General features: G+C 38.4%; 2 protein-coding genes, 2 long non-coding RNA genes and 2 pseudogenes across 6 annotated transcripts; 5 read left to right on the top strand and 1 right to left on the bottom strand.

The window, feature by feature from the left end:
- Positions 1-14329: 14329 nt before the first annotated feature.
- Positions 14330-18107, top strand: LOC114273316 (uncharacterized). Its single transcript, XM_082878201.1, has 9 exons — positions 14330-14458; positions 14632-14725; positions 14914-15001; positions 15555-15734; positions 15821-16003; positions 16204-16377; positions 16470-16624; positions 16738-16864; positions 17594-18107. The coding sequence occupies exons 2-9, from the start codon at positions 14691-14693 to the stop codon at positions 17606-17608; spliced, it is 957 nt and encodes a 318-aa protein (XP_082734327.1). The 5' UTR covers positions 14330-14458; positions 14632-14690; the 3' UTR covers positions 17609-18107.
- Positions 18108-22819: 4712 nt separating this feature from the next.
- LOC114273315 (protein CLT2, chloroplastic pseudogene) lies at positions 22820-23801 on the bottom strand (annotated as a pseudogene). The gene is made up of 3 exons (XR_014334872.1): positions 23227-23801; positions 22949-23048; positions 22820-22861 (listed from the first exon to the last, which is right to left on the bottom strand). The product of XR_014334872.1 is annotated as a protein CLT2, chloroplastic pseudogene (transcript).
- A 437-nt stretch (positions 23802-24238) lies between these two features.
- Positions 24239-26547, top strand: LOC145794899 (uncharacterized). The gene is made up of 3 exons (XM_082877234.1): positions 24239-24487; positions 24561-25278; positions 25599-26547. The coding sequence occupies exons 1-3, from the start codon at positions 24239-24241 to the stop codon at positions 25631-25633; spliced, it is 1002 nt and encodes a 333-aa protein (XP_082733360.1). The 3' UTR covers positions 25634-26547.
- Positions 26548-28943: 2396 nt separating this feature from the next.
- On the top strand, positions 28944-40369 carry LOC114273320 (E3 ubiquitin-protein ligase UPL2-like; annotated as a pseudogene). The gene is made up of 10 exons (XR_014334871.1): positions 28944-28964; positions 29788-30929; positions 34274-35996; positions 36193-37259; positions 37335-37634; positions 37712-37922; positions 38170-38322; positions 38422-38561; positions 39836-39942; positions 40075-40369. The product of XR_014334871.1 is annotated as an E3 ubiquitin-protein ligase UPL2-like (transcript).
- A 388-nt stretch (positions 40370-40757) lies between these two features.
- On the top strand, positions 40758-42992 carry LOC145795157 (uncharacterized). The gene is made up of 3 exons (XR_014335486.1): positions 40758-41002; positions 41927-41979; positions 42745-42992. It is a non-coding gene; the product is annotated as an uncharacterized LOC145795157 (long non-coding RNA).
- Positions 42993-46908: 3916 nt separating this feature from the next.
- LOC145795156 (uncharacterized) lies at positions 46909-49169 on the top strand. Its single transcript, XR_014335485.1, has 3 exons — positions 46909-47152; positions 48077-48129; positions 48895-49169. It is a non-coding gene; the product is annotated as an uncharacterized LOC145795156 (long non-coding RNA).
- Positions 49170-72089: the final 22920 nt, after the last annotated feature.

The raw sequence follows: 72089 nt of genomic DNA, 5'->3' as shown, positions 1-72089 counted from the left end.
CCAAGTCGCGCCGGACTTGTTCGCCTGTCATGACCTATCTGCTGGCACTGACTGCAACGAGCGGTCAAACGCCTATCTGATACATCCATCTCATTCGAAATACGAGACATAGATGTACAACTCCGTTTTACTTCTCGCAGACGAAGTACATTAGGCATTAAGCTCCACTGCGGATCATCCCAATAATCTTGATGCGGTATTGGATTGAATTTAGTTTCTCAAACCCTCATATATACAGGAAGCCTATATACTGGATCAACGTACTCGAATGGATTGTCACCGCATTCAGACATTACAGCGAACATGTGGGAACATGGATAGTGTCTTATCTCATATTTCCCACAACTGCACGTGGGCTGATTCATCCGCACAATCTGTCTATTGCGACCTCGTTCATGGCGAAAAGATGTTTGCACCTCAAATACGCGGCGGGGCTTATCAAACAATATTGATACAAACTAATCAAGTTCATGTTTTTAGGTGTAATTAACTTAACAACATAATAATAACAATTTATTTCACATTACAAACTAACCTGTCATACGATATCAACTGGAAAGTACTTCCCCTTGCGATGCCCTCCTCGATAGTTTTTTGCATCTCTCTAGGGTATTGGAACTCATTCTGTACATCTGTTTCAACTTGGGCTCCCATCTTGTCAAAATATTTGACGAGCCGTCGAAATGTAAATTCAACCATAGCTGAGATAGGTAAGTTCCTTGCACCTTTCAAGACGCTGTTGAAGCACTCTGCATCATTACTGATCAATACCCCCCACCGATATCCACCGTCATATGCAAGGGCCCACTCCACAGGATTCATCTTGTGGACCCAATTGATGGCATCTTGGTTAATAGCCTATATCTGTTCAAAGTAAGTATTACACTTTCGTCGTTGATCAGCACTCCCTGTTTTCCATAGAAGTTATTTGAGCTCCTTATTTTTGAACTTTGTGTTAAAGTTACTACAAACATGTCGAAGGCAGTGCCGATGATATCCAACAAATTGGAGAGAGGGATTTAGCCAAAGCCGCCGTACAGCAACTTAAATACTCTCAGCTCGATCAGATATCAAAGTCACTCCCTCTCGGTCCATGACAATATGTTTCTTGATATTTGAAATAAAGAACGACCAAGACTCCAAACTCTCCTCGTCGACAACAGCAAATGCAAGCGGTAATACTTTGCCATTGGCAGTGACAATCGTTGCTACAAGCAACACACCAGTGTATTTACCATATAAGAATGTGCCATCTATGGTTATAACAGGCCTACAATATCTGAAGCCATCGATGACGGGTTTGAAAGACCAAAAAACAAAGTGGAAGATGGGCATAATGGTTGTATGCCCGGTATATCTATGCTTCCATTTCACGATGGTGCCAGGATCAGATGTCTGTAATGTATGCATGAATTTAGGCAACTACGTATATGATTCATCCCAATCACTGAATACCATTCTAATTGCCTTTGCCCTTGCATGCCACGCCTTCTTATATGATATACTATAGTTCATGGTCTTTTTGATATTTTCGATGATATTTTTAATTGGCATATCAGGTTCATTCTGCATACGACAATCAAATATGAATTGTATTATTTGGGTGTGAACACTATAAACAAACAAATATATATATGTAAACATTTATTTTTTATACTAATCGCAACTTATCCCAAAATATAAGAAGCAATGTAACTGGAGCTAATATTAGTGTGGTCCATGTTCATTCGTGGGTATAAACAATGGTGAGGACCCCTGTACTGCTTTATTTCAAAAAGACCATGTTTCTTACTAAGAGATGCACGCAACCACCGACTGCAATCGTGTTTGCAAGTAGACAACCAAATGTCTCGCTTGGAGGTTACGACCTTATACTCTCGATTATTTGTTGCATGGTACAATTTCACAGCATGTACAAGTTGTTTCTTATCAACGAAAACCATTTCTTTGTCCAACTCTGGATTTTCAGCGTTCCAGATCCGGTTACGGGGAACAACATCACGGCTACTCATGTCAAAATCACCACCCATGTGAATGTTCTCATAGAAAGGGATTTCAACTCTAGGTGGAATGGAGGCATTTTCAGGGTCAACGGGAGCGTCGGCATCATCTTCATCATCATCATCATCTGATTTGCCCAATAAATTTTCTTCATCACACATTTCATTTTCATCATCGTTTAGGGCGACATCAGGACCGTGTATGTCACTGTCAGCAAATTGCACATAGTTCACTATTTCAGCCATATTACCAGCAACTTCAACTGGAGTGGTATGATGGCTGCAGGTGGGCACATCTTGTGTGTCATTGTCAAATTCATAATCATATCCACCACATGAACTTGATTCTACACCATGGCCCTCAAATGACTGTTGTGTGTAGCCCACTAGATAACATTGATCTGATTCATACATAGGAGACTGAAATGCTGTCGTGTCAATCCCATGCGTCAGCAATGTAGTGAACGGACGAGAATCTATCTGTGTCATATTCGAGACATTGTGTACAACCTCTTTATCAATGTAGACTTCCAAACAATTTGGTGGTTGGAAACTTGCACCGATACTTAATACGGTGTTCAACACCTCATCGTCATTGATCGGTAATATCTTGTATTTGCTGTGTGCTTGCCACTGACGATAAGGATATCTACATTTGAAGGTCAATCGGACACTTTCCCCGTAAGTTGCCACCTTGGACATGCACATCTCCTCCAAATTAGTAAGCGTGGTGCCAAGTTGCACCCCATATATCCCTTTCGACCCAACATCATATGAGACGCCTTCATCAGGATCCCGAATTATGTTTCCCCCCAGTAGAAAATAATTGGAGCAGTCTCCATATACTTGCTTCAATGAAACATAAAACATTAAAATAGCAACAATATACTTATATCTGATTTTACTTCTAAAAGAATTATATGAATTTTAACTCATTCAATTACAATTACTTGTGACACAAAAACTTTATTTAAGTAATCAGCAATTGTAATCCAACAATCATTATTGATTTTTTAATTAAAATATGAGTTAAAATAATGATCATGTTTTAGATTTTTTAGCTTTTTAAGAAACAAAGCTTACAACACATACAAAATTAACATCATGGTCTTGTGTTTTGCTTTTTCCATTATTTATTACAATTAAGATCATGCTCTTGTGCACGGTAAATGTAAATTTTTTTTTTTCTATGTGGAGGCTCGTATCTTTTCTTTTTCTATCATTTATATTTTGTACTCAGATTTATTTGACATAAGATTTACACCTACTTATGAGTTACATGAATTAGGTATATTTGACATTTGTTAGAAAACTGGTATACTACCCAAAAAAGAAGTCTTTTTTTTTGTCCACTTGAAGAACTTTTATGGTAAGAACTCTTAACTTAATTGAGTTTTCAATAGAGATTGCAATTTTCCCCAATATGACTTCAACGAGAAAACAGGGTAGGGACGGGAAAATTATATTTTGACACACGTAATAAGTAAACAACTCTTACATCATAATAAAAATAATGTCATAATTGACCTGACAATATGTTAGGATTTATCACATTATGTCATAATTCAGCTAAGTTTTAGTTCTGAAGATCTTTTATTAATTTTGGATTAATTTTGTGTAAATTATATAAAAATGATTATAAATTATAAATTATAAAGTAACAGCATTTGTAATCATTAAATAAATTTAATTGATGTAAGTTGATTTAGGTAATTGATAAATTAGAAATCTAGGTAATTTACATAAACTTATGAGTGTAGGCTGTTAATCTTGTTACTTTGAGTGTAGGTAAACTTATGAGTGTAGGTAAATTAGAAATCTTATGAGGTAGGTAAACTTATGAGTGTAGGTAAACCTAACTGTACATCAAAGTAACAACCTACATCAAAGTAACAAGATTTCCAATTTACCTAAATTTCTAATCAATACATAAATTATGAGTGTAAGTTGTGACTTTACATAAATTATAAAGTGTAGGTAAACTTGATTTATACCTGACAGACACACCCACAACACTCACACACTCACATCAAACATATATAATTTTTAATATATATAAATTTTATTTTATAAAATTCAGACCAATATTAAATATATATAATAATAATTTAAACCATCATACGTATTAAATAAAATCATAATATATATTATTAAATTATAGTACTAAATTATAGTATTAAATCATAATATATATTATTAAATTAAATAATAATAATATTAAATAAAATTCAGACCAATATTAAATCATTTTTATATAATTTTTATATCTTTCGATTGGTTAGAAATAATTTTTTACAAATTAAATTTAAACAATCATACGTATCTATATAACTTGCCCAAAAGTTAAAATGATAATTATTTTTTACCCTTAAATGATAATTATTTCTTACCCTTAAATGATAATTATTTTGTATTTTTTATTTCTTAACCAAATTAATTTTTAATTTTTATAAAAAAAATTCTAAAAATCAAACCATACATAACCTAAAAATCTTTTTATAAGTTATTTCTTACGTTGGTAACTTATTTAATTATTTGTTAATTTTATGATATTTTTACCATCTGAGAAATGTTTGGTAACCATTTCGTTTTTAGTTTTCAATTTATATTTACAAAAACTATCATAAAAACTTGTTTGATAATTTTTTTGGTTTATAAATGGTTGTCTCAATTTGTAAATTTGAGAAAAAAACATAAATTCAAAAACTGAGTTTACGTTGGTTTTTAAACAAAAATTTAAAAAATTCACTAACCAATTTTTTTTTCAATTAATTTTCTTTTTAAACAACTTTTTTTTTTCAATTAATTTTTTTTTTGAAATAATTTATTTTTCCAATTAATTTTTTTTTTGTTTCAATGAATTTTTTTTTTCAAAGGTGGGGGGATAGCTGTCATAAACATAAACCTGAGGGGATGTCAGTGTAATTTACCTAAATAAAAAAAATACATTTTAAGAATTAAAGTAAAAAAATAAACATTTTATATAGTTGATTATTATTTGCTATTATAAATTATTATTATATATATTTAATATTGATCTGAATTTTATAAAATAAAATTTATATATATTAAAAATTATATATGTTTGATGTGAGTGTGTGAATGTTGTGGGTGTGTGTGTCAGAGAGAAAGAGATAGAGAGAGTGAGTGTGAGTGTCTGTGAGAAAGAAGAATGAGTGCTGATTTTTAATTTTTTGTTGAATTTTTACATTTTGGTTAAAAGTGGTTATCATCCACGGGTCAACAGTAAAAGCGTGGTTTGTAACCACGTTTTCTAAAGAAAAAATAAAAATTACTTAAAAAAAACGTGGTTATGTATAAATCAAAGCGTGGTTTGTAACTACGTTTTCTTAATTAAAAGCGTGGGTTGTACCACGCTTTTAAGATTTTACAAATTGTCCGCGGGAGGGCCAAAAACGGTGAAAGCGTGGTTTGTATCCGCATTTTAGCTTAGTTTGGGAATTCTGTCCAAACTAGGCCTACTTTGGAAAATAAGTTACTATTTTGCCTTAATTTGGGAAAAGCCCCTAATTTGGGCAATGATTTAATCGTATGCATGTAAGTGGTAGCAATTTAAAAAACACTTATTTTGTTTTATTTTGATAAATCTTGATCCATTTTTTTAGTATTTCGATAAACTAGACAGATATATCAGTAATTTTGAATCTAAAGACATTATGAAGATTCTTCTTTTATTTTTCTCTTCATATAATTTTGTAGTATAATTTGTATCAAGTATTGTATTTATTTAGTGAGATTGGACAAAATTGAACAACTCATACAAAAATCTTAAATCATAGTGTAAGTTTTCTATGAAATTATTATTTATTTCATTGAGTTGAAATAACTCAACTGATTTTGTATGACTTGTTCTTAATTTTTATTTCAAACATTGTTCATGTAATTTTTTAAAACCGGTGGTCCAATTATTGAGATTTATGGACAATTAAAGAGAAGTTACTTTTATTTGCTCAAAGCTTGTGCCATTAGGGACCTTAATAACAAAGTTATTTGCTAGGTTGTTTCCTATGAGATTATTTCCTAACTTAGGGAAATAACCTCATACGAAATAACGTAGGAAATAACTTAGAGAAATAACGTAGGAAATAACCTATGTTAATGACAAAATTATTAACTTGTAATTGTTGTGAACCACGCTTTTAAAGTTAATAATTATGAGTTGTAATTTTATATTATTTCTAATAAAGTATGGTGATATTTGAAATACTTCTCTCAAATTTCCAATCATGAGTCGTTTCAAATAGGGCTGCAAATGAGCCGAACTTTTCATGAACGAGCTCGACTGAGCTGTTAAGGGCTCGGCTCGATTCATCAAGCTCGACTCTTTTATTTTTATTTAAACAATATAAATAACATAAAAAAAAATTATCGAGCCGAACCGAGTCAAACTTGAGTTTCATTAATATTAATGAGCTCTCATTATGTGTTAAAAATTATGTATGCTCCTTTCAGGTCTCAAGTTCAACTCTCAGTATGTGTCATGTTTATAGGTATTAATTGAGATTTGTCGGATCTACGTGGAAGGGACATTTGGTGTGGATTCTAAGATTAGTCGATAAATACATAAACCGATTCAGACATCCGACTATCATAAAAATATAAAACTTAATTGAATAAACATAATCCAGATGCATAGGGAATAAGTCAATTGGATAGTTCAAGTGGGTAAAAATTATCAAGAATGAGTCATTTTATAAATCAAAATTTTTAATTTTTTCAAACATAATTTTTAAACAAAATTTTTTTATTTATATAAAATGTTTTGGTAATAGCATTTTTCAGGACGACTTGAAAGGCCTCTTTTGGCAAAGAGGTTAAAAGTCATTTTTTGACTTCTAATTTTTTTTGAGTCGCATCGTTTCACTACTTTTTGTACACGTTTTTCCAAAAAAAGTTTTTTTAAAAAAAATACAAAAAATTAACTTTTAACTTATTTCTTAAAACAACCCCAAAAAATTGTTTGTACTAGTTATAGTGGCCTAATGATGAAGCTGAAGAGATAAGCGAAAGAATAAGAAGATTTAACCATATCGACAGGACTAACAAGCAAAAAAAAAAAATTTCAATTCAAAAAATATAGATAGGATTTACAATTCAAAATTCGAAAACCTAATTTCAAAAAATATAGATAGGATTCACAATTCACAATGCAAAAAATATAGACAGGATTCACAATTCAAAACCCAAATTTCTGAAACCATGACCCTAATTTCTGATTTCACAATTCAAAACCCTATAAAATATATTTGTAATTCACAATTATTATTTTTTATTTATTTATTTATTTTTTTGGTGCAATGGGCAGAAATTACTATAGCCTAAATTTAAGAAAAATGGAAACGAGTTCAACTTAAATGAGAAAAAATTATCACATAGGTCCGTTGTAGACGCCCCCGAACGTCCCGGGAGAAATCCCGTTTTGCTCATTAGGCGTACTACAGTTCGGACTCAAATGTCACGGTTCTGAATCTAATCCCGCAAAGTGCAATGCAAGACCGATAAATCACCAAAGAGTCCAAATCCGGCAAATCGTTTTGAAAAATAGATTTTTAGAAAGAAATGCCAAACATGGACTGCTTTGCCAGATACAGAGTCGCCACCTAAATATTTTGTTTTGGGGGAATTTAGGAAACCCTAACTCGTGCCTAAGGCCATGTGTCCGTCATTACCAAAGTTGCCTCGGCTCGGGAACTTGGGTACGATTGGGGAAGGTCATTTCATGAGCACCCTCGCTCGCCCGATCAAAGATTGGTCACTACTAAGCATGATATCGAGTTTTTGAAAACACATGTGCTCTTATTCCGGTTTATTAGCCTAGAATTACTATGTGATGCGCATAACATACAAGTATAGACTGGATTGCCTAAGTTGGAACAAAGTATCGCATATCCATTTGTTTTGAAAATGGATTGAAGTTTGCTACTCGCAAGTAAGCTAAAACACGGGTTTCGACGAATTATTCCAACTCAAGCAACCCAACCTCCACCCACAGGCATTCAGGCAGTTATATCACATAAGCACACAGCCTCATGGTAAGCATGCTATCATGGCAGTCACTCACACACATGCAAGGATGCTAAAGCATAAACCCTTACCGAGTACTTCGAGCCAAAGAAAGAAGCTAATTAGAAATCATGCATGAATCCTAACTATGCTAAGAATGCCTAATGCAACACATGCAAAAATGCAACTACAATAGGCTCGGCTATTCTAAGATGGCATATGAGATGCAACAATCGATACGTGTATTCAACTTGGAATTGAAATACAATGCAGTTAGCATGATGCGCCGAGCCCGGTACATGCAAGACAAATGAATGGATGCAAACATGCGAGCATAAGGATGCTAATTGAAATGTGCCCTAAAATTAACCATCATAAGCTGGTAAATAAAAGGTAAAAAGACGTGGGGTTGGAAGACATGCATCACACACACGCACACTTATTACAACATTGCCCTCCTCGGAGGGTCAGAATGAATAATACACAACCAACTGGCTAATCTAAGCTAATTAAACTAATTATTACACAATCCAGATGAATAAAGAATTACAGCTAATTATTACACAACACGAGCGAATTAACAAATTAAGCTAAGGAAGCAAATAAATTAGCATGCAAGCTACACGAAATGGACTGCCTCGGCTCTGTTCCGAATGATAAAGGATGTATGCATGCTCGAGTCGCCTTGTCGGGAAATCCATCGCGATGCCTCGACTCGCCTTTGTTTGCAATTGATTTCAGAAAGTTGCACGAGGCTCTAGAGAGATGAAACTTCACCCAGGGAAGCTGTGGGAACGCTGCCGACGAAGCTATGGGCAAGGGAGACCACCTACCGACCACCCTTGGTGGTGAAGACCAGAAAAGGTGGTCGGCCTGCCAGAAAACCTAGTCGGCCGACTAGTTCATTCTCCTGGTTTCTGTTTTTTCTGCAACAAAGGCAAGAGAGAGAGAAGGCAAAGTATTTTCAGCATATGTGTGCCCGACCACTCTCCCTGTCATTGCGTAAGCTTTAGGGAGTGTAGTCCTCGATCCTCGTGCCATCAATCACGCATCCCGATGCATGATGGCTGAGGAGTCGAATTGCACGACTCAATGGGACATGAATGCACATATAAGCAACTAAAACCAACAACTCCATCATGGATGGTCAAGAATGTCGGCGACCGGGAATCGAGGCACATTTCATCACTTGGAGTATGAAACGTTCCTCGTTTCCCGTGTTTGAACTAACTCCTATTCCAAACACAATGCAATAAGTAGAATGACATGGCATGTACAACTCTAGCATGCGATCTAAATACAATGCAACTAAGTGATGCGAAGATGCACGAAATGACATGCAAGCATGCAAATGGCATACACAATGCTATGAACTAATCAATGGCATACTCAATGCACATGGATTATATGGCATGCATACACAATGCACTAGCATACGCAATGTTATGAACGAGGCATACGCAATGCAATGATCAAACATGCGATAACATGGACTATAGGGCATACACAATGCACGATGGATGGGCCTCGGGCACACCCAAATCAGTGGCCAGACATGATGAAAACAAGGCAATGACACATGCAAACATGCACAAATGCAAGGGACCTAACCAAAGGAACAAAGTGCAACTCTACCAAAGCATGACAAGGATGAAGTATGGCATACAATGACACATGTTCCAGCTCTAAAATGACATACAAGATGGTCCCGAATCATGCAAACAACTCACCCGATGCATGTTGGATGTCACAGTTACCGAAACTAGTGATGTGCATTACACTAGAGGTATGCAAAGCAATGTCCAAATGACCAAACTAACCCCAAACAGTCCCTATGCAGACCCAAAATAGTGGCAAAATGGACTAAAATGATGGCTTGCAATGCACAAAAATGAAGTTCATGCAATGGCCCAAAAATGAGGCATACAAGCACAGCTCTCAAATGCATTTAAAGAGTGGAAAACATGGGAATATGGCACAAGTATAAGCTCTGAAATAACATGTTCAATGATGCCAAAACATAAAAACAACTCAAGTTAAGCATGCAAGAGGCTTCAAAACTCAAAGCTAGGCAAGGGTATTACACTACAAGCATGCATGGCAAGCATCATTCGACCATGGGACCTCAAAACAGAGCTAAGGCAACCCAAATCATGAATAGAATTAGTTTAGAACATGGCCAAAATATGCTAGAATCAAGGGCCGAAACAACATGCTATGTGAGCTAGTGAACATGGATTACACTACAAGCATATGAAGAATTCAAGAGGCCACTAAACCAGCAAAATTTAGAGACATGACATGCCAAATAAAGCCCAAAAACCCACTGAAACATGATCAATGCATGCAAGAATGACATTCTCCTTCGATAGACTATACGAGGGGTTATTCTACACATGCAAGAGGCACATCCAAGGTGACAAAACCAACTCTGGACAGAGCCTAGGCAGCCCCTAAAAGTCATTGAAAAGGGCCTGGAACAAGGCGTGGAGGTGTGCAAATGAAGGCTCCTTTGTAAGGCCAAAAATGCTAGTGAACAAGACAAGGAGGGAGAGGGTCACCCCTCTCTGATTTTGGCTCTCAAAAACACATTTTAACCATTGAAAATCCTCTGGATTTCAGTGGTTAAAAGGCCAAGCAAAGGTCAACACAAAGGCCTTAGGGCATGGCTCAAAACAAGGCAAAATGAAGCATGCAAGGGGCTCAATGACCCCGAACAACAAAATGACCTTAAAAAAATATCAAAAGGACCTCAAAACAAGACTTTTTTCAGTTGACAACAAAGCTAAAATATGCATGCAAATAAGGCTAAGAGATAGATCAAAATAAAGCTTAAAAAATGGGAAAAGTGTGTTATCCTTGAAGCACAGCAAGACAGCAACTTCTGGATCCAAAAACCAACTCCTTAACCTCTGAAAATGGCCTCCAAGAAGCTCCAAGAAATGGTGGAAGGGTTAGGCTATGAGGTGGTGTGCAAAGGTGCAAGAACCAAGCACTTTTTGAGCTTGGATGTAGAAATATAGAGGGAGAAGTCTTGTATGCCTTAGACAAATTTTTGAACCCTCACAAAGGAGGGGGAGGCCCTCCTTTATAGAGATACAAGGCCTTAGCTTCTCAAAGAAGCTAAAAACCAAGGCCAAAGATCCTCCATACACGTGTATAGAGGATGCAGTCTGTGCCTTCCGACTGGCACAGCTGGCAACAACTCATAGAGACAAGACTAGGGGAGACAGGCCGACCAGTTTAGATGGTCGGCCAGCCACTTTAGGTGGTTGGTCGACCAGTTCAAAAGGGTCAACTCAAAAAAAGGTGGTCGGGGCAGCCCATTTGGTGGTCTCCCCACTCAATGCAAGCTAGGTGGTGTGGTGGAAGACCAGCAATTGTGGCCCAAAAATGAGGGAGACCAGTTACCTGACAAGAAAATCGGCGGGCGGGGGAAAAGTGGTCTCCAAGGAGAAAAGGTGGTCTCCCACCCTTGCACCACCTTCCAAACAATGAAAACAAGGTCTATGCCAAAAATGAACCAAGACGGATGCAAAACGAGGGTTCGGGGGTCAAAACGCGCAACCGGGTGCCTCGAAAACAGGCTGTTAAGCATCGAAAGTGGCGTGCGACCACAAAGGTGGTCTCCCGGGCCACAGTGTCCCTCTAGAGAGAGGAAACAAGGTGTGTGCCAAAAACCGTGCCAAACGGAGAAATTCAAGCGGTCCTGAATCGAGGCGCACGACCGACGGCTTCGAAAATCGAAAACTGGTCTCCAAACGAAAAAAGTGGCCCACGACCATGAAAAGTAGCCTACGGCCACTAAGAGATGGTCTACAAGACCTCTCCCTTCCTCCGGGAAGAGAAAGCAAAACCTGGTCCGCAAACTGAGGCAAAGCACAAAAGGGTCCCGAGGTCTGGAGGTGAGACTCTCAGCCAAGAACTCCGAACCTCAAAACGAGCACAACATGCGCAATCACCAAGCGCTCAATCGGTGACGTCCGAGTCTTAAGGTCGGTCAAAAATAGGGTGCCTACATTCGTTCTATATCTTATATAATATATTCTTGCAATTCTATTGGTACATATTTATTATTTCTTATTTTTTTCTCCTATGTATTATATAAAACAATTAATAAAATTAAAAAAACACAGAATTTAATTAAATTTTTTTGAAGGATATGATAATTCCTCCCAAATGATGGTTTGAGCTTGCATCATTTACTATGAAAAAGTTAGAGAGGATACCAATGTAATACAAGATCATATACTCTACCCCTTAATTATGTGTCATTAAAATTTGTTCTATTTTGTTTCTTAAATTTTTTAATTTATTTCAATTTTATCATTTCTATAACATCTATAAAAAAATGAAAGCTGCTTGAATTTAACACAAAACGCCAAAATAATGAATTTAACACGAAACGCCAAAATCATGTCCAATTGCCCAAAATTGCCTTTCATTTTTTAAGTTTAATTGTGTATGGTTTAAAAAAAATTGTAATCAAATTAAATTATTGAAATTATTCAACCAATTTGACCCAAATCATTTAAACACAATTCGGCTCGATTTGGAACTACGTTTTTACATAATTTGTTCCTAAAAAAAATCATATAACATTATCAAAAAAATTTAACTTATCATAAATTTCTGAAACCCTAATTTCTAAAGCCATAACCCTCATTTCTTATTTCACAATTCAAAACTCTAACCCTAATTCAAAAATGATTTCACATTCATCAATTCAAAATTCTAATTCAAAACCAAAACTTTCATTTCTGATTTCACATTCAATAGAAAATCATAACCCTCATTTTATCATTTGAAACATAATTTTTAAATTTTTTTTAAACAGATTTCACAATTATAAACAGATTTCACAATTCAAAACCCTAATTTCTGAAACCCTAATCGTAATTTCTGATTTCACAATTATAAACCCTAACCCTAATTTATCAATATTTTCACATTCATGAACCCTATTATACCCACATTCACATTTTCACAAACACAATAAACGCATAAAAGTAGATCAACAGAGAGAGACAGAAGCCATACCAACGAGAGAGAGCAACCCACGGACGGAGAGAGAGCACAGAGAGAGAGTGCGAGAGTAGAGAGACAGTCTCAGAGCAGAGGGAGCTCGAGCAGAGCAAGAGAGAGAGAGAGAGCAGTAAGAGCGAGAGTGAGAGCAGTGAGCGAGAAGTGTAACAAGCGTGATTGCAAATGACGGGGCTGGGGAGATTTTATATAAGTTTTAAAAGCGTGATTACAAACCACGCTTTCACTTAAAGAGAAAAAGTTTTGCTTAAAAGTGTGGTTCACAACCACGTTTCAGAAGAAAGTTAAAAGCGTGGTTCACAACCACGTTTTCAGAAGATATTTTTTTTTGGTAAAAAGCGTGATTCACAACAATGCTTTCATAAAAAAAAAAAATTTAATTAAAAGTGTGGTTTGTAACTACGCTTTCTTAATTAAAAGCGTGGTTTGGAAACAGGCTTTTACGATTTTATCATTTTTCCACGCAACAGCCATACAAACGTTGAAAGCGTCGTTGTGAACCACGGTTTAGCCTAATTTGAGAATTCCGTCTAAACTATGCCTAATTTGAGAATTAAGTTGATAATTTGACTTATTTAGGGAAAAATCCCCATTATCTTGATTGTTGCATTTTATGCTTTTCTGTCAAATAAAAAATGACTAGGTACAACCCTAAACAGCAAAGCAGCGCCAGTTCGGGTTTATAACTAGGGATGCAACTTGGGCAGACTCAACCCGAGCAACCCGAGCCCAGCCCAAATTTTTTTAGGGCTTGGACAAAATATTTTCAAATTCGGTACGGATTTGGGAAAAAATTCAAAAGCCCGAATTAAATTTGGGCGGGCTTGGACAAAGATGTCAAACAACCCGAGCAACCCGAAGTCCGAATTATATATATATATATAGATAAATAAAAATATTAAATATACATATAAATTATTAGCCATTACATGATATTAAAGTAATTTATATTGTTAAATCATATTAAATATATATTATATATACAAATAACATAAAATCTTACTTTTTTTTTTCTTTTTATTTTCATTCATAAATTGTAAGGACTACTATAGTGGCATCTTTCATACATTATATAAATTATTTATTTTGATGGTATTAATAATTTTCTATAAATAAATAAAAATTATAAATAGAGTCAAATTTTAATAATTTAATAATGTAACTAAAAAAAAAGTAAAATTCATTTACAACTCGGACAATTCAGATTTAACTCGAATCGAGCTTGTGCAGATAATCTCAAATTACAATTCAGGTCTCAACCCAACTTAGACTAACCTTCTAACCCGACTAACCCGACTGAACCTGCCTGCGTTTCACCCGTATTTATAACCAGTTAGGGTTTAAGAAGCAGACGAAGAGGAAGAAGAGTTTAATCCACAAGGACGATTCAGGTTAGGCATCTTCGTACGTGCATATATTTTCTTGGATTGATTTGATGAAAAATAGTTCGTGAATTTTCCGAGAAAATATATCGTCTTCTCATTCTCATTCACTTGTTGATTTCCTGGATGAATATCGCATATTGAAGCTTATAACAGAAGATTTTCGATGTCTGTTCAACCAGGTTCGGAAAAAGATTTATTTTTCTATAAATCTGAGGCTAATTGTTGCTTCGAAGACGTCATGGAGGAAACAGATAACTCTGAGAGACTAAACAAGTAAGCTCAATTGCGCGCACACACACACATATCTATATCTGTTTTCCGTGCTTTCAAATATTTTGTATACCCTCAGTTTGATAGCTTAAAGTTAGAGCTAGGCATATGAATTTGTGAGGCTCAAGTTTTCGGCTTGTATTGTTATGGGATGAAGCCTAATGATGTTGTTCTAATTTGGGTTGTTTCAGAGAAGCTCCTCGGTTATGTGCGGTATTGAAAGAAATGAAGGAAGGATTAGATATGTTGAGGAGTAAAGTGCAAGCTTTAACTGCAAAGGTTGGAAACACTCTTTTTAAGTTAATTTTTTTGAAGGCATTTTATAGTTCCTGTTCTTAAATGCATAAGCTAATTGAATTTTAAAAGGAAAAAAATAACAGAAAAACGGCAAGTTCATGATTTTCAATTGTCCGTTGGAAATAATTTGTTTAGAGGCAAGAAAATCTGGAAAATAAAAAGAAAAAGCTTAGAGGCATTGAATATAACATTAGTGCTTTTCGAATGCGTGTGCTTGTGTAGGCATGTGTCTATATGTGTGTGCAATAGCATATGACACTTTTATCATTTACACAAGTTGTGTTGAAGGTATTGTTTGGGGAGGATTAAGAAGAAGCTTCTGAGAACTGGCAAAATGTTGTTGCTTTGAGAATAATGAGAGATTGCTTTGTAACCACTCCTGATTTGATCATCATCAAGACACCATCACTAGCATTACCACTGTCGTTAACAATGCATTGTTGCAAACTTTTCACAGCTGTAAATATCACAAAATTTGGTAAACCATTTGTGTAATTTATGTTGTTTACTTAATATTGGTAGATTTGTCTATTAGGTGAGAGAAGATCATTTTCCAACTGCAGATGGGATAAGTTACCTGGAGGCCAAACATTTGCTGCTTTTAAACTATTGCCAGTCACTTGTCTATTATTTGCTTCGCAAGGCAAAAGGTTTATCAATTGAGGGACATCCTGTTGTTCGGAGCCTCGTGGAGATAAGATTATTTTTGGAGAAGGTGTTGATCTGTTTATTTTTCATCTTATTAATCTTCATACTTGATTAATGATTTCACAAAACTCATAATCATTTTGCTTCATCCAGGTTCGCCCAATTGACAAAAAGCTACAATACCAAATTCAGAAGCTCACAAAGGTTGCAGCTGGTGTAGTGGATAAAGTAGGCTCAAGTGAGAAGGAAGAAGATGCAACTCAGAAGACAGACGATCTGTTGAAATATCGCCCAAACCCAGACATGCTTGTTAGCAAAATAAATACAAGTCATGAGGTGAGTAGAAGGTATTTAAGAAGCACTTTATATTTAAGGATGATGGAGATAAAGGCCTGAAGAGGTTGGGACGAGTATTTAATTTACACATCGAAGTTGACATCCTTGTTCATTTTCTGCAATGTTTCCTTAAAATAAATCATTAATTAAAGAACAATTTGAAAATTTTGTTTTATTAAGTCCATCTCCATGAATTATAGGATGGTGGTGGTGTGTATCGACCCCCGAAATTCGCACCTACTTCTATGGAGGAAGATAAGGTTTCAAAACAGGAAAGAAATGCAATGAGGAAGGATAAAGCAGTTTTGCGAGAAGCTAGGCAAAGTGCATATGTGAGAGAACTGATGGACGACCTCGAGGGAAGACCTGAAGAGGTGAGTTGTGGATTGCCATTAATTGTGTTGCTAATTTTGGATGACTGCAAGATTGTTATGTTAGTTTTTAAATGACTATGATTGAAACACAGGTGAGAGAAATTGTTGGAACTGAAAGTAGAGAAGTTATTAGATATAGGGCCAAGATGGAAGAGCGTGCAAGGCGAGAAGAGGAGCTTTTTACTCGTGCCCCTCTGACAAAGGTGGAGAAAAATAAAATGAAACACTTGAAGAAGTCAAGAAATGGGTTAGTGCAATAAAATATCAACCCTTATATAATGTTCTCCTTAACTTTTGGTGGTCTGTAAAATTTATTAAGCTGATAATCTGGCCTGATGGTGCATCATTTGTTTGTACCAGGTTGCTTGGTCTGACAGACAGTTTTTATGATGAAATTAAAAGTTTACCCTTGGAGGACAATGTTGGTGAGCAAATGACAGGCTTTGGCAATGACAATAGTGGAGAAAGAAGACCAATGAAACGGAAGGTAATTGAATTTTTTAAATTATTATGGTATCTATTTCATGTTTATTAAACATATTTCGTGCCTGACAAATTCTCTCCTTAGAATCGTTATACATTACCTTGACTAATATTTTTCTTTTGCATTATCTTTTTAGTATTGTTTACAACTTTGAAGTGGGCAACACTTGATTACAGAGCTTCATAAATTGATCTAACAGGACCATGTGCACACTTTATCTATGATTTAAATTCCCAGGACTAAAACTGGGTGGATTTGGTTGGCTTATGAGTCTGATCAGGCCCACCCCGAGATCTACTTAAGAAAAATTTCAAGCTGTTTTGTTTTATATAGAGCATACTTCTAATTCAGCCATGTGAATTGCTTGCACACACTTAAGAAAATTTTCAAGCTGTTTCATTCTCTGTATGTACCATGCTTACAATTTATGTATATTTGAGTGGTTTCGACTAGTAAGAGTGGGTTTTGGCATAGCGGTAAGGTTGCTCTATTGTGACTTGCACGTCATGGGTTAAAAACAAAGGAACAATATCTCTACACGCGGGGTAAGACTGCTTATTTCTGACCCTTCTTGGCTCCTGCAGTGGGACTTGTCATAAATGTATATGTTAATGTCTGCACTTCTGTATATACTCTAATTTATTTATCTTCAGTTTCATTTTGAGCTTTTACATGGCAAAGACATATAGAGAATTTATGCTTCATGCTTTGGATAATTTTGCTGGTTTACAGAGGAGGAAGCATTAGGGACAAAAAGCTCAAATCTTTTGGTTTGCATAGCAGTTGGATGCACTGGAGTAGTTTGGTAGGGAATTGAGAGCTTGTATTGGCACCTAAAATTTAGGTTTCTTACAACAGTTGTATGATGTATCGTATAATCTTATTTATCCGGCTTTCCTTTCGGAGTTCATCTGTCAGACAAACTGCATTGAAACTTAAAGGAGTTGCTGCTAGTCTGATACATTGGTTTTTGGACAAGTGCTAGTCTGATACATTTGCCTTCTAGTATAATAGTGGCATTCATCAGAATTCTACGGGTGCACAATTTCCAGATGCGAGATTTTTATGTGCTTTTAATTGTTTGGGTCAGTTACAATGGTGTTTCACACAGGTTGTTGGTTTTTTATTTTTACTCAATACTGCCTGTGCTTTAGTCAATATGGTTTTTCCATTTTTTAGTACTGGAGATACTGGATTTTTTTTTTTTTTTTTGTTGATCTGAAGAAACTGGAATTTGTTCCTGCAAGATCCTCTCTCTCTCTCTCTCTCTCTCTCTCTCTTGCTCATTTAGATTTTTGCAAAATTTGACAGCCAAAAGGCTTGTTTGGTTGTGTTTTTGTTGTATTGTTTTGTTCTTTCAGAAATAAGAACAATGAAAAATTTGAATATACCCATTTTTTTCATATAGTTCTTATTTTTTGGTTTTTAATGAAAATTTACAAATAACTTATTGATATTTCCTAAACAGGGTTTTTTATAGATTTTTTTTTTTAGAAAACAATTTTCAGAAACGGTTGGCCAAATATATATATATATATATATATATTTGTATTTAAAAAAAAAAAAAAAGCAGAAAACAAGCACAAATATACAACTCATTCTCTTGCCTGGCATGGGCACGAGGAATTTCCGTTACATATTAAGCTAGTAAATTTTGTGTCATTGAGACAAAAACTGTTGTTGAAGACTGGAAGAGCACCCATTGAAAATTTTAAGGGAGAAATACATTTAGATAGCAGAAAGAGAAAATAAATTACTAACACATGAGAGAGTGCAAGGGACATTTGTATTCCTACAGTCTTTCATTTGCATTCCCTTACTAATATACTTGCACTTCGTGTGTTCGTAATTTTTTTCTTTTTTTCCATATGCTATGTCTTCCAAATTTTAATTCCAACAAAATCTTTAAACCTAGCAAGACTATAGATGAGTCTTTAAAATATGTTTTCTAGCATGTCATCTCCCAAATTTTAATTCCTACAAAATCTTTGAAGTTAGCAAGACTATAGATGAGTCTTTAAAATATGTTTTCTAGCATGCCATTTGATTAGTTACATTACTTAATATTGAGATTTCTATTGGCAACCTGCAATTTTGAGTTAAAGAGTGTCCTTTGAAAATCACAAGAGAATATTCATTTTGAGGGCATTTTTGTCTTTCCACAATAAAATAACTAGCCCTGGCAATTGGGTCATCTATACCTTGAACTATATTTGGATCCTTTCTTTTTTCTATTCTCTCCACAAATCCAACATCCAAACAAAGGTATAAAATATTGTTGATAGTTACAAACCAAAATCCAGATACAATTTTATTTTAAAATTTACGACAATCCATTTGTGTGTGTGTGGGTGGGTACATTGGAGGGGGAAGGGGAGTTCAAACCTGTAGCCTTCTAGTAAAGTAGACGGGTTCGACTAATGTAAACCCCTAACAATGAGTTGGAAGGATTTATCGTACACAAATGTATTCATTAAAGAGAACACAATGAATTCAGTATGTTAGTATATTATTGTATATTAGTGATTAGTATCTTTAGTATATTATGTACATCTAGTAGTGTTAGTCATAATTGTTAGTGTATCATTATGTCTAGCTTTCATAATGAGTGTTCCCCATTTGCTTTATGCTAACATAAAAATTGTTTCAAGGCCTAGTTATCCTATTATCCTTATTGATAACAGGTACACGTGTTAGTTTCGCAACTTTTGGGGGGAAAAGGAAGCATGTCTTGGCAACTTTTTTGTTCCCTAAAGCAGTAGGGTTCATTTCTGTCAACTAATTGTCTTCTTGTTGTATAAAGTGGGTTCTTGGGGAAGAAATGGGAAATACCTTTTCCGCTGCTAGTAAAACTTGAGAAATTCTGATTTCATATGCAGCAGCACATTGCTATCTTTTCCCCATCCCTTACGCAATAAACTGCTAAAATACTGATCTAGTTACAATATTGAATCAATGAGTTTTCAGTTTTCTTATTATTGAATGCCCATTTTATAAATGTATTGGAAGTCCACATTTTCCTTCTGCGCGTGCCAAGGAGTCCCTTCTTCCTCGTTGGCAGTATGATTCTTGTGGTTGGTCTCATTCTTTACAACATACCTCTGCCTCTCAAGCAAGACTCTGAAATTGACTAACAATTACTATGGCATTTCATATTCTTCTGTTGTAAATATTGTGTAAGATAAATTGATATAGAGAGAAATTGTATGTATTATGATTGATGTTATTGATTGATGTATGTTATTGTATATATTACAAGGAAATGTGCACTCTCTTTTATAGAGAGGAAAAGATACATAGGGTGCCAATTAGCACCGAAAGCATAAAGCAAATGGAGAACACTCATTATGAAAGCTAGACATAATGATACACTAACAATTATGACTAACACTACTAGATGTACATAATATACTAAAGATACTAATCACTAATATACAATAATATACTAACAGCCCCCCTCAAACTCAAAGAGGATAGGTACTAACCAACTTGAGTTTGGAGAGAGTAACAAAACAGGAAAGTAAATTGATAAAAGAAAATAAAATAGGATAAGAGACACTGTATGGTCGTATCGAACCGTTGGTGAAGACACTGTATGGTTGTGTCAGACCGTTGTAGGAGCTAACCGGAATCAATGTCGGGACAGTTTATGGGGTCATGCCGGACCATTGTAGAAGCTGACCGGAATCAATGTCGGGATAGTTTACGGGGTCATGCCGGACCGTTGTAGAAGCTGACCGGAATCAAATGTCGGGACAGTTTATGGGGTCATGCCAGACCGATGTAAAAGCTGACTGGAATCAATGTTGGGACAGTTTACGAGGTCATGCCGGACCGATGTAAATGCTTGTGGTGGTGCACCAAGGAGGCGACTTAGGGAGTGCGCCATGTGGTGGCTTGGGTGGTTCGCATGGTGTGTAACCATGCGCACCATGATATATGTATAACCCCCCCTAAAACTCAAATAGGTGTGAAGATAGAAACCTATTTGAGGTTGAAATAAAGTGAGTGATAAAGGGGATCAAGACAGTTTACGGGGTCATGTCGGACCGATGTAGCAGACACTGTGTGGTCGTGTCAGACTGTTGGAGAAGACAGTTTATGGGGTCATGGCGGACCGTTGTAAAAAGTCGCACCCTCAAAAGTCGTGCCCAATCTATCAAAAGGCGTGTCATCAAAAGGCGTGCCCAATCCATAAAAAGGTGTGCCGGACATGATGGCGAGGCACGTGAGCGCTTTGGCTTGCGCGCCCGTTTTGTTGTCTGGCATCGAGTGGCGCGCGATGCGCGTATCTGCCCTGGCTATTTAAACCAAGGTTGAGGCAGAGGCTGTGCAAACCAGTCTGAAACCGCTGAACATCTGCGTTCTTAAACATTCTGTAACCAACCCTGCTCTGAAACACTCAGCAAACCAAAACATGGCCTCTTCTTCCCGTTCAGCTACCCAGACCATAGCATCTTCTTCCCGTGGTCTGCTCACCCTCTTTCCAGACATGAACGAGTCCACAAGAGAGATAACTGGTGCGGTGACCAGTGAACCTCAACCAAACACCTCTGTTTTTGCTCCGTTGAACTTTCCGATGCGGTCTGTGGAGCAAAAAATGGCGGTGCAAACTGATATTGAGGCCAATCAGTATACTTTGAAGTCATGCGTGGAGACGATGACGGCAGTCACAAACTTGTCGCACCGGCTTCAAAGTAGGACAAATGAGGTGCAGCAGTTAAACGCCCAACTGGCTCTGCTCCAGCGCATGTATAAGGATGCGCGAGCAGAGATAAGTGTGCTAAAGGCGGAAAATAAGGAGCTGAAGCGGAAGGCCACCGTGATGTTCCGATTTGGAGGTCCGCCATATGCTGCAGTTGAGGAGCAGGGAGTAGTGATCGTGCCCAGTGGAGGGGGAAACACGGAGGCAACACCGTCAAGGGCCGCCCAGGACGGAGGCAAGAAGAAGAGACCGGCGGCAGAGTAGAGAAGAAAAATCCCGCCTGTGGATGTGGTTGTTCGTTTGTATTTTTTTTTTTTTTTTTTGTGTGGTTTTTTTTTTTTTTTTTTGTGTGGTTTTTTTTTTTTTTTTTGTTTTGTGGTTGATGTGTAAAAGTGTGATCGGGGTTGATCCCGTCATGAAAAAAAAAAAAAAAAAAGGACAAGTTTGTGGAATGAAAACCGAGATGGTTGTTTTTTTTCATGACATAGGGTGCCAATTAGCACCGAAACAATTTTTATGTTTATTTTTTATTTTCCCTAAAAGACAAATCACCATCTTTAATTTATTTGTCTGCATACAATCTATTTATGCCGTATATTAAGTCAGAAAGTCAATGAAAATTTCCCACATTTCAGGCATTTCATAAAAATACAGAAGCAAATAGCAAGACATAATTTGGTTACCTATGTGCATCTGCATGTGTTATGTGTGTGTACATGTAATGGAACTCAAACCAAGATATGATTGGCCATCTGTCCACATATATGAATGTATGTAACTATTGCAAAGGCAACAGAAATTACCTAGAGTATGGGCTCCAATATTGAAAAAGCAACCGGCTCCACTCTTTATGTACGTAGGCAGTAGGGAAAATGGTATGCCTTTCGAGCTTGACAGGAAAGGCAGAAAGAGAAACACAGAGCCTAGAAATCAAAGGAAATATTATAATTCAATGCTGAAAAATATTGAAAAATATCATATTCTATATGAGATTTGAGATTCCTTAGCGTGCCAAAAATTGTTTTAATAAAGCTGTGATATGCTGGGAAGAATGCACAGCCAACAAAATTGATTAATACGTATATAAAACAAGATATCCTGGCAAGCCATATGAAAATTACCTGGAATCCAGATCCAAATGAATTTACAACAAATATGTCGAGCAACTTTCCCTGCACAGGTTGTCAAATTTTTGAGAATTTTTAAAACTATACAAACAGATTAAATGGCGTCATTGACTGGAAAAATTAAAACTATACCTTGAGGCGGTTTGCAGCATTAATGAAGACAGATTCCTATTCAAACGCATGACAATTAAAGGTTAATTATTTTCCTCATAAGGGGTACTTCTAATATGGCACAACAACCATGCAGTGTATAACCTTGAGAATAGATGCACCAGCTTGAAAAGCACTTGAAACAATCATTAACACTGGCCACACAAATCCAATTCCCGATAGCATTTGGCCGGTGTCTGATCCACTGGAGTAATAAAGCACAAAAGGAACTATAAGGGATGTTATCTATAGCAAGATGAAAGGATAAGTAGACGAAACACAGAAATATGGTGCATAAAAATACTAATTATTTACACTCAAAAATTCAATTTTGGAGACAAGGCCAACCATGCTTCTCAAACCATTGGAAAAGATTGAAATACCTTGCAACTGCTACAACTACTCCAGCAGCAACAAGTAAGCAGCCAGCAATCCTATTCCACAAGTACTTTCTCCCCAGGAGAAGGACAGAAAAGGCCAACTGCCACACCAAAAATGTCTGCAACGAAAACCCACAGGAAGAAGCAATTAAGAAGATAAACATTGCCCATACTATTTGAGGCCCCTATTTGACTTATATCAAAACTCTACCAAGTGCACAATAAATTTTACCAATGTCAAGACCACAATACAAGCATAGAGATATCCATTTCCCCAATTCTTTTAATTGGAAAATATGTTCCTCAGCAAGTTTTGATAGATGCGTGTATCAATAGATATTTGAAGTCAGGCAGCAAATCAACAATGGCTTCCCATTTCTAGATAGCAGTTCCAAATTAAGAAGGCAAGTTTTGCCAGACTGCACCAAGCAAGGACACATCCACGCACAAGTGCATTACAAATCATGCAAATACGCCACAGTAGAGTAGTCTTATGGAGGGTTAGTTCCAACTGCTATTTGCTGCAACTGTCACTAAGATCTATGAATATTATATCTAAGATGGGCCATCCTCTAATAAAAATATATTGGAAATCAAGCAAGCTATTTGTTAATGTAATAAAACCAACTGCATGCTTATATCATTAATATATATTTAATAGGTAGTGCTTCTCCATCAGATGATTTATTGTAGTGCTTTAGGTAGTGCCTTCAACTTTCGGCTAGTGCCTTCAACTTTCGGCTACTTTGTATTTTTATATGTTTGCTTTCATAATGTAGTATCATAATGATGTTGTATTAGCTCTCCTATATAATGGAGCCTTCTCTTCATGTTTAATACATAATTGAATCACAGAGTGTATTAGCTCTTTCAATCACTCTCTCTCTCAATATTTATTTCATGGTATCAGAGCAGGTGTAATCCTGTCTCATCATCAATATTTTTTTTTGTTGTCTCTCTCTTCTACTCAAATCTATTCTTCTATTTCATGCCTAAATACGGTCCAGCTTTTGGAATGGCTATCGACTCATCCTCCTCTTCTTCTGATATTATCATCTCATCATCTTTATCCTCTCATCAAATGGAAACCTCTCATCTTCCGATCACCGCCCATAAACTGAATGGGCAAAATTATTTGCAATGGTCTCAATCCATATTAATGTTTATACGGGGAAAGGAGAAAGACGACTACATCACCGGAGCCTCAGCACTACCAGAAACCACAGCATCAACCTACAAAAGGTGGATAGCTGAAAATAACATGGTCATGTCGTGGCTCGTCAACTCTATGACCACTGACATTGGCGAAAATTTTCTGTCATTTGATACTGCCAAAGAGATCTGGGACATGGCAAAAGAAACGTTTTCAGACAAGGAAAACACATCTGAAAATCATCCAGCTTGAAAGCTCCCTCCACGATTTACGTCAAGACAATCTTACGGTAACTGAATATTTCAATACCCTTACTCGTCTATGGCGTCAACTTGATACGTTTGAGGTTCATAACTGGCAGTGTGTTGCTGATGGTTTGTTGTATAAAAAGATTGTCGAAGGGAAGCGTGTGTTTACATTCTTGTTAGGATTAAACACAAATCTTGATGAAATCAGAGGAAGAATTATGGGAGTAAAACCGCTACCTAGCCTTAGAGAGGCATTCTCTGAAGTCCGTCGCGAAGAAAGCCGGAAAAAACTCATGATGGGATCCCATCAACAACTGAATATGGCAGAAAGCTCGGCTCTTAAGACTCAATTCGCTCCTATTGACAACCGTCAGAAAAATAAAGGAGGTAGGCCTTGGTGTGATCATTGTAGAAAGCCGGGTCACTCGAGAGAAACTTGCTGGAAGATTCATGGAAAGCCAGCAGATTGGAAGCCACGTCAGCCTCTTGAGAAAGAAGGACGAGGTAATCATGTAGGTACAAATGAACGATCACCACAACCTGAAGCAAGCCCTTTCACCAAGGAGCAAATGGAGATGCTCCAGAAACTACTACAGTCACAATCTGGTTCGTCTTCCAACCACATCATTGGATCCGGAACCTTGGCTCACAAAGGTAATTCTTTGAACGCCTTTACTGTTGGTAAGAAACGTAAAAAACCTTGGATTGTGGACTCAGGAGCATCTGATCATATGACGGGAGATGCAACAATTTTTGATACATATAGCTCATGTCAAAATAATTTAACGGTCCGAATAGCAGATGGTTCACTATCAAAGGTTGCTGGTATAGGTTCAGTTGTGCTGTCTAGGAATCTTATTCTCAACTCTGTTCTCCTTGTTCCTGACTTGGACTGTAATTTATTGTCAATTAGTAAACTCACTAAGGAAAAGAGGTGTGTTACTAATTTTTTCTCCACTCATTGTGAATTTCAGGATTTGGATTCGGGGAAGACGATTGGCAATGCTGAGGAATGCTCTGGACTCTACATCCTTAAGGAACGCCACTATCCACAGGAACAACCTCAAACGGCAATTCGTGGTAGTTCTTTTTCGGTTTCGTGTCAAAATAACGATAGAGCAATTATGTTGTGGCACTATCGCTTAGGTCATCCGAATGTTATGTATCTCAAGCATTTATTTCCTTCATTATTTAAAACTCCAAAACCTTTTGATTGTGAAATCTGTCAATTGTCTAAGCATGTACGGTCCCTTTTTCCCATTCAATCCTATAAAGCGTCTCGTCCATTCTCACTAATTCATAGTGATATCTGGGGTCCATCAAGAATAAAAAATGTAACTGGTACTAGGTGGTTTGTCTCATTCATAGATGATCATACTAGATTAACTTGGGTCTTCCTCATGAAAGACAAATCTGAAACAAGCCAAATTTTCAAAAATTTTCAAATTATGATTCAGACACAATTCCAGTCAAAAATCCAAATTCTAAAATCTGATAATGCTCGGGACTATTTCAACTCCATTCTAGGAGAATTTTTAGCCAAAGAAGGGATAGTTCACTTAAGTTCATGTGTTGACACCCCACAACAAAATGGCATCGCTGAACGGAAAAATAGACATTTGTTAGATGTTGCTAGATCGCTAATGTTTTCCACAAATGTTCCACAATTCTTCTGGGGGGAAGCTGTTCTTACAGCAGCCTACCTTATCAATAGGATGCCATCTAGGGTACTACAATTCCAAACTCCTTGTCAACTTCTCCTAAAATCCTTTCCAACTACTCGCCTCATCTCCACTATCCCACCAAAAATTTTCGGGTGTTCTGTCTTTGTTCATATCCATCAACAGTATCGAAGTAAACTTGATCCTAGGTCGCTCAAGTGTATCTTCATTGGGTATTCGTCACATCAAAAAGGGTATAAGTGTTACTCTCTGGTCACAAGGAAATTCTACAATTCCATGGATGTCACATTTTTTGAAACCCAGTCTTACTACCCTAAAATCGTTCTTCAGGGGGAGACTCCACCCCAGGAAAATCAATTTTGGACCCTTGAGTCATTTAGTGAGCCATCCATCACCACCAAGAATCCCACACCTCCTGAGTCATTGAATCAATCTTTACCTGCCGAAAATTCTGAGTTCATTGTTGACTTGCGGGATAATGAGCACATCCAAGAGGAAACGGAGGAAGGAGCAATTTCTCAACAATCCCATGAGGCTGAACCGGGTTCTAATCCAAGCAACATTCCAGGTGACAATCTTCCTCCCACAGATAGTACTGATAATTCTGAGTTAGAAAATAGTATTCTTAATATGCTCATAGCTTGGAGAAAAGGAGTTAGATCATGTACTCAGCATCCCATTGGGAACTTTATTTCTTATGATAAGCTATCACCTTCGTTTCGTGCCTTCACGTCTAGCATCACGGAGATACCCATTCCTCGGAATATTCAGGAAGCTTTCAAGTATCCGAAGTGGAAGGCGGCAGTCAATGAGGAAGTTCGGGCTCTGGAAAAGAATGGTACTTGGGCAATTACTGATCTTCCAAGAGGTAAGAAACCAGTTGGGTGTAAGTGGATTTTCACAGTAAAACACAAGGCATATGGTAATGTAGAATGTTATAAAGCTCGGTTGGTCGCCAAAGGATTCTCCCAATCCTATGGCATTGACTATCAAGAAACCTTTGCTCCAGTTGCCAAGCTCAACACTGTTCGTGTACTTTTATCCTTGGCAGCTAATCTCGATTGGACACTTCACCAACTTGATGTGAAAAATGCCTTTCTCAATGGTGACTTAGAGGAAGAAGTTTACATGGACATTCCTGCTGGACTTGAGACAACATTAAATTCCAACAAAGTTTGCAGACTCCAAAAATCCTTGTATGGTCTCAAACAATCTCCCAGGGCCTGGTTTGAACGGTTCACTAAGGCAGTGAAAGGGTACGGTTTTGTTCAATGTCAATCCGATCATACATTATTTGTGAAGCACTCCCTAGGAGGGAAATTGGCAATTATCATTGTTTATGTGGATGACATAATTCTAACAGGTGATCATGAAGAGGAAATTGGCTTACTTAAAAAATTCCTCACAAAGGAATTTGAGATTAAAGATCTTGGAAACCTTAAGTACTTTCTTGGAATGGAGATTGCTAGGTCAAAGAAAGGTATAGCAGTCTCACAACGTAAATACGTTCTAGACTTACTGAATGAAACAGGGATGCTAGGATGCAAGCCGGCAGACACACCTATGGACACAACTATCAAACTGGAAGAAAGTGACGGTAGTGCACCAAGTGATAAAGGGAGATATCAACGTCTTGTGGGAAAACTCATTTATCTTTCTCATACAAGGCCAGACATCGGCTTCTCTGTTAGTGTGGTCAGTCAATTCATGAATAATCCAACCGAAAAACACATGACTGCTGTGATCAGAATATTGAGGTACCTAAAAAGGACACCGGGAAAGGGTCTCTTCTTCCAAAGAACAACAAATAGAAAAATTGAGATTTTTTCAGATGCAGATTGGGCCGGTTCATTGACTGATCGAAGATCAACTTCTGGCTATTGTTCGTTTGTTTGGGGGAACGCGGTTACATGGCGAAGCAAGAAACAGTCAGTGGTAGCCCGTAGTAGTGCTGAGGCAGAATTTCGTGCTATGGCACTAGGTATCTGTGAGGGAATCTGGTTGAACAGGATGTTAGAAGAATTACGGGTTCCATCTGAGCATCCCATGGTTTTATACTGCGACAACCAAGCCGCCATCAGTATAGCTAAGAATCCGGTTCATCATGATCGAACGAAACACGTGGAGATAGATCGACACTTTATCAAGGAAAAGATTGAAGAAGGCGTTTTTCAAGTCAGCTACACTCCAACAAACTATCAAAAGGCTGACATTCTCACAAAAGCTCTTGCTCGCGTTCACTTCGAAGATCTGACGGAAAAATTGGGAATGATTAATATCTACAACGTAGCTTGAGGGGGAGTATTGGAAATCAAGCAAGCTATTTGTTAATGTAATAAAACCAACTGCATGCTTATATCATTAATATATATTTAATAGGTAGTGCTTCTCCATCAGATGATTTATTGTAGTGCTTTAGGTAGTGCCTTCAACTTTCGGCTAGTGCCTTCAACTTTCGGCTACTTTGTATTTTTATATGTTTGCTTTCATAATGTAGTATCATAATGATGTTGTATTAGCTCTCCTATATAATGGAGCCTTCTCTTCATGTTTAATACACAATTGAATCACAGAGTGTATTAGCTCTTTCAATCACTCTCTCTCTCAATATTTATTTCAAAATAGGTAGCAAAAGCAATGCAAAGCATTGATATGAAGGTTTGTCATGCCACAATGAAAAAGGTAGTCCGAGAATGATAGTTTATAGATTGGATGCTGATCAACAGGGTTAAACAATTTCGTCAAAGCAGATAAGTGTGGAACTTTGCCAACTCTATGTGAGAGAGGTCTATACTCAGTAAGAGGCCAAAAAAAAAACAAAAAAAATCGTACTCTCCTCTCTCCAATCCCTGTGCAGTAGTTGCCACTGTTACCAGGATTGTTGCATGTCCCAAATGCACCCATGTTGTGTGAGTATCAGGTTCGTATAAGATCCTTGATCCAGTTTTCATGTTTAGATTCTTATTTTTCTTGATCCTCAACAAGCCTCATCCCAATAACTTGGGATGGGACCAGCCAAAGATCTCCTTTTTCAGAATTACACTCTATCTATTGCTTGAACCATAGACTCTAACTTTCATGACAATCTTGAGCCATGTCCTCAATGGCCTCCCTTCACCAAAATCATCCCCAGCGTCCACCATTGGTGCAGTCATCATTCTTTATTAGCAACCTAGAGTTATTTTTGGCAGTAGTAAAATAGTAAATTCAGAGAGCCATAAGTATAAGTAATGCCATTACTCAAATTATATCAGTCCTTACCATTCCATGAATCCTAAGCGAGGATTCAACAGATCCTGGTCTTAGGCATGTAACTGCACCCAAACCCATGTAATATAGGTAGTCAAGAAACCACTCTAGAGTTGTAAAGACATTCCATAAAGAAAGTTCTGAGATGTTCACCACAAGACAATTCAAAAAGAACTCAATCATGAAATCACATCATTCTTGTATTTATTATCACTTGAAAAGTGCATACTAGAATTTTACACTAATCTGTGCACTAGCTATGTCTTTGGGGAACTCTGCATCAGACGCAAAGGAAGATGTTGCTATTGAAAATAGTCAACATATTGAAGAACAGATAATTCAACCCCCTCCTGTGGAAGACTTGTTATCAATATGTACGAAGCTTTTACAAATGAAAGAATCTATTGCTTTTCCACTTCGGGACCTTTTGGTTATGTTATGCTCTCAAAATGATGGTCAATACCGGTCAAATGTTATCATGTATATTATAGAGCAGGTGAAGCTTTGTAATTCCGACAGTGGAAATGGTAACATGCTACATGCCCTTTTTCATGTTCTAGCTTTAATTTTTCATGAAGATGCAGTGGCACGAGAAGTTGCCTCGAAGGCTGGTGTGGTGAAGGTTGCCACAGATCTACTGTCACATTGGGTTTCTAGTTCATGTGACATGGAGAATTCCCAAATTCCAAAGTGGGTAACAGCAGCTTTTCTGGCTATTGATAGGCTGTCACAAGTGGATCAAAGGTTGAATGCTGATATTGCAGAGCTGCTGAAGAAGGATGATGTTGGTGGCCATCAGACATCTATAGTAATTGATGAAGATAAGAAGAACAAGTTGCAGTCATCATTGGGATTATCTTCAAAGAATATAAGTATACAGGAACAGAAGAGACTGATTGAGATTGCCTGTGGTTGTATCAGGAACAAGCTCCCTTCTGAAACAATGCATGCTGTTTTGCAGCTATGTTCTACTCTCACCAGAACTCATTCTGCAGCTGTTAGTTTTCTTGATGCTGGGGGTTTGCCTTTGCTGCTTTCCTTGCCGACAAGTAGCCTGTTTGTTGGGTTTGACAGTATTGCTGCTACTATAATCCGTCATATCCTAGAAGATCCTCAGACTCTCCAGCAAGCAATGGAATATGAGATACGGCACAGTGTTGTGGCGCTGCTAACCGACAATCCAATGGAAGACTTATCCCCCGTAATTTTCTTTCAAATTTGACTTCTGTCATCTCACGGGATCCAGTGATATTTATGCAGGCTGCTCAGTCTGTATGCCAAGTTGAAACGGTAGGTGAAACGCCGTACATTGTCCTACTGAAGGATCGTGACAAGGATAAATGCAAAGAGAAAGAAAAAGAGAAGGAGAAAGCAGTGGGGAAATGTTAAAAATCAATGTATAAAGAGAAAAAATACAGAGAGAATAAATGTATCTGATGATCTTATTATTGATTGATATTGATTGATATATGTTACAAATGTTGAGTGGCTCATTATATAGGAGAGGGTGAGTGTAGTAGGTGAGGAGTAGGTGAGGAGTAGGTGGTGGTAGGTGATGGTAAATTGGTGGTAGGTGATGGTAAATTCTAACAGCCCCCCGCAAACTCAAGGAGGATAGAAACTAACCAACTTGAGTTTGAAGAGAGGAACAAAACAAGAAAATACATAAAAAGAAAAAAGGATAGGAGACACTGTATGGTCGTGTCAGACCATTGGTGAAGACACTGAATGGTGGTGGCATAACGTTGTAGAGGACACTGTATGGGGGTGTCATAACGTTGTAGAGGACACTGTATGGTGGTGTCATAACGGTGTAGAGGACACTGGATGGCGGTGTCAGACCGATGTAGAAGACAGTTTATGGGGTCATGTCGGACCGTTGTAGAAGACAGTTTATGGGGTCATGTCGGACCGTTGTAGCAGACAATGTGGTGACAGTGGTTGTGACAGGTTACGGAGTCTTGCTGGACCCTTGTAGAAACTAACCGGAATCAATGTCGGGACAGTTTACAGAGTCTTGTCGGACCCTTGTAGAAACTAACCGGAATCAATGTCGGGACAGTTTACAGAGTCTTGTCGGACCCTTGTAGAAACTAACCGGAATCTATGTCGGGACAGTTTACAGAGTCTTGTCGGACCCTTGTAGAAACTAACCGGAATCGATGTCGGGACAGTTTACAGAGTCTTGTCGGACCCATGAAGGAGCTAACCGGAATTAATGTCGGGACAGTTTACAGAGTCTTGTCGGACCCTTAAAAAAAACTAACCGGAATCAAATGTCGGGACAGTTTATAGGGTCATGTCGGACCGATGAAAAAGTTGCACCCTCAAAAGGTGTGCCCAATTTTTCAAAAGGCGTGCCATCAAAAGGCGTGCCCAATTCATCAAAAGGGGTGCCGGACATGATGGCGAGGCACGTGAGTGCCTTGGCTGGCGCGCCCGTTTGTCGTCTGGCGCAGGGGCGCGCGATACGCGTGGTTGCCTCGGCTATAAGACGGAGGCTGAGGCTGAGGCTGAGGCAAAAAACCTGCGAGAGATATTCTGAGAGAGATTTCGGAGAGAGATTCGGTAACACTCTGTGTTCTGAGAGAGATTGCTGAGAGAGATACTGTGTAACACTCTGTTGCCGAGAAAATGGCTGCATCGTCTTCCCGCGGGCTGCTCACCCTCTTTCCCGACCTCAACGAGTCAACAAGAGAGAGAACTGGTGCGGTGGCACTGGAAACTCAACCAAGTGCCCCGGAGTTTGCTCCGTTGAACTTTCCGATGCGGTCTGTAGAGCAAAGAATGGCAGTGCAGTCAGATGTGGAAGCCAATCAGTATACTTTGAAGGTATGTGTGGAAAGCATGACGGCGGTCACAAACTTGTCGAACCGGCTGCAGAGTAGGACAAATGAGGTGCAGCAGTTAACCGCCCAGCTGGCTCTGCTCCAACGCATGTATAAGGATGCGCGAGCAGAGATAAGTGTGCTAAAAGCAGAAAATAAGGAGCTAAAGCGGAAGGCCACCGTGATGTGGCGATTTGGAGGTCCGCCACCATATGCTGCAGTGGAGGAGCAGGGGGGAGGCAACTTGCTTGGTAGTCTAGGAAACACGGAGAACGGACTGGCACGGGACACCCAAGATAAAAGTAAGAAGAAGAGACCTGCAGTAGAATAGAGAAGGGAAAAGAAAAATCCCACTGTGGGTGTGGTTGGTTTGTTTGTGGGTTTTTTTTTTTTTTGGTGTAAAATGGTGATCGGGGTGAGGCCCGATATGAATAAAATGAGTTTGCAGTTCGTCTTCTTCCTTTTTTTTTTTTTTTGTTTTTTTGTTTTTTTGTTTTTTTTTGTTTTTTTTTTGTTTTGTTTTGTTTTTTTTTTTAATAATAAGAATAATAAAAAGAAAATATGAATGGAGAAAGCATATAGTGGGAAACATGCGTGGGTGGAAAGATGGAACCAAAAAAGTATGAGTGGGAAAAAAGTAAAGGGAGAAAAGAGGAGAGAGAGGGAGATTGAGTGGGTGCAGGAGTGGGTTAAAAAAATAAAAAAGAGGATGGATGATACGGCTGCCAGGCTAGGAGATGATGATGTTTGTTTTAAAAAAAAAGAAGAGAAAAATAAAAAATCAATCACTGTGCAAAGGGAGAGAGATAGTGGGTTGATTAAAAAAAACAAGAATGTGGGTGTAGTGAACGAGGGAACTGGGTTACTGGAAGAGCTTTATCTTTCCCTTCTATCCCACTACTCAAGTTCTTTGCACATGGAAGCCAGCCACTTAGTCCAACAGCGGCACTTAAATTGGCTGGGTATGGGCTGCCATTCTCATACTTCCCAAGAGCAAAGCAAGTTGCAGAATAGAGGGCTGTTGCTGCACCCATACTAAAACCTCCAACTGCAAGCTTAATGTCAGTGGGCTCTGTGGATAACAGACTTGCAACATGTGCTGCTGTTGCATCCAAACCCTCTAAATCATCGTGAGCATTTTCCGAAAGGTCGTGTACGTCAAACCAAGCAGTAGAAGGAAAACCACCAAACAAAGATATTGGTTGAGAAGGAGCAGTTGGGCAAATCCATTTAATATTTGGAAGAGGGAGCGTCTCCAGGAGTTGGGACCAGCTGGCACCATTATCGCCGAGGCCGTGCAAACAGACTATAGTGGCCTGGTGTCTGCCTTTGGGCCTGACCACATGGGTCCTCCCAAACTCAAATGCCCTTCTAGCACTTCTCTCACCAGAACCCACGGAAGGGCCACCAAGGCTTATGATAGCTCTGTAAAAAAGTACTTGAGCACAACTTGATGAACTAATCACAGTGACTGGAAGAAGTTCCTGAGCGGTTGAGAAACAGAGGAAGTCGGAGACTCCAAGGGAGACAAGCAAGAGGAATGTAAGAAGAAGATGCAGAGGGTCGGAAGGGATGATGCCAACGAAGGTATAAAGAAGGTATGTGTAGAGGTCCAGCGGGCGGCCAAGGCGAGGCTGCCGCCCGCCGGTGAAGCGGAAGTACTAAGTTGTTAACCTTGCTCTGATACCATGTTAAAAATCAATGTATAAAGAGAAAAAATACAGAGAGAATAAATGTATCTGATGATCTTATTATTGATTGATATTGATTGATATATGTTACAAATGGTGAGTGGCTCATTATATAGGAGAGGGTGAGTGTAGTAGGTGAGGAGTAGGTGGTGGTAGGTGATGGTAAATTGGTGGTAGGTGATGGTAAATTCTAACACAGACTACTGGGAAGGCTGCTTTGGGTAATATCAACTCATCAGGTCCTGGAAATGGGCAAGGCAAACTTCCTGATACAAATTTGAAGAATGTGAAAGTTCATCGAAAACCCCCTCAGAGTTCTGTAAATGTGATTGAGCTTCTATTGGATTCAGTTATAACATTCGTGCCTCCTTTGAAAGATCACTCGTCGATGAAGGATACCTCATTAACGGACATGGACATTGATATGACTGGGAACAAGGGGAAAGGGAAGGCTGTTGTTTCTTTATCTGAGGAAGATGAGGTCAACCCCAATAACCAGGAAGTTTCTTCATCATTGGCAAAGATTGTGTTCATTCTGAAGCATTTGACAGAGGTTCTCTTGATGTATTCTTCATCTATTCATGTTCTGCTTCATCGAGATGCTGAAGTTAGTAGTTTCAGGGGCCCTCCTCAACATGCTCTTACTGGTCACTGCACTGGTGGAATATTCCATCATATTCTTCACAAGTTTCTTCCCTATTCCAGAAGTTTGAAGAAGGAAAAGAAAACAGATATTGACTGGAAGCACAAACTAGCAAGCAGGGGCAGCCAGTTTTTGGTGGCGTCTTGTGTCCGCTCCACAGAAGCAAGGAAGAGAATTTTTATGGAGGTCAATAATGTCTTTAATGAGTTTGTTGATTCTTGTACCGGTTTTAGGCCTCCAGGAAGTGATATCCCAGCTTTAATTGATCTGATCAACGATGTAGTTGCTGCTCGTACACCCACAGGTTCATACATTTCGGCTGAAGCTTCTGCTACTTGTATAGATGTTGGTCTGGTGAGGTCATTAACTCGTACTCTCCAAGTGTTAGACCTGGATCATCCTGAATCTCCGAAAGTTGTTACAGGACTTGTCAAAGTTCTTGAGATAGTAACCAAACATCCATGCAGCTGATTGTAAAACTGGCAAGGCTGAAAATGCAACAAAACCTCCTGATCAGAGTCAACTTGGTGGAACAGATAATGGTGGCAATATATCCGAGTCTATGGAAACTTCTCAACAGAATCAGAGTTCTGCAGCAGCTGACCACATTGAGTCTTTTGACACTGTCCAGAACTACGGTGGATCTGAGGCTGTTACTGATGATGTGGAACATGACCAAGATCTTGATGGAGGCTTTGATCCTGCAAATGAAGATGACTACATGCATGAAACTCCCGAGGACACCAGGGGTGTTGAAAATAGCCTTGATACTGTGGGGTTAGATTTGAAATCCAGTCACGTGACCAAGAGAATCTTGACGATGATGACGATGATGATGAGATGTCAGGGGATGATGGAGATGAAGAGGATGATGAGGAACATAATGATCTTGAAGAAGATGAAGTGCATCACCTGCCACATCCTGACACAGATCAAGATGACCATGAGCTTGATGAGGATGAATTTGATGAGGAGGTGATGGAGGCAGAGGATGAAGATGATGATGATGATGAAGAGGAAGGAGTTATACTTAGGCTGGAGGAGGGAATCAATGGGATAAATGTTTTAGATCATATTGAGGTTTTTGGTAGAGATCATAGTTTTGCCAATGATACTCTCCACGTGATGCCCGTTGAAGTTTTTGGCTCTAGACGCCAAGGGCGTACTACATCCATTTACAATCTATTGGGGAGAACTGGTGACAATACCGCTCCGTCGCAGCATCCACTCTTGGTGGAGCCTTCTTCATCACTACAGACAGCTCCTCTCAGGCAATCAGGTAACTCTACCCGGTGGTTGGTAAATTCCCTTATTTTTTTTTTTTATGTATTTGAAGTTTTCATTCTGTAACTTCTGATTTGACTCAGTGTTTTTTTGGTTGTATATAATCTGTTCTTATGATCCTGAAAGACCTTGTTGTGCAGATTCTAACATCCAAACCTTTTGCTCTACATTTTGTATTTTGTTTTCTTCAGAGCGTGATGTCGGCCATTCTGATAGGAACTCAGAGAACAACTCATCACGTCTGGATGTTATTTTCCGGTCACTGAGGAATGGTCGTCAGGGACACCGTTTCAACCTGTGGACAGATGATACCCAGCAAACTGGTGGATCAAATGCATCTGCAGTTCCCCAAGGGCTTGAAGATCTGCTTGTTTCCCATTTGAGACGGCCAGTCCCCGAGAAACCGTCTGATCAGAATACGATACCCTTGGAAACTCAAAGTAAAGGTGAGGTGAGTCCATTACAAGAATCTGCAGGGATAACCTCTGAAAATCCTGCCGAGAATAATGGCAACAGTGAAAACAATTATGTGCCTCTGCCTTCTTCTATAGTAATGGATAGTTCGGGCAATGCTGACACAAGGCCTACAATAAATGAATCTCTGCAGGGAACAGATTTAGCAAGTACACTCTCTCAATCTGTTGAAATGCAGTTTGAACACAATGATGCTGTTGTGCATGATGTTGAGGCAGTGAGCCAAGAAAGTAATGGAAGTGGAGCAACATTCGGGGAGAGCCTTCGGAGTCTGGATGTTGAAATTGGAAGTGCTGATGGCCACGATGATGGTGGAGAAAGGCAAGGTTCTGCTGATACTCGAACCAGGAGAACAAATGTGTCTTTTGCGAATTCTACTCCAGTAAGTGGGAGAGATGCATCACTTCATAGCGTAACAGAAGTTTCAGAAGATCCTAGCCAAGAACCCGATCAGGGTGGTCAATTAGAGGAGCAGCAGGTGAATGGTGATGCTGATTCTGCTTCAATTGACCCTACGTTCCTTGATGCACTCCCTGAGGAGCTGCATGCTGAAGTTCTTTCTGCTCAACAGGGTCAAGTGGCGCAGCCTTCAAATGCTGAACCTCAAAATTCTGGGGAGATAGATCCAGAATTTCTTGCAGCCCTTCCGCCTGACATTCGTGAAGAAGTCCTTGCGCAACAAGAAGCACAAAGATTACATCAATCACAGGAACTGGAAGGTCAACCTGTAGAAATGGACACTGTCTCAATAATTGCGACTTTTCCTTCAGAATTACGGGAAGAGGTTTGTTGACTATTGAAGAGTTATTCTCATCTTTCTTAATATCTGGCTTTTTACTTGATATTTGCCTTTTTGTAGGTTCTCTTGACATCCTCTCATGATATCCTTGCCAATCTCACACCAGCTCTTGTTGCGGAGGCGTCTATGTTGCGTGAAAGATTTGCAAATTGTTATAATTGAACACTCTTTGGAATGTACCCTAGAAACCGTAGGGGTGAATCTTCTCGACGAGGTGAAGGTATTGGATCTAGTCTGGATAGAGCTGGTGGAATCATTGCTCGTAGGTCTATGGGAAGTAAGCCAGTTGAAGCTGAAGGAGCTCCTCTAGTTGACACAGAAGCTCTGAGAGCCATGGTTCGGCTGTTTCGTGTTGTTCAGGTATTCATTTGGTATGATATATTCTTCCTCACATATATCGTTTGTGATCTTTATATTGATTGACATTATCTATGCAGCCACTTTATAAAGGCCAGCTGCAGAGGCTTCTCTTGAATCTATGTGTGCATAATGAAACCATAACTGCTCTGGTGAAAATCTTGATTGACATGTTGATGCTTGATATAAGGAGGCCTGTCATTGTCAATCATTTGAGTGCTTCTGAGCCATCTTATAGGCTGTATGCTTGCCAGAGTAATGTAATGTATTCTCGGCCTCAATCTTTTGATGGTAATACCTCGATGCTTTTCTCTTATCCATTGTTGGTCAATTGCATTTTGTCCTTTCATTTGTCAAATCTGGGTTGAAGTATGAACCCAGGTTTGTATTATTACATCTAAAAACTTTGCCAAAAACCCATGCCCGTGCTTGGTCTTCATGAAGTACTTTAACAAAGGTTGGTTTGAGTATTATTAACGCTTAAAACACTATAGTGCTCGTTTAGGTGATGATATGGATTGAATTAAATAAAACTTAGTTACGGGAAAGATCTATCGTTTGACTACTGCTATTCATCCTCAAATAACTGCATTTTTGGAAGGATTTAGTGAACTAATACCTAGTGATTTGATATCTATTTTTAATGATAAGGAACTGGAACTATTAATTAGTGGGCTTCCAGATATAGACTGTGAGTTTTCTTTTGTTAAATTGATTATTTTTACTTTTCATTTCTCAATCCCAGGGAAGTCAAGGGATACTTTTTTCTAATAATATCATTGCTTTTCAGTGGACGACATGAGGGTGAATACAGAGTACTCTGGGTATAGTGCTGCATCTCCTGTCATCCAATGGTTTTGGGAAGTGGTTCAAAGTTTCAGCAAGGAAGATAAGGCTCGTCTTCTGCAGTTTGTGACTGGCACCTCAAAGGTATGTTTCTGTAGTGTTTTTTTGTATCCCTCAGTTGTGCGTGATACTTTGAAGTAAATTTTTTTTTTTCTTTTATAAGTAAATTTTAACTAAGTCCATTAAGTATATGAACTGAACTGTAACTAAATCTGAAAATACATAGTAGGGAAACAACCCAGAATTGTATGAGTCATAGTAGAGACTTATATCAACATGTTTGAAATTGGAATTCAAATTGCCATGGCTTGTATGTAAGCTGTCTTATTGGTCAAAAAACAGTTCTGCGAAGCTGTTCACAATTCTAAGAACATTATGAGAGGACAACTTTATCCTTAAATGATGTTATAAAGCTAGAGAGCAACTTCTCCCTCCTTTTTTGTAGTGTCAATTTCTTTCATAAGTAGTAGACCACAATAGTTCAGAATAAAAACCATGAATGTAGGGTGAACATGGTTGCAGTTTTTGCTGGCTATGCCATGGTGTGTTTTAGTGAGTAGTCTGCAAATTGTATTTATATCAGCTTCAATTTCCATGTATCCACCATTTACCTACTGAAAAAAAATTAGAACTCCATACATCTATCAATTTAAAAATTCTTCTCTTCTTATGTCGCTAATGCAGGAAGCCCCAGCCTGGCATCTTTTTAATGACGTTAGTAAACAGCCTTATATTTATTTATGTTTTGGGTTGTAAGAAAATGTAAAACCTCTTTGACACTGATTTTCCAAAGCTTTTAATGTTTCATGAAAGCCTCTATTGGTTATATTTTTCATACACCTTATTTTGTTAGCCTACTTTTGCAAATGCACACTTTTTTTCTTTTCTCTTTGGTTGGGCCGGGGTGTGTATGTGATGTATATAAAAGCTAAAGTAATGTCCACCAACTTTTAAAATTTCACAAGAAAATAATAACTTCAAGGATAACTGCCCAAATAGATTGTGTATACAGAAAAGCATTTTTTTTATATATTTGTATTGGTGTGTACCCGTGTCTTGATTGACAGTCAAGGAACTTTAGCCCCGATGTTTCGGTCAACCCAAGGAATGACCAGTTGACCCATAAAAAGATGGGTCAACCCGCCTATTTGTCTCCATAAAATCCAACGTTTACTACTTTGTGTTTAACAGTTGCTCATTAAAAGCTCATTTCAACCTTCAAATTATTTCTCATGATGTATTAATTTGTGCCATTTTATGATGAAACATATTCATAAGAGATTGGGACTAGAGGCTTTGAACAGTTCAGACTGAACTGTTAAAGGATTCATTGTTTAAGCAATGTTGTATTCATGCAGGTACCTTTAGAAGGATTCAGCTCATTGCAAGGGATCTCAGGCTCACAGAAGTTCCAGATTCACAAGGCCTATGGCAGCCCTGATCACTTGCCTTCAGCTCATACTTGGTATCATATTCCAATCATAATTTTTCTTCGTAGTTACTTTTTTATTAGTACTGTACTTTGGTTGATAATCTTCAGTTCATAAGCGACCGTGGAAATTTACTGAATTTCTTCTTATTTATGATATATATGCAGTTTCAACCAGTTGGATCTACCGCGAGTATCCTTCTAAACAACATCTAGAGGAGAGACTGCTGCTTGCTATTCATGAAGCCAATGAAGGGTTTGGATTCGGTTGAGAATATTGCATAAAGGGTATACATAATGTACTCCTTGTAGATAAAAATGTCTCATGTCAAAAGGTTGTCATGAAATGAAGTTACACAGTGAAAGATTGCATTTGAATATTCAAGTTGATAAGGTGTTAATATACATACATAATGTACAGTGTATGGCAGTTTTTTTAATTATGCCAAATTTTTCTTGTTTACTTGTTTCCTTCTTTTTGTCTACTGAATCTATTGTTTTGTTGCTACTTGTCTCTGCTCATGAACTCTTGCTGCACCATAGTTATCCAGTGTTAAGTGATGCACTTATGTGGGGCAACTTTAAGGTTGTGTCGGGTGTAAGGATTTACTATGAGAACCCGAATATAAAAATTAAGTAAATAATTAAATAATAATATTACAATCTCAAATATTTTTGTGGTGAATTCTAAGGTGCAAATTAAATATTATTGGAGGATGTTTTAATTAATTTTAAACTTAAAATAAATTTGTGGTGAAAGCATTTAATTTAGAGGCAAGATTTATTATAAAAAATATATAGAGAGAGAGGAGGGTGTGACTTGAACTCTAGACCACAATGTTAATATATAAGACTCCTACCATTTGAGTTACATATAACTTATACATATATTTTGTATATTTATTTATTTATTTGACCTATGTGTGCCCACTACTAGTATAAAATAAAATAAACACAAACCCTACTCTATTATTTGTTCACCACATAGGGCAACAACACAGCAGCCACGGGAGAAGGTTTGAGAGAAGGAAAAAAAGAAGAAGATGTTGCAATCAAAGAACTTTTGGGTGTGTTGTGTTGTGTGTGATCATCAAAGGTTAGCCCTCTTAGGTTTTCTTCTCTTCTTTCTTTGTTCTATCCTTATTCTATAATTATTTTATTCATTTATGGAGAGGTTGTAGGTTTATGTATTGTGTATACAGATATCCTATTAAGAAACTTGAGGAGCTAAATTTATGTGTAAAGATTGGGTGTAATTTTCAGTCCAAAAAAATTCTGCACAGAATCGCAAACTTTAAAAATCAAGAAACCATATCAAACGGATGAATTTTAATCTGAAATTTTTACAGTAGATCAATTACACATTGAATTGCATATCTGAATTTTTTCATAATTTTTGGGAGTCGAAATCCATATAAATTGAGGTATTCAAATCTGTCCAGGAAACCAGTCCGAAACAGTAAATTCGGGATTGTTGTTCTCTTTGGGTATAAATCCAAAAATTATCAAATTAGTGTCATTAGAACCGGTTACGAGACTAGTTTCGTATGTTTTTAGCCTTGCATTGATTGCTCATGTATATTAAGAGAACCGTCAATTTCTTTAAAGTGCTGCAGAAAACAACCTGTTTGGATATAATTAATTGTAGAAAATTATTTTGATAAGCAAATCAAGTGAAACCAATTGGGTTTGAAACTTAGGATATATTAGATCATATCTGGAGGTTATTAGAATTTTTCGAATAGCGTGGAGTGGGTTTTGAAATTTTCAAAGTTAGCGAATAGATTGGGAAAACTAGTTTAAAACACTGTTTTATCTTAAAGTTATTTTTAGTTAAGTTTCGATCGGAACCTATGTCTTGGGTGATTTTAGACCTTGAAGAACATGAACTTAGGTAATATTTAAGAGTAACGGTGAGTTGGGTTGAGCCGTGTTAGTGCGTTTTAGTTTGGGGTTACTCAGTTCGTATTTTTTAGTATTTTTAAATTAGCAGTGACGTGTAGTTTTCATATTGGTTCAGGGCACTAGTTGGACTTTCATACTCTATTCGAGGATTACATTATTTCGTTCCAGGTGAGTAGTTTCATGCTACGTATTTTTATAAATGTTCCCCTACCCTGAACTGTTGGAAAATTAAATTGTTGTTTCAAGACTAAACTGTTTTGATAAATTATTATATTATCAATTGATTCAAATTATTTCTGAAACATGTGTGAACTTGGCATACTGTAAACTATTTGTTTTGGTCTCATGTTTATAATGATGAACCACCATGTTTTGCGAAAACTGATGTGTATTGATTATTGGGACCATGTGTGTATTTAGTCCAGGGAAATTATTCCACTGTGTGTGGTGACTCTGGCCACTAGGGAACAGATCCGGGTTGGGCCGTGATGACTCTAGTGCTCAACGATTGTAAGGAAAAGACCTTTAAAAATAACTAGGTGACCTTCAATCGGATCGTCTTTGAGAAAAGGCCCAGGTGCCACCCTGAGGATGACTCTTAGTTCGGTTTTGGATCCAACGGGGCTTATAGCCTGAGAAATGTGTGGCAGATTATTTGTTTTTATTGGTACCCAAAAAATTATTGGTGTTCATGTTATAATCTGTTTTAAGTGAAAAATGTCGTTTATCATGTTCTTGCGAGACATGAGTATTTTAAGTGTTGAATTGTGGAACCTTCTTTTTGAAACAGATTGTATTTACTAAACTGTATGCCAATCTAGTTTCTGTGATATATATCTTATTTTGGAATTGAACCCTGTTTTCAAAACTGTATTTACTATCCATGTTGCTACTCACTGAGCTATCAGCTGACTTAGTTGTTACCATTTCCAGGTGTTAGAAGGACTTAGAGTGGACTCATGGCGTAGCGGGGACTCAATTGCATGGACCTCTAGGGCATTCCTTTAGTTTAGAGTGTTATGTCAAGTTTGTCCATATTTATATTTATTCTTATCGAAGTTCATTTAGGATTATTTTTGATAGGTGGGTTGTTTATATCCCATAAGTTTGGATGGTTTTTTATTACGGTTGATTTTGCCGTTTATAATTGTGACATGTCTGGATTGAGTTTTGGTTAGTTATTATTAGACTATTGTTCAGTTGTTCAATGTGATTGGATTCGTGTTTAGGCTTACGTGTGCCTTGGGCTAAGTCCCTGTGGGCCACGGCCGGTCATGCCCGGATTTGGGGTGTGACAATTGTGGTATCAGAGCTATAGATTTATCAAGTTACATACCTTACATTTCATCATTTAGACGAGGTCCGAGTCCCTATAGTCCTTAATAGTGTTTGGTTAAGTTAGTTTTGTTTAATCTTGTGTTGAATCTTTCTTGATTTAATTTTGGAGATTAAGAGTTAGTATCTAGATATCTATTTGGATTGTCTATTCCTGGTGAGCCTTTGATGTTTGTATTACCTTAACTACTCCATTAGGTGGAACAGTAGTATTAGGAGAAATAGTAGTATTGGGAGATGTTTGTAGATCTTGTGAGATAAAGATGGATGGTAGGATTTTTCCAGCGGATTTGATTTCTTTAGAGATGAATGATTTTGATGTGATTTTGGAGATAGATTTGTTGACGAAGCATCATGCTTCTATTGATTGTTTTAGAATGGGGTTAGTTTTTGCTATGTTGGGACAACTTGAGTTTTTCTTTCAGGGGGATAGGAAATGGTCTTCTATTTGTTTTACTTCTTTCCTTTAGGTTAATCGAATGTTAAGTAAAGGGTGTCATGATTATTTAGCTTGTGTGGTGAGTATCGAACAACCAGAGTAGAAGTTAGAGGAGTTTCCTGTAGTAAGTGATGTGTTGATGTTTTTCTAAAGGATCTACCTGGTCTTCCTCCAGACCGTGAGGTCGAATTTTCCGTTGACTTGACCCCTAATACAACACCTATCTTTAAAGCACCCTATAGAATGGCACCATTGGAGTTGAGGGAGTTACAAACTCAGTTATAGGAGTTGTTAGACAAATGTTTAATTAAGGCTAGTGTTTTACCTTGGGGAGCACCTGTGTTGTTTGTGAAGAAGAATGATGGGTCTATGAGGTTGTGTATTGATTATAGAGAACCAAACAAAGTCAAAGTGAAGAATATGTATCCTTTGTCACGTATTGATGACCTATTTGACCAATTGTAGGGAGTTCAAGTATTCTCTAAGATTGACTTGAGGTTAGGCTATCACTAGTTGAAAGTAAGGGATGAGGATTTTCCTAAGACTGCTTTTAGAACCCGTTATGGGCATTATGAGTTTTTGGCGATGCCTTTTGGTCTCACAAATGCAACAGCCGCATTCATGGATTTAATGAACATAGTATTTAAACCCCAACTACATAAATTTGTGGTAGTGTTTATTGATGACATCCTAATTTAATCGAGTAAGGAGGAGCATGAGCAGCATTTGAGGGTAGTACTACAGATCCTTAGGGAGAAGAGATTGTGTGCAAAATTTAAGAAGTGTTAATTCTAGTTGAGTAGTGTATCCTTTTTGGGTCATGTAGTGAGTGAAGATGGGGTATTTGTAGATAGCATGAAAGTGGAAGCAATTATTGATTGGCCACGACCTACTTCTGTGACAGAGGTACGTAGCTTTCTAGGGCTTGCTGGATATTATAGACAGTTTGTGGAGGGATTCTCCCGTATGGCTTTGCCATTTATAAATCTCACTAGGAAAGAGGTAAGTTTGAGTGGAATGATAATTGTGAGTGTAGCTTCCAAGAGTTTAAACAAAGGTTGATATCAGCTCCAATCCTTGTCTTACTTACAGGTGGTGGTAGTTTTGTGATTTATAGTGATTCACGATAGGGTTTAGGATGTGTGCTCATGCAACATGGGAAGGTGATTGCTTATGCGTCATGATAGTGGAAAGTACATGAGAGAAATTATCCTACGCACGACTTGGAGTTAGTAGCAGTGATTTTCGCTCTTAAGATTTGGCGACATTATTTACAGAGAGTCATGTGAGATTTACATTGATCATAAGAGTTTGAAGTATATTTTCACACAGAAGGAATTAAATTTGAGGCAAAAAAAAAATATATATATATATATATATATATGGCATGAGTTGTTAAAAGATTACGATGTGAATATTTTGTATCATCCGGGAAAGGCAAATGTGGTGGTAGATGCCTTGAGTAGGAAAGTAGTAGTCGAAGATGTAGCTGCTTTGTCTATTGAGAGTTGTTTGGTGAAAGACATGAGATGTTTGAGGCTTGAGGTTGTTACGCCTGGTGATAGGGCTTATTGTAGTCAATTGAAAGTTCAGCTGACCTTGAGAGAACGGATTCGTATAGCACCGGAGATTGACCCCCAGTGTGAGCGTATTAAAGGAGAGATGGCAGAGGGTAAGCATATAGACTTTGTGGTTAGTGATGATGGGCTGCTTAGATTCCGTGGCTGAATTTGTGTTCCTGCTGGTGGTGATTTGAGGAAGGAGATTATGGTAGAGGCACATAGTTCTAGTTATAGTTACAGCATTCATCTTGGAAGTACTAAGATGTATCGGGATCTTTATGAACATTTTTGGTGGAATGGTATAAAGGGAGATATTGTAGAATTTATGGCTCAGTGTTTGGTGTGTCAACAAGTTAAAGTAGAATATTAGAAACCTGCGGGGAAACCACAACCCTTGCCTATACCAGAGTGGAAGTGGGATCATGATACCATGGACTTTGTGTGTGGTTTACCTCGTACTAGTAGTAATCACGATGCAGTTTGGGTAGTTGTTGATAGATTAACCAAGTCAGCACATTTTATTGCAGTATGGATGACCTATTCTCTAGCTCAATTTGCACAGTTGTATGTGAAGGAGATTGTTAGATTGCATGGTGCACCTGTGTCAATAGTGTCAGATCGGGACCCTCGTTTTGTGTCTAAGTTTTGGGGTGCGTTACAGTCAGCTATTGGTACTTGGTTAAATTTTAGTTCAGCTTATCACCCTTAGATAGATGGGGTATCGGAGAGGACTATTCAAATCCTTGAGGATATGTTGAGGGCTTATGCTTTGGAGTGGAGAGGTAATTGGGATGATTATTTGCCGCTCATGGAGTATGTGTATAATAATAGTTATCATTCTAGTTTGGGAGTAACTCCTTATGAGGCTTTGTATGTGAGGAAGTGTAGGTCTCCTTGTGCTGGTATGAGGTTGGTAAGAGGCAAATGTTGGGACTTGATTTGGTGGGGGATGCTACACAGAAAATTATAATCATTAGAGAGAGATTATTGACTGCTCAAAGTAAACAAAAAAGTTATGCTGATCATCATAGGAGAGATTTAGAGTTTCATGTGGGGGATATGGTATTCTTGAAAGTATCACCATGGAAAGGAGTCATCAGGTTTGGAAAGGAATGAAAGTTGAGTTCTAGATATGTTGGACCATTTGAGGTATTAGAAAAGGTTAGTGAGGTTGTGTACCGTGTTGTTTTACCCCCTAGGTTGGCAGGAGTGCATAATGTGTTTTACGCGTCTATGTTGAGGAAATATGTGCACAGTCCGTCGTATGTGATAGATTATGAGCCGCTTCAGATTAGAGAGGATTTTTCGTATGAGGAGATGCCTGTTCAGATTTTGTATTCAGAAGAGAAAATGTTGCGTACAAACGCCATTAAATTAGTTAAGGTACTGTGGCGTAATCATCTAGTTGAAGAGGCAACTTGGGAACGCGAGGATGAGATGCGCAAGAAGTACCCACATCTATTCTCATGATTTACTCAGGTTAGTTTCGAGGACGAAACTTTTTTTTACGAGGGGAGAATGTGAGAACCCGAATATAAAAATTAAGTAAATAATTAAATAATAATATTACAATCTCAAATATTTTTGTGGTGAATTCTAAGGTGCAAATTAAATATTATTGGAGGATGTTTTAATTAATTTTAAACTTAAAATAAATTTGTGGTGAAAGCATTTAATTTAGAGGCAAGATTTATTATAAAAAATATATAGAGAGAGAGGAGGGTGTGACTTGAACTCTAGACCACAATGTTAATATATAAGACTCCTACCATTTGAGTTACATATAACTTATACATATATTTTGTATATTTATTTATTTATTTGACCTATGTGTGCCCACTACTAGTATAAAATAAAATAAACACAAACCCTACTCTATTATTTGTTCACCACATAGGGCAACAACACAGCAGCCACGGGAGAAGGTTTGAGAGAAGGAAAAAAAGAAGAAGATGTTGCAATCAAAGAACTTTTGGGTGTGTTGTGTTGTGTGTGATCATCAAAGGTTAGCCCTCTTAGGTTTTCTTCTCTTCTTTCTTTGTTCTATCCTTATTCTATAATTATTTTATTCATTTATGGAGAGGTTGTAGGTTTATGTATTGTGTATACAGATATCCTATTAAGAAACTTGAGGAGCTAAATTTATGTGTAAAGATTGGGTGTAATTTTCAGTCCAAAAAAATTCTGCACAGAATCGCAAACTTTAAAAATCAAGAAACCATATCAAACGGATGAATTTTAATCTGAAATTTTTACAGTAGATCAATTACACATTTAATTGCATATCTGAATTTTTTCATAATTTTTGGGAGTCGAAATCCATATAAATTGAGGTATTCAAATCTGTCCAGGAAACCAGTCCGAAACAGTAAATTCGGGATTGTTGTTCTCTTTGGGTATAAATCCAAAAATTATCAAATTAGTGTCATTAGAACCGGTTACGAGACTAGTTTCGTATGTTTTTAGCCTTGCATTGATTGCTCATGTATATTAAGAGAACCGTCAATTTCTTTAAAGTGCTGCAGAAAACAACCTGTTTGGATATAATTAATTGTAGAAAATTATTTTGATAAGCAAATCAAGTGAAACCAATTGGGTTTGAAACTTAGGATATATTAGATCATATCTGGAGGTTATTAGAATTTTTCGAATAGCGTGGAGTGGGTTTTGAAATTTTCAAAGTTAGCGAATAGATTGGGAAAACTAGTTTAAAACACTGTTTTATCTTAAAGTTATTTTTAGTTAAGTTTCGATCGGAACCTATGTCTTGGGTGATTTTAGACCTTGAAGAACATGAACTTAGGTAATATTTAAGAGTAACGGTGAGTTGGGTTGAGCCGTGTTAGTGCGTTTTAGTTTGGGGTTACTCAGTTCGTATTTTTTAGTATTTTTAAATTAGCAGTGACGTGTAGTTTTCATATTGGTTCAGGGCACTAGTTGGACTTTCATACTCTATTCGAGGATTACATTATTTCGTTCCAGGTGAGTAGTTTCATGCTACGTATTTTTATAAATGTTCCCCTACCCTGAACTGTTGGAAAATTAAATTGTTGTTTCAAGACTAAACTGTTTTGATAAATTATTATATTATCAATTGATTCAAATTATTTCTGAAACATGTGTGAACTTGGCATACTGTAAACTATTTGTTTTGGTCTCATGTTTATAATGATGAACCACCATGTTTTGCGAAAACTGATGTGTATTGATTATTGGGACCATGTGTGTATTTAGTCCAGGGAAATTATTCCACTGTGTGTGGTGACTCTGGCCACTAGGGAACAGATCCGGGTTGGGCCGTGATGACTCTAGTGCTCAACGATTGTAAGGAAAAGACCTTTAAAAATAACTAGGTGACCTTCAATCGGATCGTCTTTGAGAAAAGGCCCAGGTGCCACCCTGAGGATGACTCTTAGTTCGGTTTTGGATCCAACGGGGCTTATAGCCTGAGAAATGTGTGGCAGATTATTTGTTTTTATTGGTACCCAAAAAATTATTGGTGTTCATGTTATAATCTGTTTTAAGTGAAAAATGTCGTTTATCATGTTCTTGCGAGACATGAGTATTTTAAGTGTTGAATTGTGGAACCTTCTTTTTGAAACAGATTGTATTTACTAAACTGTATGCCAATCTAGTTTCTGTGATATATATCTTATTTTGGAATTGAACCCTGTTTTCAAAACTGTATTTACTATCCATGTTGCTACTCACTGAGCTATCAGCTGACTTAGTTGTTACCATTTCCAGGTGTTAGAAGGACTTAGAGTGGACTCATGGCGTAGCGGGGACTCAATTGCATGGACCTCTAGGGCATTCCTTTAGTTTAGAGTGTTATGTCAAGTTTGTGCATATTTATATTTATTCTTATCGAAGTTCATTTAGGATTATTTTTGATAGGTGGGTTGTTTATATCCCATAAGTTTGGATGGTTTTTTATTACGGTTGATTTTGCCGTTTATAATTGTGACATGTCTGGATTGAGTTTTGGTTAGTTATTATTAGACTATTGTTCAGTTGTTCAATGTGATTGGATTCGTGTTTAGGCTTACGTGTGCCTTGGGCTAAGTCCCTGTGGGCCACGGCCGGTCATGCCCGGATTTGGGGTGTGACATTTACGGAATCAAAGAAGCAAAGGAAAAATAAATAAAATAGAAGTTAAATTTTTGCAATTTTGTTTCCCTCATGTTGTGTTTGGTTGGAGGATTTGGGGAGGGATTTGGAAAGGGAAAGGAAAAATGTGTGTGAAACTATGTGAAATTTAGGCATATTTTATTCTCATTTCACCTACTTTTTCTATTTTTCTTTCCAAATTCCTCCTCAAATCCCCCAACCAAACATAGCATTAGTAAATCTTCGCAAATCTTAGTTCCAAACACAACATTAGTACGAACTATAGAGCTATTTGCAATGGAAAGTCATGTAGTTTTAGGCCACTTGCATTAATCTACTGTTTGATATCTGGAATTCTTTTGAAGCCACTTTCAAAATATTTTTTAAATTGTTTTTTAACTAACAAATATCGTATAATAGAGCAGTAAATGATTGTATATCCTTTAACCACTCACTTTTATGTAGGGCTGGCATAAATGAGTTTTGATCGGTTGGTTGTTTAAATTTAAGATTGATTAATCTTTGATTATCAAAAGCATTAACAAAATGAATTATTAGAGTTCAAGCATGCCACATTAGATGCAAGTTGGAAGTAACCTGGAATTCACCTCTACGATATGCACCTCCATAAATTAAGAAAAAAAACTCTACAGTATGCACCTCCTTTTCATAAAAACCCTCTCTACATGGAATACAAGCTTTGTGACTCATAAAATAGGTACAAAAAATAAGAGGTATGTTTAGAAGAGTTCTAATTCCTTTGCTTAGGCCTCGTTTGGCAAGTGATTTTTTTAGCCAAAAAGTCATTAAAAAAACCAAAAAGCCAACAACCCATATCAAAAAGTCAAAGATTTTCTTTTCTCTCTACTTTTTGCACATCTTTTCGTAAAAAATCAAAAAGTCATCCCAAACATACTAGTTTTTTCATTTGATTAATTCTAAATGAACTAATTTAATTTGCATCAATGAGAGTTAACTCAAATGATAAGTTGTTCAGATTCTATCCCAAATGTCCTAGGTTCGGATTTTGATATTTTACATTACTCGATATAATTTTGATATTTTACATTACTCGATATATAAGGCTAATGAGTAGTTGCATATATCTCAAGTTTGTGGTGTTGAAGTGGAGAAATTGTTTTTTGCTTTTGGCGCAAAGTCATGTAACGCCCCGACTTATATTTATTGGTTAAAACAATGAGATTTAATACTTGGGAATTTCTATGTTAGTGTGTCTACTATATGCATCTTTAGTTACGACTTTTGAATTGATGGTTATAACTTACTGTATTATTAGTCATGACACATTATGATATTGGCTATGACAAAATTTTGGTTATGATTTAAGAGTTGTTTTGTAATACCTGATATGATATTTAGTTATAACTCAATTTTTTAAAGTTATGACTCACATAGTATTAAGTTATACCATTTACGATGATCAAACTTATAAATGACATAACTTACATATAGTACAAATTCTAGAGATGTGTGTTCTATAGTATTTCATCTAATACTTTTAGTTGAGTTTTTAAAGAATAATTTGAGTGTCAAGTAATAAATTGTATGGAGACTACTAAATTATTGCTCCTTAAAGTGGGTCCAAAAGACCTTACTTATCTGAGTCCACATCCTCTAGAGTAATTTTTTGTATAGTAGTTTTAGAGTGATTTTTTGTATTGTTGAATTTCTTTTTTAAAGTAATTATCAATAGGATTGTACCATCAACATATTATTATACTTTCAATTTTTGTAAAATTAAATTTTAATCATACAAAAAATCATTCTAAATTCACCCTACCAAAAATCAATCTAGAGGATTAAGATTCTAATTTTTTTTTAGGGAAATCCTACTGGACATGCCCCTTGAAAGGGTGTACCATATATACTCTTAATTAAATTATTTTCTTCTTTGGTTATAGTTAAAAAAAAAATTAATTATGATAATATTTTAATTGTAACTCATGAGATCTTTAATTATATATCATGTGATATTTGATTATAATTTTTTTAACTATAATTTAAAAAATATAAAATTATATTATTTTTTGAGAGGGGGACTTGTGCCGAACAGTAGGGCCGAGCTATGATAGTGCGGGTATAGTGTTGGGTCTTGCGAGGCCCAGGCCCTGTGACAGACCGAGCTGAACCAACGCGGCTCCCCGGTCCACCATGTTGGGCCAAGCAGATCGTCAACCAGAATGCGGAGGCATGCAGGTGCTCTACCGAGCTACGATTCGGCCTGATATTTGGTTAGATCCACAGTGATGTGTTGGGCCGGGATGTTTTGTAAGGTAGCGGGGCGAGACCGAGATACCAAACTGCGCGTCTCATGACCGGTTAGTTCAGATGGACCGATTTAGTATAGTTCAGTCGTCCCAGTTATTGTTGTGTTTCTCCCCAAGTGGTAGGTCGGTCTTGATAGCCCGGTTGTGTGAGCCATCTGGACCAATTATATAATGAAGGAAAAATCCACTCCTAGTATGCGTCAATACCGTTTGGCGGTTTGACAAATACTGTTTGAACGTTGTCACGCCCCAAGCTCCGTGACAACGCCGCACACTCATTTAAGTGAGCATGCAAGGCTAAGAGTCCAACACATAACCAACAATGTAAAATACTCAAATTAAATCCTTAAATATCATAATGCTAAAAACCATACAAATAGATAATTCTTATCATATGAAATTGCCCACCAAGTCCACTAATAAAAGAAATAATAATAATAATCCAAGTACTTAAATCATAGTCCTACTCTTGGCACTCCCACAAGTAAAAACCCCGCGCAGCTCTATTCCTCAGAATCTGAAAAATAAAATAAGGGTAAGCTAGACAGCCCAGTAAATAACCAACCATCACTGTTAGCTGGATCAAGTATACAAAAAAAATAGTCGATAACCAATAAATATATTTATTGCTACCATTCAATAAATGAACAATTATTTTGTAAGATGTTTCGTAGCTGAAAATAAACAGTGTAGCAATACATTTTAATTGAAAAGACAATGAGGTAATTCAATGAAATTTCGTTGTTCAAAATTGATGGTTCGATATTCAAATGGTTCAATGATGCAATTCACAAAACCCAAGTCTTGGTGACTACGGTCACTTAGCCCGTGACAAGGCCCAGAACCACACGTAGGCCGGTGGTAAAGCCCCAAAAGAAACTAGTTTCTGTGCCAATAAATAACCCCCATTGGCTAGGGTCCAAATCATAGTCAGACTAGAGTGATGCTCAGAATTCAAACAATACACAACTTTTAAATAAAAATATTCGATATTTTCGGAATAAACATTTGGTACAATTTTCAGAATAGTTTCACCAAATATTCGAATAATTTTCGTAATAATATTCGATGTTGTTTTATACTTGACCCATATTTTATTTTAAGAGAACATAAAGGTTATAAATAAATATTTATGATTTTAAACGATTTGATACGAATGAAAATGAACCAACAGTGATAGAGGGTTACTTACCTTCAAACAGCTAAAATAATATTTTCCAAGCTAATCTCAATTTACCAATATCCACCTCAATCTCACAAACCTAATAAAATATTACACCGCATAAACAATTATTATGTGCATCCATTCATCTCTTCTTGTAACAACAATAAAATAAATTAACCCAATTGCCTATTAAGAACTCCCCCAATTTAGCATCAAAACAAAGCCATCACGGTTTCGGAAATTCTCAATCCATATTATTCTATTGTTGTTTATATACACGTAATAATTTGTAATTGCTTGTAGTTAAACGTGTATCCCATAAATACACCACCATTAAACTTAACCCATCACATATCAATCTCAAAATATGAACCACCCAAATGGGATGCAAAATACACTCTAAAATTTAGCAAAATTGAGACCCCCAACATAGACTACATCAATATATCTATTTAATCATATATGCCCATAAAGTCATCTATTGATATATTAACACTAAAATCATAGATAGGAATGCAATAAAATAAATCTTACCTAAGTGATGAATAAAGCAAAACCACCACTCTTATGAATCCACCCTTTTCCTTGGTTTGGGTTTCTTTTCTTTAATTTTAAACTTTTCCAAACCCTTGCTTGTTGCCTTCACCTTTAACTCTTCCAAACCCTTTCTGCAGCACAAGCCTCTCTTCTCTTTTTCTTTTCTTTTTTCTTTTACCTTCTCAAACCCTAGCCGCCTATGGAGCAATTCATAGCCTCTGTTTTGTTTGTTTTCCAAGACTTAAAGCCACAATAGGTGGGCTTATTAACCTAATTTCTCAAAGTTACAAAATTACCCATCTAAGTAATAGGAAATATAATGCCATCTCATAACTAATTCTTTGATATTAATAAATGACTCATATAAGTTAATTTAATTACTAATCTATCCAATAAAATAATAATATTTAAAACTTGGGTTTTACATCCTTCCCTCCTTAAAAGAAATTTCGTCCTCGAAATTTGACATACCTGAAGTCTCAAAAAGTTGTGGATACTTTCGTTTCATTTCATCCTCGAGTTCCCAAGTTGCTTCTCTTTCTGAGTGATTACTCCATTGAACCTTAACATAGTGGATGACTCGACGCCTCAAAACCTGTTCCTTCCTATCAACAATTCGTATAGGGTGTTCCTCATATGTCAAATCCTCCTTAAACTGCAACGGTGCATGATCAATCACATGACTAGGATCCGGTATATACTTCCTTAACATTGAGACATGAAAAACATTATGAACTCCAGCTAGTGACGGTGGTAGGGCAAGTCTGTAAGCTACCTCACCAATTCGATCTAAAACCTCAAATGGTCCAACAAATCTAGGGCTTAGTTTACCACGAACACCAAATCTCATTACTCATTTCATAGGAGACACCTTAAGGAACACATGGTCTCCAACCCCAAACACCAAATCGCGTCTCCTATTATCTGCATAACTTTTCTGTCTACTCTGTGCAGTGCGAAGTCGCCCTCTAATAAGATTGATCTTGTCCACTGTTTGTTGCACAATCTCAGGCCCTAACAACTTCCTTTCGCCCACATCATCTCAATAAATAGGTGATCTACACTTTCGTCCATATAAAGCCTCATATGGTGCCATCTGAATGCTCACATGATAACTATTATTATAAGAGAATTCCACTAAGGCCAAATACTCATCCCAAGAACCTCCAAGATCATTAATACAGGCCCTCAACATGTCTTCAAGAGTCTGAATAGTTCTCTTAGACTGTCCATCACTTTGAGGATGAATGGTCGTGCTAAAATTCAAACTAGTACCCAAAGCTGCGTGCAAACTCCTCCAAAACATAGATACAAATCTGCTATCTCTGTCCGACACTATGGTCATCGGAATACCATGCAACCTCACAATCTCTTTGATATACAATTTTGCAAACCTCTCTAAGGAGAACCCTACCTTAAAAGCTTGAAAGTGAGCGAATTTGGTCAATCGATCAATAATAACCCAAATAGCATTGTTACCACCTTAGGTCCTAGGCAACCTTGTCACAAAATCCATGGTAATATGTTCCCACTTCCACTCGGGAATAAGAAAAGGTTGTAACTTACCTGCAGGTCTCTGATGTTCAACTTTCACTTGTTGACATACCAAACATTGAGCAACATACTGAGCAATTTCCCTGAACTGTGAGCTTCTCTAAGGATTTCTCTCTTGAGCTCTAAATCATTAGGCACACACAACCTCCTTCCAAATCTCAAGGTTCCATTTTTATGCATACAAAATTCCATCTGTAGCCCTATTTCCGTTTCAGCCTTAAGTTTTTGCAACTGAGGATCTCTTCCTTGAGCGTCTTTAATTCTATTAATCAATGTGGGTTGAACCCTAAGGTTTGCCAACTGCGCTCCATGGTTGTGCCATCTAATCTCAATATTCAACTTTCGCAAGTCCTCTAACATATTCTTTTGGTCAGTGATCAAGGTAGCCAAATTACTTGGGGTCTTTTTACTCAAGGCATTAGCCACTGCATTGGCTTTTCCTAGATGATAATTGATAGTCAAATCATAATCCTTTAATAGCTCCAACCATCTCCTTTGCCTTATATTCAATTCTTTTTGAGTGAAAATATACTTCAGACTTTTATGATCAGTGAATATCTCACATTTCACCCCATAGTGCCTCTAGATTTTTAATGCAAACACCACTGTAGCCAACTCCAAAGCATGCGTAGGATAATTCTGCTCATATGGCTTCAATTGCCTGGACGCATATACCACTACCTTATCATTCTGCATCAGGACACAACCCAATCCCATCTTCGATGCATTACTATAGATGGTAAAACCTTCATCTCCGGACGAAACTAGAAGTACTAGAGTAGACACCAATCGACTCCTTAGATCCTGGAAACTCTTCTCACAATCATCAGACCATTCAAATTTAACCCTTTTTTGTGTTAAATGAGTCAAAGGCATAGAAATTCGGGAAAATCCCTCAACAAACCTTCTATAATAACCTACTAAACCCAAGAAGCTACGAATTTCAGTGACACTAGTAGGCCTATTCCACTCTACCACCGCCTCCACTTTCTTGGGGTCAACAGACACCCCATCTCTAGATATCACATGACCCAAAAATGATACACTCTCCAGCCAAAATTCACACTTCTTTAATTTAGCAAATAATTTATTCTCCCTTAATATCTGCAACACTATTCTCAGATGTTCTTCGTGCTGCTCTTTACTCTTTGAGTACACAAGAATGTCATCAATAAAAACTATCACAAACTGATCTAAGAAGGGTTTAAATACTCTGCTCATTAAATCCATAAAAGCTGCAGGCGCATTGGTCAACCCAAACGGCATCACTAAAAATTCATAATGCCCATACCTAGTTCGGAAGGCTGTCTTAGGTATATCTTCCGCCTTAACCTTCAACTGATGATAGCCAGAACGAAGGTCAATCTTAGAAAAGACTTGTGCCCCTTGCAACTGATCAAATAGGTCATCTATCCTAGGCAAAGGATATTTATTTCGGATTGTCACCTTGTTCAACTCTCGATAATCAATGCAAAGGCGAAAATTACCATCCTTCTTTTTCACAAATAAAACGGGCGCACCCCAAGGAGAAACACTAGGCCTAATAAAGTCCTTATCTAGTAACTCTTGTAATTGTTCCTTCCACTCTTTCAACTCTACTGGGCCAACCGATACGGAGCCTTGGAGATAGGACCCATACCGGGTATCAATTCAATGGTAAAGTCATTCTCTCTATCTAGTGGCAACCCCGGTAACTCTTCAGGAAAAACATCGGGAAATTCCTTCACAACTAGAATATCCTCTAACTTCAATTCAGTCTCACGAGTATCTCTCACAGAAGCTAAATAGCGCTCGCACCCATTTCTTAACAACCGTCTAGCTTGCAAAGCTGAGATTACCAAAAGAGGAGTGTTAACTCCACTACCCACAAAACAAAATTCTGGTTGATTAGGAATTTGAAATACTACCCCTTTTCCTCGACAATCAACAGAAGCATAATTGGTTGCCAACCAATCCATTCCAAGAATTATGTCAAAGTCCCGCATATCTAAAACAGTCAAGTCTACAAGCAATCTCCTGCTATCTGTACTAACCACACGAGATTTCCCAATGTCTCCTCATGTTCCATTGCAACCTATATGCATCAATAATAAAACCTTATCTTATTCTATTCTCAAGTCCCTATAACATGTAAATAAAATTAACATTATATCAAATTATAAGCGTTCCCAATACTACATCTACCCAATCTCACCACTATTTTATACCAGCCTTCAAAATTATAACCTGGCTCTGATACCATAAAATTGTCACGCCCCAAGCTCCGTGACAACGCCGCACACTCATTTAAGTGAGCATGCAAGGCTAAGAGTCCAACACATAACCAACAATGTAAAATACTCAAATTAAATCCTTAAATATCATAATGCTAAAAACCATACAAATAGATAATTCTTATCATATGAAATTGCCCACCAAGTCCACTAATAAAAGAAATAATAATAATAATCCAAGTACTTAAATCATAGTCCTACTCTTGGCACTCCCACAAGTAAAAACCCCGCGCAGCTCTATTCCTCAGAATCTGAAAAATAAAATAAGGGTAAGCTAGACAGCCCAGTAAATAACCAACCATCACTGTTAGCTGGATCAAGTATACAAAAAAAATAGTCGATAACCAATAAATATATTTATTGCTACCATTCAATAAATGAACAATTATTTTGTAAGATGTTTCGTAGCTGAAAATAAACAGTGTAGCAATACATTTTAATTGAAAAGACAATGAGGTAATTCAATGAAATTTCGTTGTTCAAAATTGATGGTTCGATATTCAAATGGTTCAATGATGCAATTCACAAAACCCAAGTCTTGGTGACTACGGTCACTTAGCCCGTGACAAGGCCCAGAACCACACGTAGGCCGGTGGTAAAGCCCCAAAAGAAACTAGTTTCTGTGCCAATAAATAACCCCCATTGGCTAGGGTCCAAATCATAGTCAGACTAGAGTGATGCTCAGAATTCAAACAATACACAACTTTTAAATAAAAATATTCGATATTTTCGGAATAAACATTTGGTACAATTTTCAGAATAGTTTCACCAAATATTCGAATAATTTTCGTAATAATATTCGATGTTGTTTTATACTTGACCCATATTTTATTTTAAGAGAACATAAAGGTTATAAATAAATATTTATGATTTTAAACGATTTGATACGAATGAAAATGAACCAACAGTGATAGAGGGTTACTTACCTTCAAACAGCTAAAATAATATTTTCCAAGCTAATCTCAATTTACCAATATCCACCTCAATCTCACAAACCTAATAAAATATTACACCGCATAAACAATTATTATGTGCATCCATTCATCTCTTCTTGTAACAACAATAAAATAAATTAACCCAATTGCCTATTAAGAACTCCCCCAATTTAGCATCAAAACAAAGCCATCACGGTTTCGGAAATTCTCAATCCATATTATTCTATTGTTGTTTATATACACGTAACAATTTGTAATTGCTTGTAGTTAAACGTGTATCCCATAAATACACCACCATTAAACTTAACCCATCACATATCAATCTCAAAATATGAACCACCCAAATGGGATGCAAAATACACTCTAAAATTTAGCAAAATTGAGACCCCCAACATAGACTACATCAATATATCTATTTAATCATATATGCCCATAAAGTCATCTATTGATATATTAACACTAAAATCATAGATAGGAATGCAATAAAATAAATCTTACCTAAGTGATGAATAAAGCAAAACCACCACTCTTATGAATCCACCCTTTTCCTTGGTTTGGGTTTCTTTTCTTTAATTTTAAACTTTTCCAAACCCTTGCTTGTTGCCTTCACCTTTAACTCTTCCAAACCCTTTCTGCAGCACAAGCCTCTCTTCTCTTTTTCTTTTCTTTTTTCTTTTACCTTCTCAAACCCTAGCCGCCTATGGAGCAATTCATAGCCTCTGTTTTGTTTGTTTTCCAAGACTTAAAGCCACAATAGGTGGGCTTATTAACCTAATTTCTCAAAGTTACAAAATTACCCATCTAAGTAATAGGAAATATAATGCCATCTCATAACTAATTCTTTGATATTAATAAATGACTCATATAAGTTAATTTAATTACTAATCTATCCAATAAAATAATAATATTTAAAACTTGGGTTTTACAAACGTTTTGGTCTCTACACGTGTAAGGAAGGTAGAGGGGAGGGCAGTCGCCTGTCCAGGGAAGGACAATAGAGGTAGTGCGCCCACAATCTCTGAAGCTGCATGGCCAGCCTAGAAAAGGAGGAATGGGGGAACGTTAGAGGTAAGCAACCTAAAGGAATTGATAAGTCTCTTTCTCTCTCTAAAGTGCTCTATTCCCATTCTTCTTCTTCTTCTTCTTCTCCAAGTGTGCTAACTTGACTGTCAGAGGGTTTATCCGGCAGCACACTGCCGGGCAACTCACCATCTATCTGTTTTCAGGTCAAGCGACGTTACGTGAAACTTGAGTTCAAGGAGTACGGAGAACAGAGGATATTTCACCCCCGTACAATTGGCACCGTCTGTGGGGAAACTTTGACAGACAAACCTTACTCTTCAAGCTTTTCCGACCATTTCCATGGCTAACAATGACGAAACTCCGCTGTCCGTTGTCGATGGTATCACACCAGAGTTTGTCCGACGGTGAGATGGCCCTCATGCTATTCCAACTATGGCGGGCCTGGAGACCTCTTCCAGAGGTGCGCGAGACAAACGCGCAAGGAGCACTGATCACTCGAAGAGTCCAGAGGGTTGCCGACGACGGGGAAAGTCGCATGCTCAGCGCTTAGAGCATAAACTCGGAGACTAGGACGCTCTCATTCGCAAGATGGCAGCTGAAATGGAGGTGCTGAAGCGCCAGATCAAGGGGAAGGGTGTTGCTAGAGAGGGCATCCACAGTGAGCACACCCCGCCCCGTCGCTCTAGAAGTCGCCGCCAAGATATGACGCCCTCTCTCTCTGTCACCAGAAGCTATGAGGTTGGGGACTTCGACCCACAGGTGGGGGAGATCTTACACTCGCGACAGCAGCTACTGTCCCTCACGTCCATCGATGACGTCAAGATACTCTTACTCTGCCCGTTCGGGGGACCTGAGGGATGTGTTGGAAGAGCGGGCCTGCCGTAGAGAAACCTACAGATTGCTAACAATGTAAAGGCTGAGTACCCAAATCCGTTGTAGTGAGGAAGTGGCAATGCTAGCGCCTAGAGTGATGGCACTAGCGCCGGTGGACAAAGAGCTAACGAGACTTACTGCAACCCCACTGCCCCCAGAAATCGAGAGCACGCCGCTCCTTGCCAGATTCCACCAACCTAAGTTCACGTTATACGACGACAAGATGGATCTGTACATGCACGTGAGTCATTACCAGCAAGTAATGGCTAGCCACCGGCACAATGACACCTTAATGTGTCTCATATTCCCAGCAAGTTTGGGAGAACTGGGCCTGAAATGGTTCGAAAGGCTTCTGAGAAGAGCATCGAGGGATGGCAACAATTAGCAGAGGCTTTCGTCACCAGATTCAAAACCAACACTCGAACATCGAAGGAGGTCAACCATCTCCTGAGCGTCAAGATGGAATCTGGAGGCTCTTTGAAGGCATACAAAGCCAAGTACTGGGAAACTTACAATGAGATTCTCGATTGCCCCACCAATCTGGCGATCACCCAATACAAGCGGGGTCTCCCAGTCGGACATAGACTACGAGATTCGCTTAGGATACACCAGCCCACAACCATGGAATCCTTGATGCAGCGGATCAACGAATACATCTGAGTAGAGGATGATGCCGCCACCGCAACCGAGAAGGCGAATCCGATCGCAGTGGACAAAAGAGTGGTAGAAAAGGTTCACTCGGTGGGGCAGGAGGATAACTGCCCAAATGACCGAGCTAAAGACCAACATCGCGGTTCAAACCGCAATGATAGGAACAAAGTCGCAGAAACAACCGAGCTAACGCTCCTCATGATGAAAAGGAAGATGCCAAGAGCAAGTTGAAAGCATGAACCGGCATCACCACTGTCTTTAAAAGCTCTATTTACCGCATCCTGAGTGAAATCCGAGGTGAACCTTACGTCCGTTGGCCGGCCAAGTTGGGAAACACGCAGAGGGGCTTCAACTCGAGGTACTGCTACACCTTCCATGTAGAAAGGGGGCACCGAACGGAGGACTGTGTGTCGCTCAAACAACATTTAGAAGAGCTAGTGGCAATTGGGCATCTGGACCAGTACATAGACGGGGGTATGAAGGCCGCTCCCCAGGGATAGGCCGAGCCAAACAGCCTTGCTATCCTGGATGCGACGCCTCAAGGCTTAATCAGTGTCATTCATGGCATCATCAAACCGGCACAAGTTTGCGAGCTGAAAGGGATGATCAAGAAAGCCGAGCACATGAGGGAAGTTCTCTCCGTTCAGCCCACCGTGAAAAAAGGAAAAATCGAGGTAAAAGACATCCTGACCTTTTCAAGCAAGGACTTGGAGAGAATTCAAGTGCCTCATGATGATGCCTTAGTGGTGACCCTTCGCGTTAAAGACTTCGACATCAAAAGAATTCTGACTGACCAGGGAAGTTAGGTCGAGATGATGTATTATGACGCGTTCAAACAGATGAAGTTGGAGGACAAAGACTTGGCTCTAGCAACATCTCCTTTGGTTGGCTTCAACTCTCAACCGGAATAGCCGATCGGAAAGATCATATTGCCGGTCAAAGCAGGATCGGTCACGAAGCAAGTGGAATTTTGGGTGCTTAAGGTCCCATCAATCTACAACTTAATCCTGGGCAGGGGCTGGTTGCACGCCATGCAGGCAGTAGCGTCAACTTACCATTAGGTCCTGCGCTTTCCAACACTAGTCAGACAAGTAGAAGAGGTTTGAGGAGACCAAGTAATGGCAAAACAATGCTTTGTCGCAGTAAATGGCAGCCGGGCTGCCAAGGGCTTCGTTCAAATGATAGAAGGACCAGAAGGGAAAGAAGTCTTGGAAGACATGGGAAGAAAGGCCGAGGAGAAATCAGTGGAAGATTTGATGGAAGTGCGCGTCGATGAGAATGATCCAAATAAGTTCTTTCTTTTGGAATTATCTTTGTCCAGCATCGAACGACTCGATTATGTCAACTTTTTGGTTTCTAACATGAAGGCCTTTGCATGGACGCCTTACGATATGCTTAGTGTCGACCCTAGCTTTATTTGCCATCAGTTGAATGTCTTTCTGAATGCAGGACCGGTCATCCAAAGGACACGGCGCTCGGCCTTGCACCATGCCGAGATAGTGGCGGAAGAGGTTAAGAACTTGCTGGAAGCAGGAGCAATAGAAGAAGTGCAGTACCCTAGATGGATCTCTAACACGGTGGTAGTGCCGAAGAAGAATGGTAAATAGCGGGTGTGCGTCGATTATAAGACGGTCAACCGTGCGTGCCCAAAGAATAGCTTCCCTCTCCCAAGAATTGACCAGCTGGTGGATTTAACTGCTGGCCATCAGAGGTTTAGCTTCCTGGATGCATATTGTGGCTACCACCAGATAGTCATGTACGAACCAGACTGAGAGATCACTTCGTTCACCACTCAAAGAGGCCTGTACTGCTACAAGGTCATGCCATTCGGACTGAAAAATGCCGAGGCAACTTGTCACGACCCAAACCTGGCCCTATGGGTTTAGCATCGTAACCGGCCAGTAATCCGAGATTACCGAAGGCCTGCTGAACAGTAATACAGTAAAACAGAGTACAGGGCCTGGCGGAAGCCAATACAGTAAATAAATAGTGTCCATTGAGCTGTGACAGTCTGTATGCAAAAAGGCTTTTCATACATTCACACATAAACAGTACAGAACAGTATGTACAATATTCACATCCATTCAACTAGGGACTCAACCCTACAGAACAGTACAGAAAACATTCCGTCTGTACAAAACAGTACGGTCTATACAAAACAGTAAAACAGTACAGAAGGGGGAAAAACAGACAAAACACCCCCAAGCCATAACATGGCAACTCGGAACCTCGCAGTGAGGCACAAAGGCTGGCTTGACAAAACTGGAGTAACCCTGACGCCTCTAGCTGCGGTCTGGTGCCTGTACACCTACATATACATATGAGCAGTGAGCTAAAGCCCAGTGAATAACATAAAGCATAAAGGGGTTTAGAATGAATGTCCTTACAGTAATGAAAACAGTTCAATTCAATCAGTATTTCAGTCGTTCAGTACAGTAAACAGTCATATGTGGTACATCCATTAGCATAACAGTAACAGTAGGTCTTGAAAGACCGAACAGTAATGATGGCCATCAGTCAGTAAACAGTAGTGGTTCCACGAGGGAACCGACAGAGATCTCTGTAACAGTAACAGTAACAGTAAACAGTAGGTGCTAAGGATGCCACAGTACAGTTCAGAAATAAAGGACATACATTCATTCAGTTAACAGTAATCAGTTCAGAAAACAGTACAGTTCAGTTGTTCAGAAAATAATCATTTGTGAACATATCTTTACACAATCGTTACTCACAGAGTTTGGGCTACAGTAGGCTAGAGCGTGTCTCCCCAGTTGCCAACCCTACACAGTTAACAGATTGAACACACTAAGCTACACAGTTGGGAAATATCATAACTTAATCCCTAATTTGCCTTGGTGTGTTCTACAACGATATCCTCATCTAAATGTCTTAAACTAGGCCTAAGAATGCCTAGGATGGGATGAGGATGCAAAAATACACTTAGAAAACATTTTGCAAACTTTGCTGAAAATAGGGGCTTCGCTCGAGCGAGACTTTCTCCGCTCGAGCGTAAGTCCAAAATCAAAGGCTTCGCTCGAGCGGTCTGCAAAACAGTAAAAGTACTGGATGCTGAGATTTTACGCGCGATGGTCGCTCGAGCGGAGCCCTGGACAAAGGTGCTCGCTCGAGCGGGGAATCCTTCGCTCGAGCGAGGAAGCCAAATCTGGAATTTCCAGATCTGCCTCCCAAGCTCAAACCAAGCATTCTACCACTCCAAACTCGACCTCTTGGGCCCAAATTCTGGAAAACACCACTAAATTCAATGTATAACAAGATTCAAAGCTCAATTTATGAATTCAAGCCCCAAAGGTGAGTCAATTAAAACCATATTCAAACCCATTTTCAAGAACAACATTCAAACATGCATGAATGAGTTTTAAACCAAATTGAAGCTCCAAAGCTTGCTCAAATGAGCTCATTTCTTTCCAAAACCAGATGAAAACATGGTCTATAACAACAATATGAGCATGCATGTACCAATGTCCATGTAATCAACCTCAAAATGCAATAATACTAACATGCATGCAAGAGATGAGCTTCAATCCAACATGTATGCACCAAAACATGGCTTAACTCTACAATTAAAGCATGAATTGTGCAAGAATGAACTCAAGAACAACAACAAGAAGATGAATGTCCTACCTTAGTCTTGTATTCAAGGTCTAGGAGCTCAAAGTAGCAATCACACTTCAATTCTCAAACAATTCCAAGCAATTCAAGATGAAAACCAACTCCTCAAGTCTCTCTCTCTCTAAGGTCGGTTGAGGCAAGAAGAGGAGAAGAATGTTTGGTTTGATCACATACGTGGAGTGTAAAAGGCTCAAGAGGTGTGATGTGGTGGCCACTAAGTGGCGGAACGGTAATTAAGTCCAACTCTTCAATTAGCTTATTTAATCTAATTTAATCATACCTAATCAATTTTCAGATAATTATACCATAAAATCACATTAATTATGAGGGTCACGGAACATCAATCGGTTTCTAATTCGGCCGCCGATAAGGCCTTCAATTAGCAGTTTAAACATATAAACATGAACAGATAATCAGAAAATCAAACAGATAGAATGCAATTAACTAACATATACTCAGTCAATTCAGTTTCCAATTTCAATCAGTCAGTTCAGTACTTTAATCAGTTCAATTATCAGTCAGTTATCAGTCATCATCAGTTCCGTTTAGCAGTAATCGGTGATTATCGGTAATCAATCAGTCCCTAATCAGTAAACAGTATGAGGGTTGTTACAGTCTCCCCTCCTTATAAAGAGTTTAGTCCTCTAAACTCGAGTTACCTTCATTCTGGAAGAAAACAGGATTCAGTGGAAACAGTTCAGGATATCGTTTGGCCATGTCATCTTCCCTTTCCCAAGTGGCATACACGCCACCGTGGTTTTGCCAGTCAACTTTCACTAACGGGATCTCTTTGTTCCTCAGTTTCTTGATTCGTCGGTTTACAATCTGTATAGGCCGTTCCTCGTAAGTGTAGTCATCACCCAACACTATCCGAGTAGGCTCAATAACATGGAAGGGATCCCGGAGGTAATCTCTTAACATAGAAATGTGGAAGACGTTATGCATATGCTCCATTTCAGGAGGAAGCGCAACTTGATACGCCACCGGATTGATTTTCTCAATGATCTCATATGGTCCGACGTATCTCGGTGCTAACTTGCCTTTGACTCCAAAACGAGTCTGGCCTTTCATTGGTGTCACTTTCACAAAAACGTGATCACCCACTTCATACTCTCTGTCCCGTCTTCTGACATCTGCATAACTTTTCTGTCTACTCTGTGCAGTTTTCAGTCTTTGTTGTATCAGTTTCACTTTTTCAGTTGTTTCATACACAATCTCGGGCCTAAGCAAAGGCCCATCTCTGACTTCTGCCCAGCAGATTGGAGATCTACATTTTCTGCCATACAATGCCTCAAAAGGCGCCATTCCAATACTCGAATGGTAGCTGTTGTTGTAGGCGAATTCAACTAATGGCAGATGACTTTCCCAGTCTCCCTGAAAATCAAGGACACACATTCTCAGTAAATCCTCCAGAGTTTGGATGGTCCTTTCTGATTGGCCATCTGTCTGAGGATGATAGGCACTACTCAGTCTCAGTTCAGTACCCAGTGCAGTTTGTAGGCTTTGCCAAAACCTCGATGTAAACTTCGAATCCCTGTTAGAAACAATAGACACAGGCACTCCATGCAGTCTTACAATTTCATCAATATAGATAACAGCCAATTTGTCCGCATTATAAATCGTCTTGACAGGTAAGAAGTGAGCAGATTTGGTTAGTCTATCAACAATAACCCAAATTGAATCCATACCTTTTCTGGAGCGAGGTAATCCGACGATAAAATCCATCGTGATATGCTCCCATTTCCACTCTGGTATGGGTAGGGGTTGCAATAGTCTGGCAGGTCGTTGATGTTCAGCTTTGACCTGTTGGCAATGAAGACATTTGGATACAAAATCAGCAATTTCCTTCTTCATTCCCGGCCACCAGAAATTCTGTTTCAGATCTTGGTACATTTTCGTATTCCCCGGATGGATAGACAATTTCGATTTGTGGCCTTCTTGCAGAACTCTTCTTTTCAGTTCCGTATCATTTGGTACACATAGTCTTTCTTGAAATTTCAGTACATTATTCTCAAATTTGAATCCCGGTCTCGGTTTAGATTCTCTTTCTTCGATGATCTTTTTCAAGAAGTCATCCAGTTGCTGTTTCTCTTTAATCTCTTCAATCAGTGCTGGTTGGGCAGAAATAGCAGCTAAGATTCCACCTTGTTCTCTCAAAACAATTTCAATTTCAGATTTTTCAAGGTCACAAAGCAACTCTTTCTGTCCTGTAAGCAAACAGGCTAAGTTTCCAATCGACTTCCGGCTCAATGCATTGGCAACGGTATTGGCTTTTCCCGGATGGTACAATATCTGTAGGTCATAGTCTTTAATCAGTTCCAGCCATCTCCACTGTCTCATATTCAGTTCTTTCTGTGTGAAGAAATACTTTAAACTCTTGTGGTCGGTGTATACTTCACATGTCACCCCATACAGATAGTGACGCCAGATTTTCAGTGCAAATACTACTGCAGCAAGTTCCAGATCATGGGTCGGGTAGTTCTTTTCATGTGGTCTCAGTTGTCGGGAAGCATACGCAATAACTCTCCCATTCTGCATTAAAACACACCCCAGACCCTTATGAGAAGCATCACTAAATACAGTATAACCATCCGTACCTGAAGGTAAAGTCAGAACAGGTGCAGTCACTAATCGAGTTTTCAACTCCTGGAAGGCAGATTCCCTTTGGTCAGTCCAGTCAAATGATGTCCCCTTTTGTGTTAACTGTGTCAGTGGTAGGGCAATTTTGGAGAAATCTTTGACAAATCTTCTGTAATATCCAGCCAGTCCCAAAAAGCTTCGGACTTCAGTCACATTGGTCGGTCTAGGCCAGTTCACTACAGCTTCAATTTTCTGCGGATCAACAGAAATTCCATTTTTGCTAACAACATGCCCCAAAAACATAACATGGTCAAGCCAAAATTCACATTTAGACAGCTTAGCATACAGTTTCTGTTCTCTTAAGGTTTGTAGGGCAAGTCTCAGATGATGTTCATGCTGTTCTATACTTTTGGAGTAAATCAATATGTCATCGATAAATACTACAATGAAGTCATCAAGGTATGGTTTAAAAATTCTGTTCATGAGGTCCATAAAAGCAGCAGGGGCATTCGTGACTCCAAAAAGCATAACCAAAAATTCATAATGTCCATACCTCGTTCTAAAAGCAGTTTTATCAATGTCTTCCGGTTTAACCTTCAGTTGATGGTATCCTGATCTGAGATCAATCTTGGAAAACACTTGTGCACCCTGTAACTGATCAAATAAGTCATCAATACGCGGTAATGGGTATTTATTCTTTACAGTTACCTTATTCAGTTCACGGTAGTCAATGCACAGTCTCAGTGAGCCATCTTTCTTCTTGACAAACAAAACAGGAGCACCCCATGGCGAAGTGCTAGGTCTGATGAACTTTTTGTCTAACAGTTCTTGCAGTTGCACTTTCAGTTCTTTCAGTTCAGTTGGAGCCATTCGGTAAGGAGCTTTAGAAACTGGCTGTGTTCCGGGAATCACATCCACGGTGAATTCAATCTCCCTATCAATCAAATCCCCTGGCAAATTCTCTGGAAAAACGTCTGGGAATTCTCTGACTATAGGAATACAGTTTATATTAACATTAACATCAGTAGATACAATCAATACAGAACACAGATATCCTTTACATCCCTTTCTAATCAGTTTAACAGCTTTCACAGACGAAATCAGATACGGAGGAGGTACTACTCCACTCCCATTAAACACAAATTCAGGCAAACCAGGTGGACGAAAAACAACTTGCTTGGTCACACAGTTAATAGTGGCATGATATTTTTGTAACCAATCCATCCCCAATATTACATCAAAATGATCAATGTTCAATGGCAGTAAATCAATAAACAGATGCATATCCCCAACAATGATTTCACATGCGGGGTACATATAAGCACATGTCATGGATCCCCCTACGGGTGATGATACGGCCAACAGATAGTTCATAGGTTCTAAGGGTCTATTCAATTTCCGTGAAAAAGCATGCGATACATAAGAATGCGTAGACCCCGAATCAATCAATACATATGCATTTTGCGTACAGATAGAGAGGATACCTGACACAACAGTCTCAGTATTTTGCACATCTCCCGGTACTAGTGCGAACACTCGGCCTTGCCTCACAGGCTCTTTCCCGATAGCTTTAGGGTTAGGCTTTGGTGGAGCATTTGATGCTGCGCCGCTGGCTGCAGCTTTGCTATTGCCTTGAGGAGCAGAAGGGCAATCTTTAACCATGTGGCCCATCTTGCCACACCTGTAACAAGCTCCAGATATTCTGTAGCAAACCCCCTTGTGCTTCTTGCCACACTCAGGACAGGGTGGTATGAAACCACTCCCTTGGCTGGGGCTAGTTGTCGACCCCGTGTTCTGTTTCTTGTTGGCTGGGTTGTGCTTGCCTTTCTTGAATTTGAAACCCTGCCTTTTTCCATGCCATTCAGTTGTCGGTATTTCAGATTGTTTCACTGCTGCAATGTTCGACTCGGCCATCAATGCCCGGTCGAGAACACCCACAAAAGTCGGTAGTTTCAAAACATTTATCCGGTCAAGTATTGCCACATTAAGGCCACCTTCAAATTTTCTGGCCTTCTTATATTCAGTATCCACCATGTGCGGTGCACAACGGGCAAGCTCAGTAAATTTCGTCTCATATTCCGCAACAGTCATTGTGCCCTGTTTCAGCTGTTCAAATTCAGTCACTTTTCTATCCCTAACACACTGAGGGAAATACTTTTCAAAGAAGGACTCCTTGAACTGAGCCCAAGTCATAACAGTATTTGTATCACGGATCAACATCCACCACCTTCTAGCCTCTTCTTGTAGGGTGAAGGTAGCTAACAATACTTTGTTCGCTTCTGAGCACGGAAACACTTCGAATAATTTTTCTGTTTCCAGAACCCAAGCTTCAGCTTTTAACGGTTCAAGGCCTCCCTGAAAGGATGGCGGTTTCATCTTGCCGAATTTATGGGTGAGAGCAATAATATCCCCATCATCCACATTCACATTAGGCTCCGGCTGTACCGGAGGAGGAGGAGGAGGAGGAGGGGGCTGTTGGTTCTGTTGTTGTTCCAGTCTAGCAGTTATCAGTTCTATCATTCTTTCCATTCTTGCCTCGGTAGACGAGGATTCAGGTTCATTTGCATTGTCCATTTCACTATAAGCAGTTATAACAGTTTTAAACATAAGCAGTCATTTGTTTACCAGTTTAACACATTAGCAGATATTCAGTCATAACATAACCACACACTTAACATGCTCATGAGATGCCCTAATAACTTTTCTAGGACACCCTATAGCTCATTTGGACACGTGTGTGCGGTATAACTCGTGGTAAGTATCGCTCTGATACCACTCTGTCACGACCCAAACCCGGCCCTATGGGTTTAGCACCGTAACCGGCCAGTAATCCGAGATTACCGAAGGCCTGCTGAACAGTAATACAGTAAAACAGAGTACAGGGCCTGGCGGAAGCCAATACAGTAAATAAATAGTGTCCATTGAGCTGTGGCAGTCTGTATGCAAAAAGGCTTTTCATACATTCACACATAAACAGCACAGAACAGTATGTACAATATTCACATCCATTCAACTAGGGACTCAACCCTACAGAACAGTACAGAAAACATTCCGTCTGTACAAAACAGTACGGTCTATACAAAACAGTAAAACAGTACAGAAGGGGGAAAAACAGACAAAACACCCCCAAGCCATAGCATGGCAACTCGGAACCTCGCAGTGAGGCACAAAGGCTGGCTTGACAAAACTGGAGTAACCCTGACGCCTCTAGCTGCGGTCTGGTGCCTGTACACCTACATATACATATGAGCAGTGAGCTAAAGCCCAGTGAATAACATAAAGCGTAAAGGGGTTTAGAATGAATGTTCTTACAGTAATGAAAACAGTTCAATTCAATCAGTATTTCAGTCGTTCAGTACAGTAAACAGTCATATGTGGTACATCCATTAGCATAACAGTAACAGTAGGTCTTGAAAGACCGAACAGTAATGATGGCCATCAGTCAGTAAACAGTAGTGGTTCCACGAGGGAACCGACAGAGATCTCTGTAACAGTAACAGTAACAGTAAACAGTAGGTGCTAAGGATGCCACAGTACAGTTCAGAAATAAAGGACATACATTCATTCAGTTAACAGTAATCAGTTCAGAAAACAGTACAGTTCAGTTGTTCAGAAAATAATCATTTGTGAACATATCTTTACACAATCGTTACTCACAGAGTTTGGGCTACAGTAGGCTAGAGCGTGTCTCCCCAGTTGCCAACCCTACACAGTTAACAGATTGAACACACTAAGCTACACAGTTGGGAAATATCATAACTTAATCCCTAATTTGCCTTGGTGTGTTCTACAACGATATCCTCATCTAAATGTCTTAAACTAGGCCTAAGAATGCCTAGGATGGGATGAGGATGCAAAAATACACTTAGAAAACATTTTGCAAACTTTGCTGAAAATAGGGGCTTCGCTCGAGCGAGACTTTCTTCGCTCGAGCGTAAGTCCAAAATCAAAGGCTTCGCTCGAGTGAGGAATCCTTCGCTCGAGCGGTCTGCAAAACAGTAAAAGTACTGGATGCTGAGATTTTACGCGCGATGGTCGCTCGAGCGGAGCCCTGGACAAAGGTGCTCGCTCGAGCGGGGAATCCTTCGCTCGAGCGAGGAAGCCAAATCTGGAATTTCCAGATCTGCCTCCCAAGCTCAAACCAAGCATTCTACCACTCCAAACTCGACCTCTTGGGCCCAAATTCTGGAAAACACCACTAAATTCAATGTATAACAAGATTCAAAGCTCAATTTATGAATTCAAGCCCCAAAGGTGAGTCAATTAAAACCATATTCAAACCCATTTTCAAGAACAACATTCAAACATGCATGAATGAGTTTTAAACCAAATTGAAGCTCCAAAGCTTGCTCAAATGAGCTCATTTCTTTCCAAAACCAGATGAAAACATGGTCTATAACAACAATATGAGCATGCATGTACCAATGTCCATGTAATCAACCTCAAAATGCAATAATACTAACATGCATGCAAGAGATGAGCTTCAATCCAACATGTATGCACCAAAACATGGCTTAACTCTACAATTAAAGCATGAATTGTGCAAGAATGAACTCAAGAACAACAACAAGAAGATGAATGTCCTACCTTAGTCTTGTATTCAAGGTCTAGGAGCTCAAAGTAGCAATCACACTTCAATTCTCAAACAATTCCAAGCAATTCAAGATGAAAACCAACTCCTCAAGTCTCTCTCTCTCTAAGGTCGGTTGAGGCAAGAAGAGGAGAAGAATGTTTGGTTTGATCACATACGTGGAGTGTAAAAGGCTCAAGAGGTGTGATGTGGTGGCCACTAAGTGGCGGAACGGTAATTAAGTCCAACTCTTCAATTAGCTTATTTAATCTAATTTAATCATACCTAATCAATTTTCAGATAATTATACCATAAAATCACATTAATTATGAGGGTCACGGAACATCAATCGGTTTCTAATTCGGCCGCCGATAAGGCCTTCAATTAGCAGTTTAAACATATAAACATGAACAGATAATCAGAAAATCAAACAGATAGAATGCAATTAACTAACATATACTCAGTCAATTCAGTTTCCAATTTCAATCAGTCAGTTCAGTACTTTAATCAGTTCAATTATCAGTCAGTTATCAGTCATCATCAGTTCCGTTTAGCAGTAATCGGTGATTATCGGTAATCAATCAGTCCCTAATCAGTAAACAGTATGAGGGTTGTTACACAACTTTTCAAAAGATGGTAACCAAAATGTTTGCTCCCCTTCTTGGTCGCACTATGAAGGATTTTATCGATGATATGGTGGTAAAGAGCAAGGAAAAGTCTCAACACCTCGCCAACCTAGCAGAGATGTTCGCC

The sequence above is a fragment of the Camellia sinensis genome, chromosome 7 (assembly GCF_055761805.1).
Source record: "Camellia sinensis isolate YWXY chromosome 7, ASM5576180v1, whole genome shotgun sequence".
In the NCBI taxonomy this organism is placed as follows: Eukaryota; Viridiplantae; Streptophyta; class Magnoliopsida; order Ericales; family Theaceae; genus Camellia; species Camellia sinensis.
The sequence above is the reverse complement of the archived record's forward strand: the minus strand, read 5'-3'. Positions and strand labels throughout refer to the sequence as shown.

Bases quoted from the DNA above. Each gene is read 5' to 3' on its own strand.
- LOC114273316 (XM_082878201.1), top strand. From the start codon at position 14,691: ATGGAGGAAACAGATAACTCTGAGAGACTAAACAA. The intron at 15,735-15,820 runs GTGTTGATCTGT...TGCTTCATCCAG, and splicing joins TAAGATTATTTTTGGAGAAG to GTTCGCCCAATTGACAAAAA. The intron at 16,378-16,469 runs GTGAGTTGTGGA...ATTGAAACACAG, and splicing joins TCGAGGGAAGACCTGAAGAG to GTGAGAGAAATTGTTGGAAC.
- LOC145794899 (XM_082877234.1), top strand. From the start codon at position 24,239: ATGGCTATCGACTCATCCTCCTCTTCTTCTGATATTATCATCTCATCA. The intron at 24,488-24,560 runs GTCATGTCGTGG...ATACTGCCAAAG, and splicing joins GGATAGCTGAAAATAACATG to AGATCTGGGACATGGCAAAA. The intron at 25,279-25,598 runs GTAATTCTTTGA...TGTGAATTTCAG, and splicing joins CGGAACCTTGGCTCACAAAG to GATTTGGATTCGGGGAAGAC.